The sequence below is a fragment of the Perca flavescens genome, chromosome 4, assembly GCF_004354835.1.
Source record: "Perca flavescens isolate YP-PL-M2 chromosome 4, PFLA_1.0, whole genome shotgun sequence".
Taxonomy (NCBI): Eukaryota; Metazoa; Chordata; class Actinopteri; order Perciformes; family Percidae; genus Perca; species Perca flavescens.
Window position 1 is genome coordinate 16,376,975 of NC_041334.1, and position 50,867 is coordinate 16,427,841.

Below are 50,867 nucleotides of genomic sequence, written 5' to 3' on the forward strand. Positions count from 1 at the left end.
GGCACACACATGATGCATGAATGTGACGTAGTTCTGTTTGTTCCGTTGGTTCTGTAAAGTAAAAAACAACAAACTTGCTGTTTACTTTAATTTTCAAAATGGACATGCACTCCAGCCTGCTGGATGACCACCCTGTGTTTGAGTGACCCATCCACCACCTCAACCTCCTATTTAGCGCTCTTTTACTTCTTCACTTCACTTTGTGCTTTGCTCCCGTCATAACTACTATGGCCACTAGAGGGCACCGCCACTATAAACATAAACGTGAGTCGTAATTTCTACTTGATTAAACGATTTATGGGGGTGTTTTATTGCGAGGACAGCCTCAGAAAAAGACAGCAAAGGTAAGGGATGAAAACATCATATTAGAATCATAAAGCAATAAACAAAGAGACATTATCTTCAATCTCATCTAAAACTGTAACTGTGCACATGGAGATCTTTAAAAAAATAAATAAATAATAAAAAAAAAAGACATGGAGATCTTTAATAAACTCTGCATCATCTTAATCCAGCTCTCCACTGAAGCTACATGATGTTAACACAAACTCAAGATTTCATGTTTTCTATGGCTGCACTATTCAATTCAATAGAAATATTGTCTTGTGGATCATGTTATAAACATTTCTCCACAATTTGGCCAACCATATTTGGTATTTTTCAGAAACTCTGGAATCTCTACTTTACATAAATTGATGTGGGTTCGAACAATGTTTGGCTGCATGGTGTGAGTTTAAAATGACTGAGTCACCGGCACGTCAGCAGGGCTTAACAGGTGAACTGAATACAGAAAGCCAGCTCAAAAGATTTACATATAGGCCTAAAACTTGAGTTTAGGAATAATAATCAAATTCAACATTCAAGACAAAATAATGTTCTCAGGCCAACACGGATGAGTCCAAGATCCTGTGACAGTAGACGAACATAACAGAACTCAATTTCTGATCAAGACATCTCTGATCATAACATGAAAATATTTAAAACAGTCTTTTATGACTGCAGCAAACAAAATACCCAGACACACATGCACAGACAATTTACAAAAGCCTTTGTTATCTTAAGCGAACATATACATGTGCAAATTAGATAAAATATGAGCCACGCTGGGCTCATTTACTGGAGCAAGTGGCGCTTACCAAGTACTCACACAGATACAGTAATTCATGCACACAATGAAGCCGGCAGAAAGTGACACATTTATTCAGAAACATCCGCCCAGACTTTATATGTGTCACATTTGATACTGCTCACATTTGTTCTCTCAACACATCTCACTAAACAAACAAGTAAGAGATATTGGACACAGTGGCTGCTCCTGCCACACCAAGGAAAGGTCTCACTCCTTCCTGCCTGTGCAATTGCCTTAGCTCAATGATTTATGAAAAGGAGAACAATATGTGCACAGATGCGACATAGATATAAATATTCTGACCTGTCACAAGGAGGTCAGACCACTTTGCTCCCAGCTTCAGGTGATTTATAACACAGGATTAGAGCTGTGCTGGAATGAGGTTCCAAAAAAGCCTCCAATAAAAAGGGGCAAAAATGGGAAAAACAAAGGTTGAGTTGTGTTTGTGTTCCTGCTCCAAGCCATCAAGGCTCATCGATCGCGATTGTTTCTCTTCTGGTCTTTAATACAACAAATAACTTCAAATAGATTTCCTATAATGACATAATAAATAAATGTTCATCCGCAGGAATCAACCATATTGATACTTTGTGTGTGATTTAATCATAGCTGGGGTAACTCAGGACAGCCACAGTTGTTTACTACCTACACCTGATCCAGCCGGAAGATTGCCAAGCCAACACATCAGTACATAACTTTCTTTGAAGGTTCCCGGGAGAATTGAAAGCCATTCTCTCTGATGAAAAACCATCCTAAAGCAAAATGCTCATTTCAAATAAATAGGTTGCAATATTTTAATTTATTATTAAAAGATGCTCAAACAGCTGACACAATAACAGAGCAAACTTACAGAATGCTATGTGATCCATCAGTGTTTACGCTACACCTCAACAACATTGCAGCCTACATCATATACATTACTCTCCTCTGTGGCTCTGTGCAGCATGAAATGTAGGTTGCTGTCTATATATAGGCATCATTATTATGCAGGAATTCCTTATGGATGAGCATGCATAAAGCATTCCGTCTAAAGTAGTTTTCTGTTAAGCTTTTGTCTATTCCTGAACAAACAGTCACTGTACATCATCTGATAGTCCTGTCTACCTCCAGTCAGACCATAATGCATTCCAGTCTTGGACCATCACAAAGATGAAGTCACTCATGCCTTGGGGGCTTTATTCTGTATGCCATACTGCTGCTGCTGCTGCCATTTAGTCTACTTCCTCACGATACGATCTGGGCAACCCTTCCTTCACAAAGAAAAGTTTAATTAACCAATCATTTTGCGTTTTCCGGCAGTCGGTTTGTGCATCTGTTGTTGTTGGCCTTGCATAGTGAAAAGATCCCTGAGAGGATTAATTTGCTCTTTCTTCTAACGAGCAGTTAGACTGGCATACCTGCCCTGTCGCTGCTCCTCTGAGGATATAGGCATAAAAAACAAGATGTGTCATGCTACACATCTACTGGCATGCTACAGAGGAGAGATAATTAATTAAAAAAATGTAATTGAATTGCTTTGAGTGTCTAAATTACAAAATGTTTTGACATCTTATATCAGTTTATACTTTAAAATGACAACTGTTTTTAATCAACACGGGAATGTAAAAATAAAAAAAAAGGTTCAATCCACAATGCAACACTGACTAATTAAGATGTTAAAAGACAAAATTAAAAGACCGATGGACACATGAATTAACTACGTGCGCGTAGGATAATTAAAAATAAAGCCATCTTCAAATTAATCAGTCTATCATCATGACAGCTACTTTGATTATGTTGTTTTTAATCTACTTTAACATAAACAGTGTCACAATGATTCCACTGGAGGGCAGCAGATTGCTAATCCAACACTGCTGGCAGATTGCAAGGTGTTTTTTTTTATCCCATCTTGTTTCAATTCTGTGAACATTCAGCAGCAGCAGCACTGCTCGACTGAAACAGACACCAGATGGATTAATTGAAAATGACAGCAAAAGCTTAGTAATGCTTTTTTTTTTCTTAACCCTCTCATGTGGCAGACTGACCCAACAACCTGAGTGTGGATTAAGGATGTTTAAGTGAAAATAACACGCTCATTGCAACCTCAGGGGCAAGGACACAAATGTGCAGTTAAGCGTGGTGCACAAAAGCTCTGTGTTTACTCTTGAGGTTAAATCAACCCTTAAGGTCACAGGTTGGATGGTGAAAATATTGTATAATCTATTTGCAATCTATATTCAGTGAGTGGTAGCACCTGTTTGAACCTTATTTATGTTCTAGCAGATTATTCTGTAGGAAAACATACATACATTTATGACCACTGGGATGCTTTAAATTCCATGCAAGGTACCACAGTTAATGATTACACATAAATCATCTACAGCACATCAACATTTGGAGAACATACAATAATTCAGACTGTGTTTGAGTGCAGCCGTGTTGGGAACGTTGATATAGATTGGACACATCTGGCGTCCAGATTGCCAGATATTTGGGAGCCATCTTGCATGTTAGTTTTCATGTTACTGAAAATAAGAAATCCCAATGCAGGATAAAAGAGACAATGCAAATCAGTAAACCGTGATTAAAAGGGGCATACCCAGTATGTAACATGTTTTTAAAAAAAGCTGCCAGATATCACTGGAAAGTCACCATCTTGTCACTTCTGGCATAATACATTTGTGAGCACCTCGAGGCGAACATAAATGTTTGAGGCAACCCTATTGCCTGACAAGAACATGGACATTAGGGATGCACCAAACCAATACGCTGGATAGGTATCAGTGCCGATACAGAGCTCATTAAGCAGATCTGGTATTGACCTTGACGCGGATCTTTTGGGTACTGGTGTCGTTAGTCAGCATGTTAGGCAGTCCACAGAGCTAATTCAAAACCGGCAGACTTTCACTTATGTAACCATCTAACTCTACTGCTAGCTAACTACCTTGGTTGGCAGAACAATACATTTTCAGGTGACCAAAATGTTCCAATTAACTTTGATGAAGTGAAAACACACAGAAGACCTCTATTTTAATGTCCACAGTGCCATGGTTAGCATTGATAAGCCTTTGTCCTGATTGACAGGTCGGTGTGAACCCACGCCCATAAAGCATCCCCTGCGTTAGTGTCTATTTTAAAATAAATGGGACCATAATTTACAAAATGAACATCAGGCTGTATTGAAGAAGACTTATAACTAGCGATTTAGGCAATAAACCTGTTAGGAAAATGTTTACTGAAGTAATAAATCAAGTAAGAAGTATGGTCATTACCCCATAGACTTCTATAGAAACTGACTTCTTTTCTTTTTTCCAGTGGAGAAACTCCCTGCTGGAAATTAGATATAATGCAAGTTTAAGGCACTTCCACATTGGCTTCATATTTCAAGTCTGGAAGCTGCCGCTTGGATAGAATAAATGAAAGGAAAGATCTCACAACTCCACAACCACTATACTGTATATAGGGAACACTGCTTCTTCTTGTATTGGCCCTGTATGTTGGCATTGACATGCAGATTCATCAAATAGGAACATGATTGGGATACCAGGCTGTCTGAAGAGGGAAGTAGAGCAAGAGAAACTGCTTTAAAAAGTATGCCATAAGAAATTGTTCACAGACTCACTAGATAAACCTTTTACAACTAATCCAAGACATGTCCTTATAACTGAGAATGAAAGATATACACAGAATTGTCTAATAGCCACACAGAACAATAAACAAACAAGAAAAAGGCAGTGGAGGAGAACAGAAAAAGATGGACAGAACTAGTACTATAAAAGCATTAACATGTTTATTATTTTTAAAAAATCTGTTAGTGCTGACACAATGCTCTTTTTTCCTGTGTATAAGGGTTTTTTCAACAAAGAGAAAAAAAAACAAGGACACGTTGTTGGCACTAAACTTAGAGCATTTACTGTATTCATCCCATCCAAGTATCTGGAACCGCAACACGACTGGAGAGAAAAAAATTCCCTGTAAGAGACACAGGTCTGTGTTTCACTCAATGTCTCCTTAGCAGAGAGGGAAGAGGTTTGATCACCTACACAATTTCAAAGGTTGGAAGGGTCACCTGATCCTCTGGTGTGTGTGTGTGTGTGTGTGTGTGTGTGTGTGTGTGTGTGTGTGTGTGTGTGTGTGTGTGTGTGTGTGTGTGTGTGTGTGTGTGTGTGTGTGTGTGTGTGTGTCCTCAATGGTTTGGGGCAATGGTATAATAGGCACCAACCCACCCCCGGGGCCTAACCTCTCCAGCCCTTGGACAAAGTGTCCCGCCTCAGCCATATTTGATTTCAAGGGCCAATCTTTGAACTGATGGGTTCTGGACATGAAACGAAAGAGACCGAGGGAGAAGAATTGTGCTCTTTTGATTTTCAATGTCAGGCTTATATCAAGTTTGTACTTGTTACTGTAATGGGCTCAACTCAAAAGACATCCATGTCAAGAAAAGGCATTTGTAAAAGACGAAATGAGTTTGTAAAAAGATCAAAAACTCATATTGATGAATTTCTGTTTTTTTTGTTATAGCCTTATAAGCCACATGAGATGTCCTAGCAGAGGTCCTCTCTGGCTCATGCATTTGGTTACCACTTGAAAGGATTTCTCATTGCTCGAAAAGGATTGTGCAGTTTATAAAAATAATATAAATAGATTTCTAATCTGGGTAAGCACATGGTTGAAAAGGAGTAAATGTAAATCTAAAATATATAGATTAAAGCTGTAATACATTAATCAAAAACACTAGTTTACAAAAATAGAAATATTATTGTCATGGAAATACATTTTTGTCAATTCAAATGGAAAACCAGTGGTTGCTGTCTAAACAATGGGTGCTTAAGAAAAAGAAAAAAAAAAAAAAAACTGTATGTACCCATATGAGGAAATGGCACTGAATACAAAAGGCAATATACAACAAGTACATAAGATAAAGGAAAACATTCCGACTGGACGACATACATTGGCATTCATGGATGTGACAGCAGACTCCTCTGTCAAACGTGTTTTCCACTTATTCAGTATATCACCCCTCAGCAAGAAACTGCTTGGCAGTGGCACTGAATCAATGCCGCAGGGCATCAGAGGTGGGCAGGGAGCCAACTTGGAGATAGTGCCTTGTAGAGAATGGCAGACTTGATCACAAACCCTTATTGTGGCAGAATGCCACTTTGACTGACGTACATCCTCTGACATTGAGATCACAATCATCATCACTGTGATGATTATTGTAGGGGTGTCACGATACCAAAAATTCCGTAGTCAGTTCCAATACCAGTAAAATAACACGATTCTTGATGCCGATTTCGATACCACGGTAAAAAAAAGAAGGATTTTCTAAGATTCCATGTACTTTAATTTGAAACATGAGCTTCTTTATTAAAATATTTGAAAAATATCAAAATGTAATAAGACATACATAACATGTGCAATAGAGCATAGAACAAGCAAGCCTCGACCTCATAAGGAGCAAGATTCCAGATCGGCCCATCTGAGCTTTCATTTTCTCAAAGGCAGAGGAGGATACCCAGGGCTCGGTTTACACCTATCGCCATTTCTAGCCACTGGGGGACCATAGGCAGGCTGGGGGAACGCATATTAATGTAAAAAAACGGTTTTCTAAACAAAACTTATCAAAAGATGGAGCAAATCCGACCTTTCGTGAGTTGGGGATCGCAATGTTCCGTGACTAGGGTGACCAGACGTCCCGGTTTGACCGGGACAGTCCTGATTTTGAGTTGCTTGCCCCGAGTCCCGACAAAAGCCTCTCGGGACGCTAAAATGTCCCCGTTTTCACCAACCACTATGAAATTGTCCCGGTTGTCAGCGATTACATAGCCAACGCGGTCTTATTCTAGCCCGATCATTAACAAAACCTCTGTAAAAAGACTAATGATTTTAAAATGTGGGTGTGTGTGTCAGTCAATCGAAGCGGTTTGCGTCTACATAATCTCTGCCGCCAGCGTTACAGTGTATATTTGTAAACATTGTTGCAATGCCTCTTCTTATCTGTCTCGTTTTAAGCGGTGAAGTTGGCTAGACGTTTGATATTCAGTTGATATTCAATTTTAACTTCCCCTTCGTTCGAGATCAACATCACAATTCAGGTCAATGACGTGATCAGGGTCAAAGAAAGTTGACATTATTACAGAGTATCAAGAGAAAATAATTACTATCGCTAGATTTGTATCTGACATAAAGGTTCATAGCACTTCATCATCTGTTCTGTCGCTAGGTTCTGTGTAAGGGACCAGCGACAAATTACCGTTTTGGTAGATCGGCAATGACAGTAGGGATGCAACACGTTCACTAATAATTTGTTTTCATGATGATTGCATTACTTCTAAATATGTACAGTTCAGTTATTATTTCTGGAAAATATTAAATAAAAATCAAATTCTCTCATTCAGATTGCTGTAGTAGGCTACTTCCAATTACTCACTGCTTCTTCTACTACTACTACTACTACTACTACTACTACTACTACTACTACTACTACTACTACTACTACTACTACTACAGGTCACGGTTTCCTGAAAAAACAATTTATATGGAAGCAGGACTCAATTTGACCTGGGCTGGCACATGTTCATGTTGAAAAGCGTGTGCGTGCACGAGCACTACGGTCACATGCAAATTGTCCCGGTTTTAGTTCTGGGAAATCTGGTCACCCTATCCATGACACATAACATTCCATTCATGTTGACTATTTAGCCTAATGCGAGAGTACCTGTGTAATGTCTTGTATCGGAGAAATGTCTTTGCCTTTTCCTACCGTGTATTACGGCAGGAAAGGCAAAGACATTTCTCCGTTCTCAGCTGAGGTAGACACATTAACTAGCTTAACAAGCTGCAGTGTTTACCATTGCATATTATCCTAACAGCTAGCGGAGTTTCCTTCCGTTTATAGCTTTATCCCGATAAAACGGAATGGTTGAATTTCAGCCTGCATGCATGTTTCGTAGCCTAAAACAGGTAGGTATATTGGTAGAGAGAGCAACAAGTCAGCGTACTGCCGAGTCGCCCTCTCTGCTCTTAGTCTGATCAGCTGCTAGACGGACTGCACTCGGCATTGTCGGCCAACTATTTTATTTATATTTTACTTTATTGACAAAAGAGCTTTCTGAACTGTCTGTGGAATGGATCAACGGAGATGAGAGAATCCATTGCGGCCCTAAATAACAGCAAAACTCAGTAAAGATTCTCACATTGAGCTGAAATGGAAACACTGTGCTACAATCTTTACAGTCTATGGCTGCAACATATGTTGTAAGGTTTAAGCCAATGTTTTTTTGGGGGTAACAGTTCACTTTACCGGCAGTATTGACAATAGATAAAGCCACCGTGTCTTGAGAAGCTCTAGCTTGTTGTTTTATTGTTCACTTTTAACTCACTCACTCTTTTCCTCACAGCAGCACTCATACGCTACTCTCCTTGCGTGACCACACGGGCACTGACGTCACGTCACACAGAATGGCACCCTGCCATTCTCGCGCTAACTTACGCTACTCTCGTAAGGGGGTTGCGGTATACCGCAATACCACGGGAATTTCTTGCTTTTCAACCACAGTAGGAAAAACTCCATACCGTCACAGCCCTAATCAACATGTAGTGTATGTTTGAAGGCTCTGCAAGTAGACAAATGTATTTAAAGCAAAAGGATATCAATTCAAAAATATGTTATGCTTCAGAAAATGTTCACCAGTAATATGAAGTATTTGTAGCCTACCTGTAGTTAACGGGACTAAATCATCAGCCTTTGAAGTAATACAGTGGCAGTAAGGTAGAGATGGAAGGAACCAAAAGCTCATATGCAATCAAAATTGTATGCTGTACACAACAACAATAAATTAAGAGTTGACACTAATCCTTTTTGCATTCATCCTTCAATAAGTGAAGTCCATCTTTAGTGAAGGAACCAAGAAGAAGGAAGTGAAATCCTTTCCCGGTGTGATAGTTTAAACCAACAGCACATCAGTCCTCACAGAGCGACACAACCTCCCACTGAACACACATACACACACTGGAGCCTTTGTAAACAAACACTAACTAGAGAGAACAGATCCCTCGATCATCATCATCACACAGCTGTAAACACAGATGTGCTGAGAATCCTGTCATGTAACAGACACAGACGAGGCTGAACAGGAAGTACAGTAGGTTCTGAACAAATTCAAGAGCTGGTGGAGCCTATAAAACAATATAAAGCCAAACATTTTCTAAATAACCATGGATAACTTAATATATTAGGTGCAGATATGAATTCAAATTACCATTGTTGGTTGAGAACAAGAAGCTTTCATGATAGTAAAGACTCAGACAGCCTTACAATGGTGGTGAAATATTTGAAATTCTTCTGTTCTATAAGAAATTGAATCCAATGCAGAAATGGTCCTTTCTGATATGGACAACACAGCCATTGTCTTCCAGAGTTGGGGAGCCTTTTTCTGAAAGGCTATCTGCCTGGTGGCCCCAGGCTGATCTGGGCTGTGGGGAGTGGAGGTCACAGGGCACATGCTTAGCCTGGTTTTGGCTGGTGGGCTGAGCACAGATCCTTTAGATCACTACTTAGGTCAGGTGCTCAATTTGTTTGAGATAAGCTCACAAAAGAGCTTCCTGAGACTGAGTTTAAGAATTATTGGTTGAACCAAAACCAGATTAAACAACATGAGGTCAAGAGTCAAACACAGAGTCTGCTCACATGCACACTAATATTGCAATAGGGCTTGAACACATCATTATTTCAAATTAATTGAAACGCAACGTTTCTAAAATGTGAGGATTTAATCCTAACCCTTGAATGGAGTACACTTTCCTGATGATACTTTTACTTAAGTAACATTTTCAATGCAGGCCTTTTACTTGTAACAAAGTATTTGACAGTGTGGTATTAGTACTTTTACTTAAGCAAAGGATCTGAATTCATTCACGGGGCACCCACCGCTAGCAAATGCTAAAAGCAGTAGCGTTTTACAAAGTCAGCAACAAACGGAGATTGCATTTTAGGGTATAAGGCTTGGCACAACAGGTGATTACAGATGGAATATTAAATGTAATTCCTGTTCAAGCTATTGCTGGAATTATGAATAGAAAAGTGCCAGCCTTATTTTGTTATGTTATTTACGGATGTTTACTGAGTATTCTTATTAAAAGTAAAAAGCAATTAAAAGACATAAAAATCACACCAGAGCAAGTTGAGAATGATATGGCCTGAATAATGAGATCACTGAGAATTTATCTGGAGTCACCTCTTTTCCGAGTTCAACACACAGAGTTAATTTCGCTGTTTTATGTTAAGCAAGAGAATAAAGTTCCATAAAATCTGCTTATCTGAACATGACCTCATCCCACGTGTCGGCAACCGAGCATCCTAAATAATGTGTAGTACGACTGTTGTTGATCAGGAAAGCTGAAGCTGGCTGCGGAAGACGACCCGTGCTACATCGTGCTCTGCTATGTCTTTATGGTAATCAAATCTGAATGTTTCATAGAATGAAGATTAAGCCCTCACTTCCTGCTCAGTTCCACGAAGTCAGCTGTCTGGTCAAATGCTGGGTCTGAGTTGATGTGGGTGATGAAGGCCAGATGTGGATCACCACTGAGCGCACACTTTCTTTCTTCAGAGTAATTGAGAGTTACAGTGTTGCTTTACAAACAGACAAACTGATCTGTGGTCCACCATTACAAAAAAAAAACATTCATGTCACTGGCAGTTCACCCTGTATTAAGCAACACCTTGGTGTTCTGGAAGGAATGTTTTAATGTAATACTAAGTATATATTATTTTTCCATTTCTGGTTTTGATTTCTTTGCTTTTGGTTCATAAAAAAGAAGACCTGACAAGCTCAACTCACATTGAAACTTGGAAGACTTTAAAGACTGGGTGTTGGATCCTTAATGTGGATAATAATATACAAAAAAATAATCCAATTAATATTAATACTTATGTATAATATGTAATGTGTAGCAATAATACGTACTAATTGGAGTGCTGTCCAAATTACCTTTACTTTTGGCAGCAACTGTTCTGCTATGCTGTTCCACTTAAAATCACACAAGATATTTTTGTACCAGAAAAAAATAATGCAAGGGTTAAAGTTGTTAAATCCTCATTTTCTCACTATGTGCATTTTATATTCCCTACAAGAGAAAGATCACTACCTTTTTGCCAGACATTCTGCATTATCTCTCCGTAAAGGCTACTGTAAACATGAGCCATAACCATAGACATAAAATGGATCCATCTAAATCCATTTTATTTCTAAGGCCATAACAGTCTTCCTGTCATCTGCTGTGCACACATTGATTGCTTATCCCCCCAAAAAGACAGTCTGCATCCCATTATATAAGAACAGATGTGGATGCTTAAATTATGTTGATTATAAGATAAAGCAATAACGTACAGTATATCCCATCCTGACCTTCCACCAACAGAAGAGTTACTGGAATAAGAAAAGCTCAGAAAACCCAATAAAATGCAAACACAGTTTCCCCATGGTCAATTCCCATTTGGATGCATGCTGCTGCCAAATTAAAATTTCAAGTGGCCAGGATAGCTCAGTTGGTAGAGCATTTTGTGCTTACATAAATTGCTACAACACCAGAAACAAACAATAAAATAACCCTCCCTTGTATTTTCTTTCCCTCAACCAACCTGTCTGATTAAATTAATTAAATAAGAAATGTGTCTGTGAGCTACAAATTCACATCTGACGTTTATTCCCAGCCATGTTTTCTCCTCGGTTACGTTTATTCCCGGCCATGTTTCCTCCTCCGTTACGTTTATTCCCAGCCATGTCTAAAGACGTCCAAAATCTGTGATAAACAGCAGAGGAGGTCTGGTCTGAGTGATTAAAATTTGGCTCCTGCAAATGAGTTTTACAGGAGATCAGTGGGAGGGCCAGGTTTCAAATCCCCAAAGCCCTGTAGTGCCAAAGCAGGAAGAAGCCACTGATGTAACTTGCCTCTCATGGATGTCTGGTCATTCAGATTCCCTAAAGACAAGTCTAACTAACTGTAATGTTCATAGATGACAAATTGAGACTAATCCATTCTGTAGCATAGAGCTGCTGCTACTAGCTAAAAAAAAATGTATCAGAGAACCAGAACGCAGCTTTTCAAAACATGGCCATGACCACTCTTAATGCCATGAAGAGTTTAGAGCAATAATCAAAGCCACAGTGTAATCCTTGTGTAATATGGTAAGCAGATTTTGCTTCCATATGTTCTTATTAGGATCCAGATGTGCGAGGCTGGTAGTGACATAAATACAAACACACTGAAGCCCTTATTTTAAAAAAGAAGAAGAAAAAAGAACTCAACCATTATCTAATTTATGAGGAGTGGGTGGGAGAAGAGAGAGCAAGGACACACTCATCATACAAACCCTCTCACAGCCACATATGTACTTTTTCCACACCTGGATTAGTTTATGCTGTCTCACCTCTAAGATCAAATCTCCTCTTGAAACATTAGCACCATTCACTCACACATGCTCTCAGTGCTTCAAACACCAATACAATCTGTAACTCTATCCTGTGTAAGAGTTGGTGTCGACAATTATGTCAGTTTAAAAAGAGAATTTCACCAATTTAACATCTGGGAGAATACAAACACCTGCAATTACTTGGAGGAATTGAATTCTGAGTTTTACATCTTTTTATGATGATAGAAAAGAAATCTCTACTCCATCATCAGAGTTCAGAAGTTCATCAGTAAGGACCACAATATCAACCTAATGAGTACATTTGTAATGAAAAAACCCTAGGAAAGGTTCTGATCTGTGTTATCAATTGCTCAAATAAGTGATCTCATATACATCTGTCTTTGTGAAACACCTGCTGTTGCCCTTGACAACAAACCCAAATCTCACCACTTGAGATGGCAATACTTTTGGGACAACTTAATGAGACATAACATTCAGCTTATGAGGCATTTTATTAATGTGTTGCATAATTAGAATATGGCTCTTCTGTAAGTAAATAACCTGATAAAGGCCACTTGTGGAGTTTCCAAATAATGTCATAAGTTACACTAGAAATGTTTAATTCTGTTTAGTTCAGTTCTAAGTGTGTTTTAATTAGACAGAAAGATAAGAATTAAAAGAAAGCAATAAGATGCAATAACTACATAAAATCTGAAAAGTATATGTATTGTCAAATAATTTCACAAAGATTAAACTTTCTCCAAACCACACGACGACATAGGTCCTTTGTTCCTACCTCTAATACGACCTATTCATTGTGGCAATGATGCTCGGTATACATAGTAAAATAAATATAGGATACCATTTACTGTTACTTGCAATGGAAAAGAACTGTGGAGAAAGAGATCTATCTATCTATCTATCTATCTATCTATCTATCTATCTATCTATCCATCCATCCATCCATCCATCCTATACATAGTCATGTGAAAAATTTAGGACATCCATGCTAAAGTTGACTAAAAAGAGGAATAAAAAAAATAAATCATCTTTTGCAAATTGATCTTAATGCCTTGATTAAAAAAATGAGGAAAAATCTAATCTTTAAGGACACCAATTTTGTTTGTGAATGAATAATGTATCGTAAATAAATAAATGTTCTTCGTTAAAATACAGGGGATAGATAGAGGTAGGCAGATTTTTATTTTTAAAGACCAGTTATTTCATGGATCCAGGATACTATGCATCCTGATAAAGTTCCCTTGGCCTTTGGAATTAAAATAGCCCCACATCATCACAAACCCTTCACCATACCTACAGATTGGCATGGGGTACTTTCCATAAAATCATCTGTCAATGCAAATCAAACCAGCTATTAGGCTAACTGAAATAAAACCATTTTTTTAATTAAGGCATTAAGATCAATTTCCAAAAGATGGATTTTTTTTTATTCCTCTTTTTAGTCCTAATTTTTCCACATGACTGTACATACATATGTATGTACGTATGTATGCATGTACATGTGTGTATTTATTTTACTATATATAAAAAACAATTCCTCCACACCATACAACCACATAAGTCGTTTGTTCCTACCCTCTAATACGACCTGTAGGAGTGGTAGCAGTAGTAGCACTACTGATTTGGGTAATGGTTCTCTGAACGGGAAGTACCATACTTAAACACATGACAAAGTGAATTACCAACCCTTGCTGGTGGCTGACGGTGGAGCAGGCACTAGGACCTGCAGCACTTTGCAGGCAGACACAGGCTGCAGCCTCTGGGACACTTCTCACTTACTTTCAGAACAATTTTCAAACAAGTGCAAGACTCAGAAAGGACTGTTTGGGATAATTGACAAAGAATTTGTTCTTCCCCTCCCTGGCATCTTGTGGAATTGGACACAAACTGGAATATGTTTCAGTGATCCTCGGGAGTCATACGTCAGTGGAGAGAAGAGAGAGCTTTTGCAGAGGTAGAGCACTATTTTAGCTTCACCTACACTGCATGAATCTACAGTAACTTACTACTCTTTCAAATAAAACAGCAGTAATTTAACATGTTTTGCTTTACATTAAACTCATATACACAGACATTTTTTTAATATTGTATAGTTTTTAGATTACTTTAGTTTTGTGCAGCTTTTGAGTAAAACCTCGGTTGGTGAGAAAGAAAGTGTGTTAAAGTGTGACCAAGGTAAACTTTCACATGCAACATTTGTATACTTTCTGTATTTATATTTCATTATAGTTACCTGCTGAGGACGTAGTTAAAATTGTTATGTTTTAGAAGGCTAATGATGGGTTAGATTTAGATAGGTTGAAGATCAGACCCAACAGAAAACTGATCATCTCCTCCATCCCCTTCAGAAACTGTTCTGGGCTCATCGGGTTACAATAGCACTGATCAGACTGCACTCGTCTCCTTGGGCTAGGTGATATTCTCAAAGCATTCCTGCACAGTTTTTTTTTTTATTTGGATGGCATGTTGGGTTGGAAATCAGGAGCTAGCCGCAGGGCAGTTTTACTCAAATTATGTGTGCCACGGAGTTAAAACAAATTATTGCATTCTTGACATAATAGCAGGTGATTATACTCGAGAAGACTTGCTATGCTATTTTGATAGGTAGCCTACTTTTTCCATACTCTATATTTGTCATTATGGAATAGGAATTCAAAGACACCTTTAAATCTACGTATTTTGGACACATTCCAGTATATTTTCATGAACTCGTTTGCACTCTCCAGCATTGAGAAAAATCACTTATAGGCCTACTTCTTCTAGAGGTTTGTGTGAGTGTTTTCATAGTTTCTAAGTATATCGTTGGTTTACAGGCAGAGAGAGGGTCTGCATAGTAAACATGGGAACAGAGCAACTCATTTATAAACTAAACCACATGGCTGTTATCAACTGGCAAGAAAAACAAACTGCACGATCAATAGGGAGGCTTCTTTGCACTCAAACAAAAGAGCCAGTAGTCAGTTTACAACGACAAAGAGAGTGATGAAGTCAGAGTGATGAAATCAGAGGGGGTTGAGCCGAAGGTAGGATGTTAGTCTTAGTGCTTACTTAAGGAAATGAAATGGCAGATGCAGATTTAATTGTATATCTTATATATCTACGCTGGTATCTGTGGTTGGTCTAAAGTTTTTTTTTTTTTTTACATCGATCTTCATCAATGGCAGCTTCATTTCTAGGCTAATTTTACTCTATGATGAGGGGCGGAGTTTGTGATGTAGTTCTTTTGAGGGATCTTTGAACTCCCGGTCACTAGTTCTGTGCGGTTGATGCTCAATTCTGCCTTCAAAGGGAACTTGCAGTTGTGTTTTTTGATATGGGAAGGTGATCACACACTAGGCTTGGCAGTTGTGGTTAAACTTGCAACTGGAAAAATGCACAGTAGACACTACATGACTCCTTGTAATGTTTTTATGTTAAATTATTTTGTGTTTTCTGAAAAAAAAATATATACACAACAAAACTTACACTCTAAAGGCTGCTTTTTACAAACTCAGAACTCAGAGCTTCAGATCTCGTGACTTGCACAATCGTGTGTCATTAATATGGAATCTACTTCTGAACACAGTAAAAGGTAACCACATTTGATTAAATGAAAGTAAATTTTTAGGAAGCCAAATTTTGTAAGATCCCAGGTGAGAAACATAATATCCTCAATACTATGTCAAATACACCAAGTATGGAAATTTGCTATATATATTTCACTACATGCTTCTCTGTGTCGGGACTTATGATATATGTGTAGCTGATTACTTAAACATAAAGTAATGAAATATCCCTCCAAAACTAAGGTGCTTATTAAGGTATCTGTCAAGTAGTTTCAATGGAGTCTGCACAATTATTAACGTTTAATCTCTTGATTATCTTTTTAATTAAATTATTAATTGTTTAGTCTATAAAATGTCAAAGACAAAGTTCCGAGAGCTGAAGGTCAAGTGTTCAATTGGTTGTTTGTCCAAGCAACAGTTCAGAACCCAAATATATTGAATTTACAATAATTAAACCGAAAGGTTGTCACATTTAACAAACCGAAACCAGAGAATGTTTGAGAGCAGACTGTCTGTCTGTCTCACAATTATCAGATCTCTTCACATTTTAATATTTTTCACATTTTTGTAAATAAAATTTGATGTATGTATCAATGTTAGACTGGAGCTGAAAGGGGTGGGGTGGAAGACGGAAAACGGACTGAACTTTTACCATCTTTTCTGGTATGCAGAGCAACAATCTACATCAGTGGAGTTTTTCCACTGACCAGCATTCCTCATTGCTGAACAATCTGTTCCACAGGTGGATGAACAGGGTCCAGACCAGGCTCGGACTTTTAAAGACAGGTTACAGATGCTGTATGGTCCATCTGAGTAGAACCAGGGTGTAAAGGTTTCAGCATGCCTAAAAAACAAACATCCATAGAAACATCCATCCGCTTTGGACAGTTATTTACACTGTTTTTTTATTCTCCTGCTTTTCCATTCATCAGACAGACAGGCATCTGACTGTTTCTCGTTGGTTCTGTTTTGCTGTGCTATGTTGGAGATGTAATGAGGTCCACTCCTGCCTTGCAAGATTTAAACATAAACCATTGACAGAATAGCAACTGTAGAGTTAGATTTACTTGAATCAAGCAATAGATTTACATCTGGTGGTTGTTTTAATGAGACGGTCATCCGCTACAAACCTAAGGGGTCTTTATATGTTAACAGTGCTAAATCTTCTTACTAAGATTTTTTTTTTTCCATCTACATCTTGCATCTGCAGTTTTTTTATTCTGTTCTCACATTCCCAACCTGGTGGCTAGGGGTGGGTGATATGGGAAAAAATATATCACGATTTTTTTCAGACAGGTTTACAATCCCCAATTAGTTTTTTGTTGTTAGTTTTTAAAGTCCGGGTAAAGCAAAATCAGAAAATGTGTTTTTAGAATGTTAGAAAATACTGTAAACTGTGTAAGTGTTAAATTGTGGAGTCAGACCGTTAAAGTGTTTTTCACCAGGGTCGATGATGAACTAGAGTCATCTTCAAAATCACCCCTCCCCTACTATGTAAAAACATTGTTACTACTACCATTAGAGCGCATACCCGTGAATTTATTGAAAGGTTAGCCCTACAGTAGCATCAGTGTTGTATAATTTACTCTGTACATTCCACAAGCTCTCTTAGCTCTTTCAGAGTAGTAATGAATAACCAACTTTGTTAAATGTCACAATTATATACAAGAACAATAGCCGTCAGTCACTAAAGTACCTTTCGGTCTTTGGGCCCGAACCCACTACCCGGACCGCCTGCAGTTACTGCTCACTACTGTGGGTGTGTGCTTTGTCGGTCGAAATTTACTAAAAACATGTAATCGGGCATTCAGCATTAATCTCTTCTAACCACCGATAAACTTCTACACAGATATAATTAAACACTCGGCCGAGAGCAACAACTGCGTGCTTGTGCCTTATTGCCGGTTCATGTGAAGTCCTCCCGCTGCCACCTCCCACCAACCTTGCATAGCCTATTTCTCGTATGAAATGTTTTCAGAAACACATTTCAGTGAACTATTTTCATAAAATAAGAGATCGTATTCCAAACGAGCCGCCATTATGGTGAGTTTTAAAATCCAGGAGCAGACGCATATGGTCTTATGGTTATTGGTTTATTGCAGAGCAATCGGTCGGAGCAGAGGATAGTTTAAGTTTAGTAGCGAAGATATTAACTGAATATTCAGCACATAGATGTATAATAAGAACGGTACAGCAAAGTTTGCAGTTTTGTGCACTGTAAGCTGTAGCAGGAAAAGTCAACAACACCTGTTTTTCGGCGAGTTTGTGACGTTGAAAAAAAGTTGCAATGGGAAAGGAGTCCATCTAGCAGATTTTCCTGTTAAAAAACTTGCATATATGCGCTAATTTTCGGTGTGTTGGGATTCTTATTTATAGGGCTATAGTGTCACTCACCATTATATAGCCAGTTACAGTGCCATCTGGTGGAGATCCCAATACACCACAAACAGGCAAACTGGCCAATACTCTACAAAGCTATGTCAGCTGCTATAACTACACAAAACAAAAATTATCGTAATCTGCCCTTTATCGGCAGATATTGCTTATTGATGATCAGTATTGGAGGCTAAAACCGTGATCGGGGCATCTCTAGTGCTTTGAGCTCTGTCGCTGTGAGGCGGAATTCTTCTTCAGCCCAGGGTGTGTGTGCTGGGTTAGCTGCTAACGATGGTCTGTTGCGGCGGAGCATTACTCGTATTTTGGCTTTGGGGATGTGTGCTACCTTTTAATATGTGTGCTATTATGTGCTAGCAAACTAACCCAGCTGCAACAAGAGTCTGTCACACCCATGGCAGCGGTTTGTAAAGATTTATAGCTAGTGGACTAATGACGTTTTTTAGGCTTTTGCGGGAGATCGGTGCTCATACAGAGGTAACCCACTGATAACGCTGGTGGCCATACTCAACACTTGCTCAGCAGCGCAACAATGAAGGCTTTTATAACGCTGGCTTCGTACCAAACACACAAGATGAATAGTTAGTGTGAAGTATTCACAACCTTAATTTTCTTCTGCACAAAATTAACTTCCTCTTCCCATCAATGGCAGAATCCCATTGGACAAATGGACAATGCCTTATTTGGGGGTCAAAGTTTCAAATCAAGGTTCAAATTAATTGAATTTTGGCATCAAAACCTGGCAGAAATTCGGATTAGGTCTGGCAGGAGCTAATAAATATTGATGAAAGCAGTTTTATGGTGAGCAGCTGAGGAGCACAGTGGCATAAAAAATGAGAATTTAGCCTACTACTTCACATTCTGCCTATTTTCACACAAAAGAAACACCTGGTCCATTACTGCATAGTGGGAAAACGTCAGGTTAAAGTCAACTGCATTCCATTGTGCAATCCTGTATAGTATAATGACAATAAAACAGTGAACCTTGAAATATATTCAAATCAATCTATTGAAAAACTAGCGTTTCTTTCCATGTTTAGGTGTCTTAATACACAAAGTGAATATTTTGATAATTTTCCTCCTCTCCTGTCCCACAATAGAGCAGGACTGTAATTGCCTACAATTACGGAAGTTTGTGTTATTCCTACTTTCACTGGCATCAAACCTGATTGGCCACCCTTCATGTATAATTGCATCAGCATCTATCCTTCCATGCAGACATGTCCCATCATCTCTTGCAGCCTTAGGCACAGTTCAAGGAACATGGTATTCCAATTACTTTCACTTTAAACTTAGTGTTTCAAGCCAGAACTGATACTGATGATTATGGTTTTCTACTATCTGTAGATGCTGTTGAAGGAAAACCGCTAACACAGATCAATGGGCTTGTCCAGTATGCACATTTGTATTCTGATTCCACTTTTTCAAACATGTCGTTTCATCATAGGTATAGATGCTATTTGTGATCTTCTTTTTGATTTGAGCCAAATCCTACAAACAAATAGGGCAAAAGCCCAGACGACCACTAAAAGTGACAGGATACAAACAGTCAACATCAAACTCCGCACCACATATGCATTTCTACATACACAGTGCCGCTTCTGTGGTGTCACTTTATTTACCTTCCATAACAGCAGGGGTGAATTTATTTGGAGAAGGTGTAACCATAATATAAGCCAGGGATACGGAACGCTGCAGTGAGGAAAACAAAAGGCTGCAGTAAAAAAGAGCTACAAAGGTGTTAGGGTATGTGAGGAACTCTTTGATTGGTCATAAAGGTGCAGATTTGGAAAGGGGTTGCCACAAAATGTCAAAGCAAAGATGGAAACAAAAGCCAGAAAAAGGAAATGAAGACCTTTTTACACAAGGGGATGGTTAAGGCCAATTTCAGACTGTCTCATACTTGAAGCTGCGGCACAAAGAATTTAAATAGGGTTAGCACTTGACAAAGTCCAAAGCCAAAATGTGGTACTCTAACTGCATGTGTACTTTCTGCCAACTTTCTATCATCCTCTTTGGCCCCTCTGCATGCTGGTTTCCATTTGGTGAAACTGAAAACAGTATTTGGGTGACACACAAAAGAAGAGACCACAACTCAATATCTTACAAAACAACACAGGGAGGGGCTGCTGCATTGTTCTAATACCAAGAATATATTGTGGATAATCTTTTCAGACAAACTATCTGACACTGAACTGGTGCTCCTGTGTACAGTAGTACTGCTGAAACCAACAGCAATAACCAGTTATATAAAAGAAAAGTGTAAATAGATGAGTCCTCTTCAGCATTTCTACAGCAAAAATGTCTTAAACGGCACATCATTTTTAAGGATATGCATGACTTTTAATACGACACTAATAGACTCACTGGACACAGGAGGATGTAAAAGTCTGGCCAAGTAATTTCCTTCAGTGAAGGGAGAAATCAAAGCAGCTATTCTGTCAAAGCGTTGAAAGTCCTATCTGATCTGGCATCTGCCATTGTAATGTCCTCCAATAATTGAATTGGCCATAATCCGGAAAAAATAAAATCTGTGGGATTGCACTCATTATCATCAGGACAACTTGTGACAGCATCAGGTCATCAAGGCTGTTTCAACTCGTCTGGGCCAAAGTTAATTCACAAGTGGATATGAAGTTTATTTCATGAGACTGGGGTCTGCCAAGGTTTGATCACAAACTAAACTTCCACTACATTTTTGAACAACACACACACTGACCCCCTTGAGTCATTGTTGTAAGAGTTTATTTAACTAATTTGGAGTCCTTGAGCGGAGTCCGTTTTTCCGTTGAGCCTGTTGTGTTTACTAAAATTGTGTATAGAGAATGGGGTCAGCTGTGTTTCCTCAGCGCAGTGAGACCAAACAGCCATCAGTGAGTAATGAAACTGTCATTGTTAAATCTGCCATTTATCTCTCATTTGACATAGATTTAGTTGCGTGTGATCTTCTGTATAGTCTGTGATCAACAGGAAGTAAGACCTCTTGTGGAAACTACTCAGCTTATAAAAGGCTAAATCACAAATCTACATCATAATTTCTGCAGATTGTGTATCATATCGCAGGAAACAAACAATAGGCTTCTATTGTCATCTAGATGTTGCAATCAATGTATCTACTCAGTGATAACGCTGAAGTTTCTATCTGTTGCATCACTAAAAGCATTGGATAAAAAAGTCAAGACCCATCTTTGAGCCTTTGCTGACTAACTGGCCCTCCCTGAGTTTCCTCTTTGGCTGCACTCAATTTGGTCTCAGTTTGGACCTGATGGGGTCTGTAGGTCTCAGTGCCAGGCAGACTTTCACACATCTGTATTAAATCACAACTGACTGCCAGCAGAGGCCCCATTTCTCAACCAAAGGTCATTTCTTGTTGGAAAAAGTTTCCCACATAGTTGTCTGATAAAAGTAAAACTCAACTACATCCAACAGGACAGGAATCGGGCAAAAAAAGAGAAATTATGTGCTTCAATTGCATGCCATTATCCTTTTTAACATGTTTCCTTTGACTAGTTGCCAAAATACAAAATAAGAGATTTCACTTCCCTACAAGTGGAGGACAAGCTGAGGCAAGTATGCAAAGGCTCAAAATCTTAAAAGGTAACCTTAAATGTGTTGCAATGTTCACATGTGTTGAAGCAGACTATGCGATACCATGTGTTAGCATGTCTACTAGCATTTGAGAGGTAACCGCAGTAAGAAAATTGCTATGTGCAACAAAATTAACGTGTTGGAATATTTTATAGTGGTTTTCGCTAGTATCTGTAGAAAGAACTGAGCTTTAAAAATGTCACTGTTTCCATTCTACAGTCAGCTCTTTATTAATTTTGACTTATAAAGAAAATAATCACTGGGCAAAATCTCACATGTAGTAACGTCACATTAGTCTGAAGCTCTGGTGTGAAGGTGACATTGCTTCTTTGTTTAGTTTTTTTCCGTTTCCTTCCTGTGTGCCTACTTCTGTCAGTCGTAAAAAAATTAAAAAAAATTTAAAAAAAACTGCCTGAGGAAGGAATATACCATTGCCATATAATTAAAATGATGCCCTATTTACCTTTGACTGGAAACTCTTCAATTTAAGAGATCTTTATGCATTCCTGTGTCTTCCTGCCTGTCCTTGTGCATCTATGAAATCACCACAGCAGAGCTGCGTGCATGGTTAATTAATGGATTCCTAGCCATCAATTAAGATGTGTGACTCAAGAAACTGACATACTGTAACAACGACAGAGGCTGAAACCTGAAGGAGCAGCTCAAGTCTAATTATAGTGGCAAGCAGCAATACTGTGACAGGCTAGCAATTTAGTCACAAGGCGGAAAAACTGATTTGAAAGTTGTTGTTTTCAGAAATTATCGTTAGGGAGTGCCATTTGAAACAATTCATCCTCATGGTAATTAAGAGGTTTTTCAAAACTTTTTAAATTCAGGTGTTTGTTACAAAGCTATATTACATTACTATAAAGTCTGCATCACTTTAGATGACTTTAAGATCAGGATTGTGGAGTACAAAATCTACACAATGTCACAGAGATGTGATATCATTGACAATATTGAAAATAACCCTTCTGCTATGTAAAAAATCATTTTCTAAATAATTTCTTTTATGAAATTGGGATACAATTTAAAAATAAATGAATGGAATTCTTCACAAGTCATCTACTACATGTCATCTGTGTCAAATTTATTTCACATATATTTAGATAAAATACAGCTTTAAATATGAAGGAAGATGTTTACAGTAGCATTTAAAGTTTTGTGTGTTACGCATTAATTGTGATAGCTAAATAAACAGATATTAAAATGTAGGCTACTCAGTCTAACTAATTGCACTGAACACAAAACGCACCTTAAAGTGCCCATATTATGCTTTTTTGCCCTTTCCTTTATTGTGCTATATATCTTTTTTGTGCATGTTATAGGTTTACAAAGTGAAAAAGCCCAAAGTCCACCCCAAAGGGACTTACCATCTCCAACAGAAAACACTGTTCACAAACTGCTCCAAACAGCTCTACTGTAGTCCAGCCTTTACTTCCGTGACAAACTTGTATCACGTTGTAACACGTTATAATGCTCGCCTAGCTGCATCACCCTCATACTCTGCTTCTGACTGGCTAGTAGTCCTTACCTAGCTACTGCACATGTGCGACTTCCAACAAAGATGGAATAGAAGTGAGAGAGAGAGAGAGAGAGAGAGAGAGAGAGAGAGAGAGCAAAACCTAACTTTACTTTTAATGATATTAAAAATTGTCTCGATCCCGTGAACCCAATCTTGTGTCTCGGCTTGTGAACTGGGTGTCATCACGCCCCTACATATACACAAATAATTTTTCACTGTTGGGCACCAAGAGTCTGGTTAAACCTGATTTTAACCAATTAATTACTGTCTGCGATATAATCGCGAAATCAGCTGTTAGCCACTGGAGTGGTTATAATGACCAAAGTTTCCCTCAGTAAGTCAAAAGTCTCAGTCTGTCCTAACTACACGTGTGGTCCAGACCTGAGTAGCTGAGGGGGCAGGTCATTATCGATAACTAAGATCAGAGTGCCTCTTTTCTTTACTCTTCTTCTCTTTCTTCTTTTACTAACACACACACACACACACACACACACACACACACACACGACACAGGCTAGCCGCGTAGCTCCCGAGCTAACGCTGTAGTTTAGCCACGTGGAATCGGATTACGTTCGTACAGAGCTAACACAGGAACTAGCTACCATACCGGCTAAGCGTGCGCGTTGCCTAGCAACCCCCCGGCTTCTTCGGCCCTTCTCCTTGCACCCCGCACCACTACCGCCCTCTTGAGGCTAAATAGTTTTGTGCAGCTCACAGGAGTAGCCATTTTTGGAGTTCTTTTTGTGTTAGAACTACATTTCGACACCACCCCTCCTTTTACACACACACACACACACACACACACACACACACACACACACACACACACACACACACACACACACACACACACACACACACACACACACACACACACACACACACACACACACACACACCTTTGTTTTTGCTTTGTTTTGGTTGTGATATTGTAAAAGATATATAAGTTTATTATCGAAGGATTATTGATTAGCTACTGATAATTGTGACGTTAATAAATCTTATTATACTTAATTAGCAGTTGCTTGTGATTATTTGTGTACTTTTTGTAATAATTGCTGGTCGATCAGGTCCGTGCTTGGATTCACCCCTTCCTTTATTTCCTTTTTAAAGGATTACCACAGAAATGAGACTGTTCCACAGTTTGATTATTGGTACCTGACTTGCAGGGTGGTGCCCCGTTTTGATTGTTTGTCGATTTGATAAAGTTATTAGTAACTATATTCATAACTTTATTAATATTGATAAAACATCTTTGATAATTTGCCAATGATCAAATCTGTACCCTACGAGAATCCTACATCACTTTTGTTAACAATGCAAGATAGGGCATTTTTACTGCATTCATGTGATCACAATGCTTTAACATTATTTCATAAAGATCCCCACATTTTACTGTGGCTGTCGTTGCAGAAACCTCTGAGTTTGAGGGCTTAAATTCAGCACAAAGCTATGCAGTTTTGCATGAATGACCACAGCAACGTAATGAGAAGCATGTCACTCAAAGCCAATTGGTGGCTTTCAGATAAAGTCACCTGCACCTCCCTTCCTCATTGAATAAAGGCCAGCCATGGTGGATCAGGTTACTAGAAGGGCTGTGTGACTTTTACCATATGAATGAAGCCACAGCCATTTTTTTCAGAGAGAGGTAGATTGTTCATGGTCTGCAGATTGGATTGTGTGCCACGCCACCCCAGGCTGCTTGTCAGATATCCCAGACGGGGCTCATTAAACTGACTCCATTAGAGCTAATGAGTTGTATGCCAGTGTTTGTGGGTGGCCTCTCCATTCAGGGCTAACAGACCACATAACAGATTGAGTTCATTCCCACTGGCGAGGGAAGAATGGTTTGTCTGCCTTCACTGCCTACCTGCATCTACGGGAACCTCAAACTATCCTGCAACAAGAAATGTAAACAAACTGAAACACTCTCGACAAGCAAACACCAAGCTCAGAACAACAGGCTCAGCACAACATAGATTGAAGGTGACAATAACAAACTCCCTCTCCTTCTACAATATGCAGGTGGATGCTGGGTTGAAGCTTAACTGCTATAGTGTAGCAGCAGTGTAGAGTTTGCACATGAGCAGTGCTGCTGCAGCATACAGTACCTGAGGGAAAGAACGGGCAGAGCAGTGACAGCTTAAATAGACCACCATATTGCAAAGTAGGGCCACAACAAAATATCAGAAAAAAATTTAGCAGAAAAATGCTTATTGATAATTTCCCAGAGCGCAAGAAGATGTAGGATCATATACCTTGTTTTGTCCAACCAACAGTCAAAAACACAAGGATATTATCATACAAAAGGAAAAAATGAGCACATCTTTAATTTGGGATGCTGGAACCAATTTTTTGCCATTTTAACTTGAAATATGATTAATTTAATATTTATATTGTTGCTAGTAGGGCTGCACGATATGAGGAAAATATGGGATATGCAATAACGTTGTTGAATATCATGATAACGATATTACTTGCGATAAACAGATATTGAAGTGTACTTAGTTCTGCTGCTTTCAGTATTCTGCTAAAATACAACAAATTGCTTGTAAAAATTTAAAACAAATCAAAAGGAAATAATTGCCAACGTTATTTTTATTTGAACAAATTTGAATTGAATATAAAAAAGGCACCCACTAGAGCCCTGCACGGTTCTTTTAATACCGCTCCTGTCCGTTCCCGCAGCTTGTGTTGGGTCGGGCCCGCACGGCAAATATTAGAATGTTTGTCAATAGATTGACCATTGATTTTGTGTCTTCTTCCCTCCCGCAGGGAAACTAGTTATTTTACTGTGTAGTATCAATAAATATGCATATCTGTCAGTAATAAGTAGCAAAATTACGTTCTAGTGCATAATTACATTCAAGTGCAATAATTAGTTATTCTAGTGCAATATAAGAGAAAAGTGACATTGTATTCATTTATTTATTTCACTTATTTTAGAACCATGGCTGTGGTCGGTTTTGCTCAGGTTGTTTTATTTCCTTTCGTTTCCTTGTCTTTTTTAACGCACTCTAACCGATTTCAAGTTAAAGTCCCTGTGATTGGATCCCTCAGGTCGCCGTAGGAGAAAGGGGCAGGGGCACAGTGCCCCGGGAAAGAAGTGAGAGAGAGGAAGTAGAGGAGTGTTAATAAAGTGTTTTGCTGATATTCTTATGAAACCAAGTTAGGCGAACAGTCGGTTACAGCACTGATCAGGAGCAGTGCTCCTAAATCCTAGGACCCGCTGTCTATTTTTGGACCGCCCGCTCCCAGCCCCTGTTAAAAACAGCCTGCTCCCGTGTTGGGTCCCTAATGCAGTCTTCTAACGCCCACTAAAAAAACAATGACAGTTACATATTAAAGTGCAGTTTACTGATATTTTCTTTCAACTTTCTGAGAGAACTCAGATTGGACAGATAGTCCAGCTAGCGGACTCGATTTACCCTGTAGAGATCTAAGGAGCAGTTAACCATAGTCCTCATAAATGGGCCTAAATGAGTTTAGAATGCCAACACAAAGAAAGCGGAAAGTGATGGACATCCTACCAAAAATGAGGGACATCCGGCGGAACCTCGGAAGTAAGGGTTAATGCCCGACAAGGTGTCCATTGTCAGGTATTAATGGACAATAGCGAGGCGTGAACCATCCGACTTCCGCCAAAGTCCATTAATACTGGACAATGGACACCTCGAAGGGCATTAACCCGCTTATACCATGGTCACTTGCCAAATAACATATTTTTAAAACATTAGTTTATATTTTAATTTGTTTTACAATCAAAATCAAAAGTTTGTCCAAATAACTCTGTTTCCCTGGTTATGCCTGACGGTTTGACTAATACCTGGAACAATCATTCCCATCCTATAAGGTTCTTATGCAATGCAAACTTGCCACCCTTAGCAGCAGGAGATCTCTGCTTGTAGAACCCTTCAGGTCAGCTACGAGCCAGAAAGCTAATGCTATGCTAGCAAGATCCAAAGACAATAACATTGTGTACAATTGGCAATCAGTAAAAACAATTTGACAGTATGTTGAACAACAAGACAAGCTAGCCATCCAGCCATGTCATTGTCCCCAAAACAATATAACGACTTTTATGAACAATTTTATCCGCAATGTGTAACGTTACTGTCGGCCACAGCCTGAAGTAGCGACCTGAACAGCGAACGGGATGTGAGGTAACGTTATTCGCTGTGAAATAAAGTCAGTTCAGATGGGCACTAAAACTTCTTAAATACTTCTTGCAGCTTGTGTGGTAGCGCCATCCTGGGGTGTTCAGAGGACCTCTGTATTAAAATTAACAGATTCACATTTCCTTTTTTGTTTTAATGTAGCGCATTCATTTAGAACAGTAAACTGGGGAGGTTAAGACGGAAGTGCAATGGGCAGCTACGCACAGGGTGTTCAGGATTCGACAGGTGCCTCAAACGCGCTGCAAAAGTTGCTCACTTCCAAACAAGCTCCTATCAGGGAGAGGTTGAAACCACTACAGAACAGGGGCCTGTACGACGAAGCAGGATTTGGCGTTAACGAGTTAACTTCAGGTTCAACCCAGGGTTTTCTGTACCACAACGGTGGATTAGTTGTTACCGGGTTCAATCGCCGTGGTAACTTATGATGAACACCTAATTTGGTCGGGAGCAGGTTAAGTTGGAGATTAGAGATCAACCGGTGTTAAAGCACCGCCTACTGACCAATCAATATTCAATTGATAACGGCGTCACCTTTCTTAGAAGACCAGGCAGAGCTCGGTGCACAGAGAGAGAGAGAGAGGGAGAGGGGGAGAGAGGGGTGCGCTCATAAAAGTTAAAACATTTAGAGACTGACAACCCCATTAACATTCACTGATGGGTATCTTTATGAAAGATATAGATTTTAAGCGGAGGGAATTACATATAGGCTATTTCTCGACTTCTTCAGCCGTGTGTTGCCAATACGCACATCGGTTAGAATTATGTTTCAGTGCTCGACATTAAGGCTTGTTCACTTGTCCGGGACAAGTGGATTTTTTGTAGGGCAAGTGGAAGAGAAATTGACTTACCCCACTGGACAAGTTAAAACTCAAACAAAATAAAATGATATCCATTTGAAACAAATAAATTTTTTTCCCCACAATCCGCGTCAGCGGACCACTAACATTAGACACAGCACACTGTTCATCTCATTCTCTGTAAGCGATGTAGCATGAAAGCATACATTTTATTAATGCTGATAGAGTTTGGATGCTTTCAACGGTTTGTTCGAATTCTGCATTAGCAAAACACAAAAAAAATTAAAAAATTATAAATATTTACCTGGACAAGGGACTTTTGTTCATGGACAAGTGAAACGTAAATGTACTTGTCCAAAGGACAAGTGCCTCAAAAAGTTAATGTCAGGCCCTGTGTGTTGATATTTTTTACTTTCTCTCACGATCGCTTACCACTGCTGGGGTTGCAACTGAAATAAAAGGCTAAAGCAACGACAGTTCATGGAAAGCTAAATTTTAAATTATGGTCACATCTTGTGCCTGACTGATGGGAAAGTGACCAGTGTAGTCTAATGTATTATAATGGGTGTACTGTACTGTATATTTGCCAGAATCTGCCTTTGGGGGAGGAGTCATAGTGGGGGGGCCTGGGAGTCCTACCCCAGGGAAGTTTTAAGCATCAACGACTTCATTTCCTGCATTCCGATACACTTTTACGCACCAATTTACGGTAAAAAAAAACCTTTATTCAGCCTATAGATGTTAAGAAAAAAGCACGGATGACAATTCAAAATGTAACAAAAATATAATGGAAAGTATGTTGTTACGTGTCACTGGGCATTTTTAAGTTGGTATATAGAAATCCTGGAGCTTACTATCACGTAGACTACACCACCACTGTAAGTGATATTGATAGGCTAAGCGTTGTGAGTTACGCAAAACAGCGTTGGCTTTTTTTGCCAGCTTTCCTTCCTGCATTTTGCCTGTAAAACCGTGTTTGTGTTCTTCATATTTATGTAGAATTATAGTTAGCTCTTCTTGTTTAAAATATGCGGCTCTGGTAGATGTTTGCGATTGGTCGTGGTGCGCAAACACCGCCTCTTTTATGTGAACGCGCACGCCGCTGGATTGGGAAACCCTGGGTTGATTGAACTAGTTGTTCACAAGCGTCGTGACACAGCTTATGCGGGACTGCGGTTGTTAGGTTAGGTGAAGCCAGGTAACAAATAAATCCAGGGCATGTTGATCTTGCTTCGTAGTACAGGCCTCTGGTTAGTAAGCTTTGGACTGTGTTTGTGTTTATGCGAGTGTACTCGTATGCACGTCCAGACATGGAGTAACCACCGGGAACGGCATCTCACTATGCTATCTAGCCAACAGGAGTCAACACCTTCTGTACTCATCATTCTTGGACCTGGGAAATGTCAAGGCGAAAACCATCAAACACGACTGTATCAGCCCCCCCCGAACGTCTGTGAGAACTCTGACACCGGACACTCTCAAGCTGTGGGGTGCATGGGCTCGACACAGCAGTTGGCTAGCCACTACCAAGGGCAATACTAACAGTGGAGTCCCCAGTCGGCGGTGGCGCGATCAGCATTGGGAAGACAACCATCCACCAGCGCTCCAACACCGGTCCTGCCACAGGAGGAACGCCCGCAGCCCGTTAACAACCTGGGGCTACCAAGCTCTAGCTCAGGGATGCTAACAGAGGCTCCATCAGCAGCTAGCCAACCCCCAATTCACAATTAACTGAACAGTCAGATCAAGAACATAATACCACGTCAGACTTTATAAATGGCTAATTGAACTGTAGAGTATTTCATAGGAACCGTATGTTTAAAAAGCAACGACATGTAAAGCGCTACCAAACTCTTAATCATCCCAAAGTCATCTGGGATCCACACTGCAAACCTAAGGGCCTGCTAGGAGGTCATATTAGCATACGTAGCATTCTATCTAAATGTGATCAAATCCAGCAATCACTAAGAGACTAACTTGGATTTTCTTTGCATCTTTGAAACCAGGCTACATAATAATTCTCCAATGGCTGGATTACATGTACGACGTTAAAATATCTTTAGACTAGATCTGGGGGAAAGGGTGGGGGGTGGGGGGGGCTGGTAATGTTTTATGTAAAAGAACACCTTAAGTATAAGCAAATAACATAGTCCTGTGTAAACAACTTGGAATGCATTGGGCTCAATGTCATTCTTTCTGAACAAATGTCAGTGACACTGGTAGGGATCTACAGGCCACCATCAGTCTCAAATGTTTTTTTATGAGAAGCTTCAGGATGTTCTTAAAGAATGCAGCATGAAGTCAGAAATTATTTTAATTGGAGATTTTAACTTAAACTGGTTTGATAAAACAACTTGTAAACACTTGAAAGCTTTAACTAGTAAGTTTGATCTATCCCAGTTAATCAAATGTCCTACCAGAATGGGCTCCTGAATAGCTCAGTTGGTAGAGCGGGCACCCATATATAAAGGTTTACTCCTCAACGCAGCGGCCCTGGGTTTGACTCCGACCTGCAGCCCTTTGCTGCATGTCGTTCCCCGTCTCTCTCCTCTTTCATGTCTTCAGCTGTCCTGTCAAAATAAAGGCTGAAAATGCCAAAACAATAATCTTAAAAAAATATATATATATATAAAAGGTCCTACCAGAATAACTAACACGTCGCAAACATGCATAGATCTGCTTTTTTGTAATAAATGTGATAGAATTCATAAAACATAGGGCTGGGCGATATATCGATATCGTGAGATAAGACTAGATATCGTCTTAGATTTTGGATATTGCAATATCATGATATGACATAAGTGTCTTTTCCTGGTTTTAAAGGCTGCATTACAGTAAAGTGATGTCATTTTCTGAACTTATCAGACTGTTGTAACTGTTCTATTATTTGCCTTTACCCACTTAGTCATTATATCCACATTACGGATGATTATTTATCAAAAATCTAAGTGTGAAGATATTTTGTTAAAGCACCAACTGTCAACCCTAGAATATCGCCGCAATATCGATATTGAGGTATTTGGTCAAGAATATCGTGATGTCTGATTATCTCCATATCGCCCAGCCCTACCAATGACATATATACAATATTTGCTGATGTCCTAAAGTCAACGTAGGGCTGGGTGTTATATCGATATAAAAAAATATATCGATATTTTTAAATGAGATATGGAATTAGACCATATTGCATATATCAATATAGTTCAAATTTGATCCTTGCTCCAAGCAAGCTGCTTACTCCTTTTGGATTGGCCTCTTTTATTTTATAGGCTTTTTATTTAAGATATTAAAAAAAAAAAAAAAAAAAAAAAAAAAAAAAAAAAAGGTACTCCTGTTGTTATACAGTATTTGTTTACATTATATTGTTATTTGAACAGCTGAGCATTTAATCATGAACAAGGTGAAGAAACCTGTTTATTATTTATTCATTTGATTTTGCAACTTTTCACTGAAATAGCCGGTTTCTATGAAACTACTTGTGACATGTCATATTTGGCTTTGACTTTAACTGAACTGCTCTCACTTTGCGGAAAAAAATATCGGGATATAGATCGTATATCAATATTCAGCCAAAATATATCGGGATATGCCTTTGGTCCATATCGCCCAGCCCTAATAAAACATATAATATGCTTGCAGGTCTATCAGACCACAACCTGATTCTTTTTTCTAGAAAACTGTCAAAACATAATTTACTTGTCCATCTAGACAAATTCCTGAGAAATTGAGATTACCAAAGGGTGAGATTGAAAATTTTAAACTTGCCCTGAACTAGATCAACTGGGATACCCATTTCACAAATGATGATGTCCAAGACTCACACTGGGCTAGAAAGACAGATCTTTACCTCTTTATGTAATAAGGTCACTAAAGCACTTAGAACAGCAACAGCAAACTTTTTTATTAATATAATAAACAGTGCTAGAGGGAACACAAAAGAAATCTGGACAAACATTAAAAAGCTGACATCAAATAGTACCATATGCAGGGAAATTAAAGAGTTGCAGCTGCCTGACAGGGGAATTAATGATCCAAGGGACATTGCAACAGCTCTTAATGTTTATTTTGTTGACTCTTTGAAAAATATGAAGCAAAACCCAGGTCATGTAGAACAAGAAAGAACTCCAATGTTTGTTATTCATGCAGTGTCTCAATCACAAGTTGATAAGGTCATCTGCGGCCTTAAAGGTTCCGGAGCCAAAGATACTTTTGGCATTGACTTATTATTTCTTAAAACTCACAAACAGTCTTTCATTGCTCCACTAACAAACGTAGGTGTTTTCCCAGACTCATGGAAATATTCTATTATTACACCAATCCTTAAGTCTGGAGACCCTACAATGACTAGCAACTATAGACCAATCAGTATACTCACCTCTATATCAAATATAGCAGAGAAACTGGTTGCAGAACAACTCATACACCATTTAAACACAACTCCGTTTATGTTAAATTACCTGCAATTTGGCTTCGGAAAACTCCATTCTACTGAGACAGCGATCTGCTTCTTCTTGGAAAACATAAAATCCAAGCTTGATACAGGTGGGGTTGTTGGAGCCATGTTCCTTGACCTGAGTAAGGCTTTTGACACAGTCAACCACCAGGTATTAATAACCAAGTTGACATTATAATTTCTCTGAGACCTCCTTGAAATGGATGTAATCATATCTTACTTCAAGACTACAATGTGTCAGAGTTCAAAATATAACATATATGGCTTGTGAGAATAACCTAAGGGTACCCCAAGGTTTAATCTTAGAACCTCTATTATTTAGTCTATACATAAATGACCTGGCTGTCTACCAACAGTGACCTGCCAGCTGTATGCGGATGATGCTGCGCTATATGTACACACAAAAGACAAAACGCAAGCTGCAAAACAACTAACAGCTGTTATGAGTAACGTGTGCAACTGGTTAGAGAGCTCTCACTTGCACCTAAATGTGTCCAAGACTGTGTGCATGTATTTTTCAAAAAGGGTAAATAAGTCTGACACAGACCCCAATGTTTTTGTAAGGGAGAAAACGCTTGAAGTAGTTCAAGAGTTTAAATACCTAGGTGTGATCTTGGACTCACAACTGAACTTCAAGCAGCACATAAAAAAACTGAACAAAATGAAATTTAACTTTTAATTTTAGATATATTAGAAACAATCTAAATTTTGAATCGGCTAGGCTATACTTTGATGCAATGATTATGTCTCACATGACCTATTGCATAACTAGTTGGGCCACAGCATGTAAGACAACTTTAAAGCCCATAGAGATAGGGATGGGCATTCGATTACATTTTCTTAGTCGATTGTCGGGAGAATTAACGATCGACTATCGATTAATCATTAATATTTTTATATTAAAATTATTTATTTATTTAACTTTTTATAAATTAAAAATGCAATGAAAATACAAAAATACAGCGTTTTTATCCTCGAAGAGATCTTAATTACAAGAAGAACAACTTGTGGCAGTTAAACTGGAGGTTATAGATATAGATATAGATTATAGATATACGCGCTGTGGTGCAGTGCTCTGAAGCAGCCGAACCTGCAGCTGCGAGCCGGCGTTCTTAAACAGACTCTCGTTTGTTCCAAAATAATAAATAAAAAGAATCATGTAAAATAATAACTTAACCAAAAACATAATAATACTTAGATGTGACAGGTTTTGTCAAAATGTAACTCAAAACTATTCAAGGCACGGACAAAGCCTAATAACAAAATAACCAGTAGGCTAACTCACATACAACTTCTGCACCAGTCTACTGATGTGTGTTGAGAAAGATAAGCATGTTGACATGATCTGGGGTCAGACGCAACCGTTACCTGGTGACCGTCAGTTCAGCCGCCGAAAACACCCGCGTTGCCGGGATGCACAGGTACCTCCGTGCTAACCTGGCCAGGCCAGGAAACCTTATTCCGTTCTTCGTAGTGAGTTTCTACCAGTCTGGTGATGGTACGTTGTGACAAAATGGGATATGCTGGTTCCAATATACATCTCAATGAACTTGGGTAATTTTCTCTGCTCCGTGCTAACGTCGAGTTTATTGGCGTTTTTCCATTACATGGTACCTGCTCGACTCGGCGCACTGTGCGTCCCTTTTCCATTGCAGATTTTAGTATCGCCTCAGCTTGGCTGGTCGTCATAGCGACTGCCGTGGGCGTGGCTTGGTAGCGTTGCATTTCCCCCGACTCATTTCCAGGTTCTCCTTCTCCGTAAACAACATGAAATCAACAAGATAGTTAACTTTTCCTGCTCCAGATTTCCCACCGTGGTCAGAAAGAACAGGGGAGACACTTTGTTTCTCTCACTATATGACTCCAGAGTCGCTACTCGCTGCGGAGCTAATCGCCGGCACTCTCTCACTTCTCCCTCGCTCACCAGCTACACACACACACACACGGCGACTCGACACACACACCCAATTGCACCTCCACACACCAGCACACAAGTATAAACATCAGGCCACTTGTATGCTACGGAGAAAGCTCTGCGTGGAGCCTCCGGCAGCAAAAAAACACCACTGGCTAAACTATTTAAAAATGCCGTCTGTCGCTAGCAATGCAGTGATCAGTGACGATTCTTTCCGACCAATCTGTAGCCTGCAGGGTTTCACGTCACCTTCTCGGCTCGCCTCAGCTCGCTTGGAACCTCGACTGAGGAGGTACTAAAAAAAGTTCCTGTTAGCAGGTACCAGGTACTTTTTTTCGTAATGGAAAACCAAAAAAGGCGAGTAGAGTCGAGGTTGAGACTGAGAGCAGGATGCACCGCGGCCGCCACCGACATTAACCAGGGTCGGATGCACTTTGTTTAGTGGTCGGCTACATCATTTGAGTCGTGGCCGTGTTGTACTTATACACGGCACCTCCGTGTTTGCAGTGAACTAAGTCGGTTTTTTTTTTATCAAAATGGTCCCACGCCACACTTCGCCGTGTCCTCTTCATGATTACTTTTGAAATCAAAACGTAAACTCGCAGCCGTATATTGCCCCCAGGTGGTAAAATGTTTAGTTGCTGCCACACTGTGAAATTCATTTAATTGCTTCAAGACTCACACTAACACTACTAATAATTAAGAGTAAAACCTTTTAATATACATTTTTTTATTTAACTGATTCATTTGTATATGAATATTTACATGTATTTAATTATTTATGTATTTATTGCCTCATTTATTTATTTAATGATGTATTTCAAAGGCATATTTATTTATTCATGTATTTATTCATTTAATTTAATATTTAATAAAACGGCATTCCATAGATACATAGCAGCAGAGCTACACACAAGCTATGCTGCAAACAATAATGATATGAGGAATACTAAATAAGTTGTCACATATCCATTATTTTTTAAATACCCTTTATATTTAGCCTAATATTAAGCTAAACTGAAAAACCAAAGAGGAAATATGATGCAAAACCATTTCAGCACTAACGTCACACGAATACATTCTTATCTCTCAGCATTTAAATTGTTGTGACCAACAACCAAACGAGATTTAAGCTCAGAAACAACAAGAATTGATTCACAATTCACGCAAATGGTGCATGCAACGGTCTAACGTTATAATATAAACATAGCAGATATTAGCAGCCAGCAAACACCAAAACAGCCAGCAGCCTGCGAGTCCTTATAATTTCCAAGCACAAACACAAACTGAACAAAGCCAAAACATCAAGTCACGATAAGCATGTTAACATCACCAGCAAAAAGTTAAGTAGTTACTTAGCTTGTTAAACGAAGCGGTGATTCTCGGCGTCTCAGCGTTGATTAACCCTTTGGGTAATTATTAACCTTAGCTAGCGAGTTCCAAAGGTTTGTATCCCCGGCCTGCAGTGACTGACAGTTGACCGACCTCTGAGAATGGAGACCTTGAAAGCAGCACAAACACGAATATAATCTCATATAGCGACATGATGGTTGTTAGCAGGTGGACTATAAAATGTTACATTAGTAGTCACTCAGGCAGCTTGTAAATAAGAAAACAGGGCAGGGACAATTTAAAAACCCGCCTAGCTAGAAAATGGTGCGTTCAATGTAAAGTTTTGAAGTGTGTACTGGCATTTTGATCGTTTTCTTTTATGCAATCCTTAACATTTTCCTGGATAATGTCACAATGCTATAGGTGTATGTGACCATCAGTTTTACTTATTTCTACTTTGGTTTTTGAGATCCGGATTTCTTCATCCTAAGTTCTCACTAATAACTAAAGTTAGTCTGATGCCATGTACACATAAAAATGGCTGCCGCTCTGACCATTCTGTGTCGATTTAAATGGGAATTGCCTTTCTATCCATTTTATTTCTATAGTTTGGAGTCTTGTTGATACATGAGCTTCAAGTTTTCATAATTGTGTGCATAGTTCTTTTTTGTGTGTATACAATGGAGAAAAACTGTAATACAGCATTTTTTCCAGGAATGTCACCAGAGACCCCCAGTTCACAATGTAGCTACTGCTAATATTTCAATTCAATGTAATATGCAATACATCAGCCCAATTGTGTGCCTCTTTCAGCGATAGTGACTTAACAGACATTTATTTAAATTAAAATCTTTGAGATTACATCTTAAGTACATTTTTGGTTTTGAATGCAGGACTTTTACTTGTAGTGAAGTATTTTTACAGTGTGGTATTAAAGGATCCGATACTCCTTCCACCACTGCTGATCCAACATTGACTCAGAATCTGAAACTGAATCAATTTATAACAATCTCACCTCAAGATCTATTTAGTAGCTGTTCTGGAGGTTTTTACTATATCACAGGATCCTCATCCTCAAGTATGAGAACAGACGCACAGTACAAATTAGTAAAAAAAAATTAAATACTATTTTACATTAATTGTATACTATATGAAGCTTGAAAATATTAAATATAAAAAAGGTCCATCATTGCCTACACTCTACATAAATGTATACCTACACAGTGTATTGAGACACAATCACAAATAAAGTGAGGATACAGGTTGTGGATGTTGCTAATAAAATAGAGAAGTTGCACTTGAAGGAATAGAATTAGGTGGTGGGTATAAGGTGTCCTGTAGCAGTGTTACTGTAGCAGCATGAAACATAACAACACTTTTTGCTGTACTTCTAGCATTTGTCCCAAATGAAAGTGAAGAGCATTGCCCAGGAACAGCCAGGTCTTGGAAATCTTCCACAAGGATCTTGTTCATTCTGATTCAAGAACATTTCCTGCAGTGTTATCATTGGCACATTGTACTGCAAACAATCTGTTTAACATCATCCCGACCCAATGGTGTTTTATTGGCTTAGGTCTGGGAAGTGACAAGGGTTGTCAGGAAGTTAAATTCAAACCAAAACTACTAGTACTACTACTCACAGAGGCAGCTACTGTAAGGCGTGCCACCTCGTTCACTGCTGCAGCATCACCTTTATCTGACCAAGCTACATTTTTCCACTCAGGTGGCCGTGTGCTGCTGAAGCTCATCTGCTTCAAGGCTCAATGAGTAGTGCGATGTGGGATGCCCCAGTGCACACTAATGTTGTACAGCGACGTTATGTGCATATTTGTAGCCCACCTAGTAGCTTGAATGAATGTTGCCATTCTCCTCTCACCATATACGAGACTGCTGACTGAATGTTTCTTAACCACTGAGTAGCTGTTACAGCTGTGTGTCGAGGGACAAAATCTGATCCTCAAAATAACTGAGACATTTGTTTTCTATTAACATGATTGCTCTTTTGCATGATATTATAAAATAATAATGTTGCAGCTTCAAAATAATAACATAAAGCACACATATTCACATCTTCACACCTTTTCAGAGATATTAGCTTTAGTTATACATGAATGAGTTTGTACTTCTGTATTTCTCTACTGTAGTACGGTTGATCTATGACATATTCTCTTATTTCATAGTAAATCTCATATGTGTTTTTGTGGCTCAGTTGCTAGTATTAACTAGCAGGTCAAGTAGCCTAAAGTTACTAAACTATGATGAACTACAGAGTTAAGATCACATAAATATAGGCATTATTTAAGTCACTGTATGATATTGCCGACATTCACTGAATCATTTTTGTCTGTGATTTACACAAAATCTCAGGTACTGTCTTTCACGAATATCACACTTCTTGTCCATTCCTGTCCACTCTGTTAGAAAGACTGTAATTGAACCTTTCAACCCTGTTTACTTCTGTGTGCAAAAGATTAGGTGAGCACTCAGTTTTTTTTAATTATTATTATTCATAGCAACACCTACAGACACAGATGTTTTATAGCCTGACACGTGTGTGCTGAGGAAGGCAATTCCCAAAATGTCCATTAATGTTGTGGACTGAGGCGAATACTCTAAAAAAAAAAAAAAAAAAAATATTTGTCATGTAGATGGGTCTGTTGTCATTCGAGCTCAGCTCACTTTTAGGACATATCCTCCAGGAAGAGATGGCCTAAAAGTGCCATTAATCTCACATGTCAACAAAACCATCTCCATGACTACTAAGAAAACTCCATCCACTGATGGATACTGAAAAAGCCATTAAGTCAACCTTGAGTCAGTATTGTGTTGTCAAAACTATTTCCAAGGCCAAGAATGAACTTCAGTGGCTATAAAATTACACCCTTCCACCATGTTTCAAGAAAATCGGGCCAGTAGTTTTTTTCCGTAATCCTGCTGACAGACAAGCAAACAATCAAACAAACCAACAAAACGACAAACCGAACCAAAAACAGAACCTCCTGGGTGGAGTAGTATCAACGTAGTATATAATTATTTTGTACGTATACTTAAATAGCTGTCTACAAATACATGTATTGTATGCATGGAGGCTTTTTTTTGGAGACAGTTCTTTCATTTATGTTCTTTAAACCTACTTCAGTAGTGTCAGTGGTGACAAATAAACCTGGAATACACAGCTGGAAAAGGCATCTTGTTAGTAGCATCACATGTTTTACACCAACGACAACAGTTTGGTAGTCCAGCAGTTAATTGACGAAAAGGAGTTACAGTTAGATTTCATTACAGGATAAGAGAACATACACAGTCACAAAAACAGGGTGTCCCGCTCGTTGAACAGCCCGTCCTGCGATTGAAAGGTTACAGGTTTAAATCCCATAACAGCCATCGAGACCACGGTTGTTGATGTCCCGTAAAGTGAGAAGACTTCCTGTGCTGGCATAAATTCTTTACAGGAGTACACTGGTGTCATTTAGATTTACAGCCCATTTACTTCTGTTTATATATGGCTTACATTCCAAATGAGCTTAACATACTCAGTGTTTCTACTCTCCTCTGCCATGTTGGAAACTACTACTTGCAAAGATATCCTGAATTTAAAGAATATATGAGTATAATTGAGTTCTGTAAGGCACAATGTTTTCAGGGGTTATTTCTTAGCTTTGGTTTCTGTGGATGTCAGGTGATTTACACAAAGTAACACAGTCTGCTGACACTTAAGCACACTTGAGCACAGTGACATAAAGATGAAGCAAAAATGACAGAACAAAATTCAGGCTTCTGGTTTACTGTGACAGATTATCTTCCCCGAATGGTGTCTGTGTTTCTTCACTGCACAAAAATGAATCGTGGCACTTTGGATGTAGGAAATCAAGTTTAATGGAATCATTTAACAGAGAGAGACAAAACAGACAATGAACAGCGTTATAAAGATTTAAGAAAATGTTATGTAGTGTGGACAACTCCACTGGCGTGTGTATGTGTCTTTATACACAAAATACCTAAAAGATCTGGTTCCTACAAAATATTCAACTTTAAATGTCTTGCTATATAGCTTAAGTCTTAAAACAACTGTCAACACTCACACTAAGGAATGGCGACAGAATTTACAGCATTAATATTAAACTACCCTACATGTTAGATAACTTACATTATGCAGTTCTTCATCTTGATTTCAGTATGTTAAGTACACGAGGAACCTGGTGAGTGGGGATAACATTTTAACTTTCTTTTCCCAGTATCAGTGTTTCAAAGAATGTGTTTACAGTGAGTTTATGAGCTGGATGAGAAACGTTCTCCTCTTGTCTCCCAACAGGGATACAGAGTGGAGGCAGAGGAGGGCAGAGGTGTGCTGGATGGGGGCCACAGCCGGGACTGATGGCAGGAGCCCAGAACACAGTGAGCTCTAATCACGTCCTCTAGGAGCCGCTAGGTGCTACAGTTCACGTGGAGACACTGAAAAGGTACAGAGACTGATGGATGGGCTAGATAATACAATTCTTGCAGAAATCTCCGATAGTCAAAGGTTTTTGATACCAAATCACAAGATGGGGTTTTCTTTGGTATCTTAAAAAAAAAGAACTTGCTGCAACAACTTAAGAGACATTAGTAGGCATGGAATCATATCATAATGTATTACTCTAAGCCCTTATACACTTTCGCAATTTATTTTAATTAATTATTTAAATCATTGATTTTTATTTCTGACTTATGACTAGAAAACCCTCAAATTAATCTTCAGGTTCTCAGCTTCCAGATGATGTATATCACTTCCACGTGATAAAAGGGACTAAGTCATTTTTGCTTACCCCAATCTCCAGTGGACCTCTATAATAATTGCTGACATATTAGCTTTGTATGTATGTATATGATGCATATAAAGGTTTAATAAAATAAAAAAAAGAACATCTCATAGAAATGTAAGCATTCATTTATTTCTAATTGCCAATTAATTGTGGTAACTTGGTGTAATTAGACCTAAAAAAGAGACCATGGACTGATATTTATCCTTTTTCTCATAAGTGATTTTGCCTTTTACTTCCTTTTGCAAATAGATGTTGCCACTGGGGAGTTGCTATGCTCATTTAAAGTTTTTTTTTCTCCTTTTCATCAGTCTTGTGCTCGACTCCAAAAGTTTCTTGCTTCCTGTTGTAAAGCAACCTTCCTACTTGTCCTACAGCAATCCAAATTGGCGCACAATCTAAAAGATTGTAATTCATGCAGTAATTATTTATTTCATGTCCGAATGTTGCACCACACAGTAAAAGAGAGCAGCTGTGAGGAGAGACACTAACCTGACTTGGACAGACCTCACAAGCATTTATTGGTGTAATCATAGCTCACATGATACACTTTTGTACAAGCTATGATTTTTCTTTTGATTTGTTGTGCCAACAATTTCAATCCACTCACCCTGACACCTGAGGCAAACATAGCATATAATAATAAGCCTACCTGACAGAGCCTGCTAGCAGAGCCATCGCAGGTGTTAACACGCCTGCTGTACTGTGTTAACTGTAGCACACAGCCTGTCAGTGTTGTGGTGTGGAGTCAGAGTGATGAAAAGAGACACTGATGGGATGTCACAACAGTGTCTCTTAGATCCCTGTGGGTAATGTGACACACTTTCATGGATAACTTTCATATACAAGATGTATTTTGTATAGAATATTAGGGGTGGGGGAAAAAATCGATACAGTATAGTATCGTGATATTTTCCATGGCAGTACTGTATCGATACACAGACTCCAAGTATCGATCTATTATTATAGATGTGTTGGTCAGTTTTTCTGCTCGACAATCCCATTTTGCAGCAATAAAATTGAAGTGAGATGAACAAACAGAGAAATGTAATGTATCTTTTTAGATAAAACATGTTTGCAAAGTTTCCTTTTGGGTACATAACTTGAAATTAGGAAAAATTTGCAGTTGGAACAAAGGTAATAAATTGCAATATATCACAGAATATTGCAATATGTTTAAAATCGCAATAATATTGGATCGTGACATAAGTATCGTGATGATATCGTATTGTGAGGCCTCTGGTGATTCCAACCCCTACGTAATTTTTATAATAGTTTATATAATATTCTTCACTAATCCACAAAGGGAATTCAGTTCTGTTTCTGGAGAATTATACTATATTCTTCCTGCCTACCCAGAGACAAATCATTTGATTCCTTTTTCATGTCTGTAAATACAAACTCTTGAGTTTAGTCTTCGAAAGCGAACTTCTACAAAAACTAATATTCAAGCTTCAATGTATTCATCTTTAAAATAATGGAAATGATGCTTAACACAGAATAATAATAAATAAACATCCATAAAATAAAACAATCGATTAAAAACAAAAGTTTAAGGTCTTAGCCTGCAGCTGTGTTCAATAAGACAATACTATCTGTCGGTGTTTCTGGCTGACCAAGAAATTCCTGTAAATCTCCTGTAAACCATGTCTGACAGAATTCTGTATGTACTGTACTTACTGCTAAGCCAATGAGCATTAAGTATCAAACCCTCAGTATTAGGCAAGGTGTGTTTTCCACTTTAAAGAGGATATGCTCTTATATTAGTATATTATATTATTATAACATGTTGTGCCTTGAAACTGTGAAGGAAAAATGGGGAGTATCCACACATTGGATTAAAGACATTTTCTTTTGTCTTGGTAAGTAGGAAAATAATTGCCCAGAATGTAAGAGTATTCCTTTAAAGCACTGTGTGAGAAATAAGAGGAGTGTTTTCTGTGCTTGTTGACACCCTCAGGTTGTGTGCCCATGAGGTCGTCCATGCTGGTCCTGTTCCTCCTCTTCAGTGCCCAGGCTGTGGCCGCCATCGGAGGAGCAGCACAGCAGCAGTGTCCAGGCAACAACTCCAACTCCATCCCCACGGTGGACCCCAAACTCTTCACCAAGCGCCGCTACCACTCACCCAGGGTGCTCTTCAGCGCTCAGCCACCTGATGCAGACCTGGCAGAGTCACAGGGTGCCGGCAAAAGGGCCCGCAGGCGCGCTGGGCAGCCTCAGCACCGTGGAGTTTACTCTGTGTGTGAGAGCATCAGCGTCTGGGTGGGCAACAAGACCAAAGCCACGGACATCTCAGGCAACGAGGTGACAGTGCTGCCAGACGTGAATATCAACAATGTTAACAAGAAGCAGTACTTCTTTGAGACGACGTGTCACAGCGCCCGCTCAGGCAGCTCTGGCTGTTTGGGAATTGATGCCAGACACTGGAACTCCTACTGCACCAACTCACACACTTTTGTACGAGCGCTGACTTCGTTTAAGAAACTGGTGGCGTGGAGGCTCATACGCATCAACGTGGCCTGTGTGTGTGTGCTTAGCCGCAAGTCATGGCGGCAGTGAAGACACACACACACACACACACACACACACACACACACACACATGCGCATAGACATACTCATCACCAAAGTCTTTTCACCCTCTGCACAAAGTAAATTATTGGTCAATTATTATATGTCAAAGTTTCAGGACTGCATGTACTGTACATACACCAGACCTGGGTCAAATAGTATCTGTTTTTTAGCTGTTGTTTTTACCTGTTTAGTAGTACCAAACATTAAGCTGTTGTTGCTGTGTCACCTAGCATCTGATTGTCCTAACTGCGGTTCATGACAGGTTCAGCTTGCAGAGGTTTAAAACACACAGGAACCGTATTTAACAAACTTCTAAGAATTACACTTAAAGGGGAACTCGATTAAACACATCACTCTGTTTCCACGTATTACTGCAATATGTGGAAAAAGTTGTATAAAGCCTTTTGTGTTTCCAGGGGAAGCTAATAAATTGCCTCAAGTGAGGTCACTTGAGTCAGTTGGGGCTGAAGACTACAAGTTTGAAGAATATGGGGCTGTGCTGTAGAGTTACAAAGAAGTGAGCTTACCAGGTCTCTGTAGCTAGCTCCTCATCTCTGCTTGAGGATAGCTGCTCGAGTATGCATCAGTGTTACATTGTGGGTAATGTAGGCACTAGGTTTTGATAAGAAAGAAGAATGCATGGAATAAAAAAGATGATGTATATATACAAAATATACAAAAAACAAAACTGTCCATCTTGGATCTCACAAAAATTTAAGAAAGCCCTAAAAGTTAATTTAGCGGAAGTGAAGACTAAGACGTTTATTTAGCGACTTACTCCAGTTTACAGATAAGTATAAGGGTAAAGTTTAGAAGCAATTGTGTGAAATCCTATCTGCAGTAAAATGTGAAATAAATTGTTTACAAATTAAACAATAAAGAAAAATCAAACTGGAGCAGGAAAGAGTTAGCCTAGAAATCTAGACGCACCCTAGCAGCAGCAAATGTAATTTGCAGCCACTGTCATCAACATCTTGATGTGAGTCTGGCTTGTCAGGCTAGGAAAGAACATCTGATGCTGGTATATATAATAAGAAGAATTTAGTTGCACATTGAAGATGCATGCATGATCCCAACTAAATTAAAGCCAGCTTTATAATTCTTGTTTGCAAAAAATCTAAACAAACTGTTGTTACATTCTATCTTGTTCTGAATTATATATGTCACTATAGATATCAATTTCTTTTCACCATGAAGACAAATTACATTATAAAACACACCTCAAAATTTGTGCATTCACCTTTGTTTCTGTGCTGCAGTCATTTATTTACTCTTTAGAGACAACCAGAGATCTCTCTATTTCAGCTACAGTTTGTCTCACACTCATAGAGTTTTACTTTATCTTTCACTCCCAAACTTTCACTTTTAGCAGTTTAATAAATACAGGCCCAGGTTCACAGTTGTTAGGGTTGGATAGCCCATTGCCCACAGCCAATCCTAGTGCTTGAATGCTATGCAGGGCGTTCTTTTTCGGATTAAATTTGCTGCAGACTAGATGCAGGAAAGGCTTATTGCTGCCCTCCACAGGTCACTTGTAGAACTCTATTTTTTCTATTGAGTTTTATGGAGGTTGTCATACATATAAGAAGCCTTACAGCCAACTACTGGAATGTAAAAGTTTCACAGTGCAAACTATTTACAGTGCCCAGTTTCCATTCCATTCGAATACCCAAACCCCAGAGTTGATGCAAATCCTTCCCTCGGCGTAGTATCTAGTTCTTCTCCAAATCCTTTCCTACTTCCCTTGCATTTAAACAGTACAATTTATATCATGCCAATAAATGGCAGATCCTTTCTTGTCCATGCAGATATCCTGAGCAGCTTCAGCTTGACAATCCCTTTTCTGCTTTGATCTTATCCACTTTCACTTCCTTACACTGTGCTGACCCAGCATGGTGATTTATATCACAGTGCAGGCCCTTTGCTTGTCTTTTATGCACTCCAGCAAGGTGCTAGCTATCGCAATGCTAGAAAGATAAACCTCTCCTGGCAAGCAAGTCCTTTCCGTTGAGGTAAATGTCTTCTGTTTGGTGAATGCGCATCCTTATTGTTGTTGTCTGTGGTGCTAAAAAAGATGTTCCCTTTATGAACCAGAGATGAATTCCGGGAGTCCACTCAGAACAAAGGCGCCACCAATTATTGTCAATCATTGTTCCGACATCTAGCTACAGAGGTAAACAATGTACATGGGAGAAGTTAGTATCTAGGGTTTATTTTTGCTAGAAAGGGTCTAGTTTAACCCAACCATGACCTTTTCCTAAACCTAACCCAGTAGTTTGTTGCCTAAGCAAGATTCCTGTCAGAAAATGCATTCTGCCCTAAAGTCTAACTTCTACCATGTGCGTAAAGCACTAAATAATTTCATAGTTCCTAGTTCCACGTGACCTTTAACCTCCTTTCAACCTCTGCAGCAGATGTTATTCAAATCTCAGATACGATGACCTCTAGTGGCAGTTAGGTGACCACTGCAAGACACAGGAACTGGGTTTAAACCACAGACCGTATAAAAGAAGTTTAAACCACAGGCGCATGTCAAACTTGTGAAGACACAGCAGTGGTGTTTAAGAAACGACATGATTTTACATGGGTCTTAAACCTTAAACAGCAGCTAAGTTAGTGACAGAGTTTTAGCACCACAACTCAATCATGTTGATTATAGTATTATTCTGCCACCCATTATGTATTCCTATAGCACACCCCACTCACTATAAGTAGACTGACGCAACCCACACATTTTGGAAATACAATTTGACCCAGGTCTGACATAAGCAAACCTTTTGTTGAAATGTTGTTGTTGATTGTTATTTATTAAACACTTATACATGCACTGTGTGTTATGAAGTTGATTGTATAGATGTTAAGCCTGTTGTTCTTCAGAGTCTGAGGACTGAGTTACCCCTTGAACCTCCTTGACACGAAAAATAAATGTTTTTTGGGGGGGGGTTGTTTGGCCTAGATGTAAAAATGAAGAGAAAACCCATATGGCTTCATTTTACTGGCAGTAATTTGGTGTTTTGGCTTTTCTTTGTGTTCTTCTCCTGCTCTTTATTCTACAGGAGATATGAAACAAAAGGAAAAAGACATGAACATAAATAAGACTTCATGTGATTCATCAGCTAACTCTGGCTGATAATATGGCTTTCCATTTTCTTTGTTTTGACAGTGACATTTCAGTGTTGTCAGCGCACAACAAATTCTACTTGAGGAATACCGTCAGTATAGTGTTTTTTTTTTAGGCTCAAAGCCCAATTTTTGTATCATCACAGCTGACATGTAAGATGTCTGATGTGAGCTCAGAGAGCTTGGAGGTAAAGTGGAAACAGAAACAAAGAGGCTGCTGAGGTTTAAGGAAAACTAGACTTTTAAGAGAAGTATCCCAATTTGAGCTGTAGGTCTATACCTGCCAACTGCAAATTCTATTTCAGAGACAACTTGTTTAGTTTACTATTGACTTGTTTACTTCAAAATCAAAAGCACTGCTCCAAAAAAAACAAATACAGATCCTTCCTTGACACTGAGAAACACCAGCCTATATACAACACTGCCCTCTAGAGGTCAGAGGGTGCAACATGTCTTCAAATAAAACTCATATAGTCTATGATAAAACTTAGCATTGGATCAGATATTAACAAGATGTATGTAATACTTCCGGTCAGACACGTTAAGGTGTTAAGCTCGTTAGTTATAAGCTACATTTACAAACTAAAAGCAACACTGAGGCTTCATCAATTTAATAAAACGTGCAAAAACATGAGGTTGTTGCTCTTACAACACTGAGTTTTTACCAAAGATTCTCTATTACTAAACCGTCTAACGCTGAACCGTCTCTGTTTTTACCCTTACAAACCGTGTTTTACGAGAGAAACGTAACGTATGTAGGCCTACGCACAGCAAGAGCAAAGAGGTTGGCAAAATGATATACTGTCTATGGCAAAAGGGTGCTGCTAGCAACTAATAGCTAGTCGGTGACTATGCGGACTGCGCATGCGTCCTGCTGAGTTCATGTTCAGGCGATGTAGTTGGACAAAACACAACTTTAGGTCTTTTACTTAAATTAAAGTAGCAATACCACAGTGTAGAGATACTTTGTTACAAGTTAAAATCCTGCATTTAAAATTTTAATGAAATAAAAGTACAAATTTACTAGCATCAAAATATAGGCCTATAACAAAAGTAAAAGTACTGCATTATATTATTGGATTTTAATAATTATTGCAATATGTTAGTTTGCCTTAATGTTGCATCTAGCAAAGGTGGAGCTAATTTTAACCTTTGTATATACTGCAGGGTAGATTCATAATACATCATCATGCATTTGTTAATTATATTTTGTATTAAATATTTTAATATGCAAAGTAACTAGTCTGCCTAACTAACTAAACTAAAGCTGTAAAATCAATGTAGTGGACAACAAATGCTTAGGGCAGATAAAGTTATGAACGCAGAAAGTAAACAACTATAATTATTGAGTGTGATTCATGACTTTGGATATAGTTTCACATAATAAGCTTATATTGAAGACGCGAGATATGGTTGAACTCCATTAAAAAAAAAGCTGGACCTGGACGTTGAGCTACGATTGATAGCTCAACTAAAAAATGAAAGTATAAAAAGTAAATGCAAACAGCATTTATTATATCATAATCATAATAATTTCTATGTTTACTATAAATATAATTCAAATTTCAAAATGAAAAGGCATACAAATGTAACTGGTCACATTTGGGAGAAGTGTCAATAACACCCATAAATCCCGAAAGTCTACAACAAAGCAGCTTCCATCATATGAGCTAGTATAGTCAAACCACAATTTTTATTTATTTTTTATTTTTAATTCATTCAGAATACAAATATACAAACAAACAAGATAGACAAGATAGTCAAAAATAGAGCTTTTGCCTCGGGTTGAGCATATAAACAAACCAAGAAGCTTATACATAACAAATCGACATAAGAATAAAATAAAATAACAGAAAATAAATAAAAATAAATAGAAGGGGCTATCTCAACTTAAGTTAAGAGTCTCAAGTAAATTAATTAATTCAAGGGCTTTTTTTATCCTTAACCCGTTTCAATGACTTACACAAAAATTTTCACTCATTCTTCTAATGGATCAGGGAGGGTTTGGTCTTAAAATATCTACATTTATATATAAAATGTTATTCAAACCACAAGAGGCTGTATTTGTACCTCTCAGTCTGTCCACTAGGTGGAAACATTGGTGTGACCAAATATTTAGTGTCTAGTCCTGGTAACTTCTAAAGTTTCCATTCTGCAATCTCTAGTTGATACTAGTTTGTAAATGTTGACACTGGCAATACTTATTATTTATTTATTATTTTTTATTATTTTATTTATATTTTATTATAAATGACTTACAGGCCCAGTATTGCATAGTCTCATTCAAAGTCTACCACAAAGATTTTCAACCTGTTCAATCATTCATAATCAACTGATTAGCATGGCCTGTCCTCATAAAAGTATACAACTCCATAATTATTTTTGGTATCACCAGATTGTCTGTCTCGTCACCTCGGATGTCTCTTGGATCATAAGGATGACAGCAGCATATGGAGATCAGGTTATGTTATTGCACCAGATTTACATAGATATACAATAGAGGAGGGTGAGGAGAGGGTGGCTGTGGAGGGATAATGGGATTTTGACTCCATTATACCCAGAGGATATGGTTTCAGTTTGGGTGTACTTCCACTGTGATAATTACAGCTCTGAATTCATGACCGGATAGGATGACCAAACTGATATTAGGTTAACATTGATGCAGTTCAGTGATCTTATTCATGTTGGAAACTTTGAATCACTTGTAATTCAACAGGGTATAATGATATATCTATCTATCTATCTATCTATCTATCTATCTATCTATCTATCTATCTATCTATCTATCTATCTATCTATCTATCTATCTATCTATCTAGACTCTTGCTGGAGTTGTCATCTGATAAATAAAGAGGCGATAGGCAGTGATGTGATCTCATGATCCACCCGGACTGATTCTCACTGATACTCTGGCAGAAGAACAGGGGGTCGCTGTTTCCCTCCCACACCAGTGCAGCAAAAAAAAGGCAGCACAAACATTAGAAGCTCGATTGTCAGAGCGGGTGAACCCGAGCTGACCCCCCTCCGGCCTGCAGAGAAAACACAGAAGCGCTTCATATGTGGCCTTGTACAGGAACTGGCCTGATACCAAGTATACAGTTTGCATATCAACACAGAAACAGGTTTGAAATCAAACAGGTTGCTGCCTGTGACACGTAACACAAAGGAATACAGTAGGCCTACAACTCAGGGCTTGATATCAGAACACTGACGTCATGTCCTTGGTTTTGGTTTTTAATCAACTTGGGGGGAGTTTACAGTCAACAAATGAAAGCTAACACTTTTTTTAGACTCAGTATATTGAGTGTAATAGTATTTTAATAGATTTCAATCTGCCCAATCTGGTTCTTAGATCTGCCCAAAGAGGCACGTTGGCTGTGCCCCGCTCGTGAAAAAAAAGAAAGAAAAAAGGCCGGGGACAGGACATTTTCTGTAGTGGCTCCTCAGTTCTGCAATAGCCTGCCAGATGCCATTAGACAGGCTGAGGATGTTGATGCTTTTAAGCTGCACCTTAACAGCCACTTGTATTCTCTGCCCTTTGTGTTTAAACTAGAGATGGCCCGATACCACTTTTTGCTTCCCGATACCGATTCCGATACCTGAACTTGCATATCGGCCGATACCGAGTACCGATCCGATACCAGAGTGTCATATATTTCATTATGTTTTAACAGCTGTATACTACTATCCCTGTATGGATGTGATATGATTTCTATCTTTGTTGTCGGTCTGGCTCAGGTTAAACTCTTTGTGAAACATGAACAAACACAAACAATGAATGCCCCAGAACTTTCTTTTATTCTCCAGTTTGACAGTCAGTTATAACGGAAAAAGATCATAAATAAACTGGAATTGCATTCTTTGCTGTGTTTTAGGTGTGCATACTTTACACGTTTCCATAATAAACACTGATTTCAGTGGCCAATGCGTAGATTTGCAGGATTAAAAGCCTTGATTAACTATTGTCCAACTTTTAGTATAAAGGTCATGGAGGTATGAGAAGTGAAAATGTCATTAGCCTCCCACAGGCTGCTGTCAAGATTTTTAAAGAGTAAAAAATGTAGTAAAATATAGTAAAGTCCTAAAGTGGTTCTCAGAGACCCTTG

The 50,867-nt window shown here is 38.8% G+C and overlaps 1 protein-coding gene across 1 annotated transcript; it reads left to right on the plus strand.

The window, feature by feature from the left end:
- Positions 1-14,298: 14,298 nt before the first annotated feature.
- ngfb (nerve growth factor b (beta polypeptide)) lies at positions 14,299-46,267 on the plus strand. Its single transcript, XM_028577003.1, has 3 exons — positions 14,299-14,496; positions 40,582-40,729; positions 43,029-46,267. The coding sequence occupies exon 3, from the start codon at positions 43,040-43,042 to the stop codon at positions 43,625-43,627; it is 588 nt and encodes a 195-aa protein (XP_028432804.1). The 5' UTR covers positions 14,299-14,496; positions 40,582-40,729; positions 43,029-43,039; the 3' UTR covers positions 43,628-46,267.
- Positions 46,268-50,867: the final 4,600 nt, after the last annotated feature.

Excerpts from the sequence above, each read along its gene's own strand:
- ngfb (XM_028577003.1), top strand. The coding sequence starts at position 43,040 with ATGAGGTCGTCCATGCTGGTCCTGTTCCTCCTCTTCAGTGCCCAGGCT.